The following is a 72,089-nucleotide window of genomic DNA, read 5'->3' on the forward strand; positions in this document are numbered from 1 at the left end:
TTTTGGTGGAAATCAATCACTGTGTTAGTGCCATACTTTACCAAATGATAGGGAATTGAACCCCTAACTCTTGCAGTGTCGTGCCAAGTTCTACCCACAAACCAATCTTGTTCTTGTGTTTGACAGTCATTGCCATAAATCACATTTATTTGTAAAACACTTTCAACAAACAGATTTGTCACGAAGTCTCAAAGCAACAAAGGAAGTAAAACAAGAGAAAAGACACACAACACAGCCTCTAACAGCCTGTGTGTGTGTGTGTGTGTGTGTGTGCCGTACAGTATTTAGTCTGCAGATGTTTGTGTTACAAAACTTAATATTTGCACAGAAACTGAAGTAAAACATAACGGTTCGGCTCCTCCGGCAATAACAATAGAGACAGAGTTTTATTTATTATCAGATTTTATGGATAGATGTTGGCAGGGAGACAAGTTGGCAAGTCTTAGAAACAACACTGGCTCTTCTCTGACAATGGCAAGACACTTTTCAATACGGTTATAATCAGATGAATCAGACTGAAAGATGATTTGATTTAACAAAATTAATCCTAACTTTTGAATAAATGTTATAAACCTGTCACCAAGTTTGGAAAATGTACATACAGCTCCAAATCAACGACCAGCAAAAAGTGTAAAATAGTTTTTCTTCTTCACATGTGTTTGATAACAGTTGTGTTACTGCCCTCCAGGGTTATTTTGGTAGAACTACATCTATCAAGTGAAACGTGTTGCAGCTTGAGGTTCACTCACCATCATACTACAAAGAGAGAGATATTTATACCCAGAAAAATTAATGAATGAATGAATTCTCCACATACCTGAACAAACCCTTGACAGCGACAGTGAACGGGGTCAGTGAGTTTACGTGCATCCTGGTGATCTGTGTATAGAACTGACCGAGGCCCGCTGCAAAGGAAACACCCTTAAATAAACACTTAAGTCGGACCGGAGAAACACCATCAGCCTCCACAGACCAGGTGGCGATGTGGTCAGTCAATTAAAGGAAAAATCCACCCAAAAACATTTAAACACTGATAGAAAAAAACAGGTAATGGTGATGTGCCTTGCATTTCTGGGTCCGTTTTGTTGTTTGGTGGTGTGTTTTTATTCATCCTGTGGAAAACTGGCCAAATGTAGACAACATGACGTCATGTTGAGATATTTCCAGTGCAGCTGCAATGGAGTTTGATAGCAGAAAACAGCAGTAAATGTCTTTTTGGTGTCAGTCCCTCAGAATCAAAGAACGAGGGCTTCTTTCTAGAGCCGCCATTTTGCACCAAGAGACGTTCAACAATCATCAGAGAGACCAATTTCTCCACCAATAGCAGAAAATAGACCAGAATGCAATGCAGCCACATGAGGTGTTTGGACTAAGGAGCATGACTTTCACACTTTTCCTCACTTTTTCTCTCATTATCAATATCGCGCTCTCCACTGACACGTAAAACCCACAGTTCAGGCCCGTTCTCTGGGGGTTGGAAAGGCATTCTGGGAAATGTAGGAAATCACTAATTGAAGTAAAAGTAGACGAGGCAGGTTGAGTCAGTGTGGGAACACCAAAACAGTAAATTAGGCTACAACGCTTCATCATGAAATAACTCCTGGAATACACTGAACATCCTAAACTGATGATATCTAACAGTGGAAGAGTTTCCAAGAGTGGAATTTTCCTTTAGGATAGTTAGAGAGTATTTCAGATAAAGCAAAATATTTCATTTCAGCCATATCTAAACAGAACTGGCAAACTGGCTGTGATCAAACGGTTCAAACCCCTTTGAGTTAAAACCCATGTGGCTTCTCAAAGTTTTCCCCCCTCAAACAATATGTTCTGAGGCTGGATTTCTCCCTTTAAATGACTGGATGATGCTGTTAAAGGAAAACTGCCACAGGTGAAAGAGTTTTCCATATGGTCTCGTTCAAAACGGTTAATGAGGGAAAGAAATACACAGAGGCATGTGATATGTGTGCAGTACAGCAAATTCACTTCTGCTGCTGCAGTGTGGAGATTCACAAAGCCTCCTCTTCCTACGGTGCACAGGTAGCACTGCCACCGTTTCACATCCGTCTGTTTTTCAGCCCACCAATTATCCTAAAAAGAAGCAGACATAACTGCGTGACAAGATGCAGCGTGTGCTATAACTGGATTACATGCTGTCGACATGTAAACAGCTATCCATATCAACTCCTTTGCCTGTAAACACGTAGCCCACTTCAAAATTCAGACTACTTTGATCAGGTTTCAAAGGATTATCCGTTCGCGGTCTCCATGTAATCGTATTCAGGGATAAAGCGGGCCTCAGTTTACTTGTTTAGTTCTGTAGCTTAATTGTCCTAAAAGCGATACTTTAATATGTTTGTTATGGCGCTGGTGGTCCGACCCGGTCCACAACTAGGCCACAGTTCAGCTGAGGTTAGGGAGGGGAGGGAGGATCGCTGCTGGAGACATGTGAGCGGATGGTGTTGATGTGATGAGAGAGAGAGAGAGAGAGAGAGAGAGAGAGAGAGAGGGAGAGAAAGAGAGACAGAGAGAGAGAGAGAGAGGGAGAGAGAGAGAGAGAGAGATATAAAGAGAGAAAAGAACACAATTGTAAGAGCAAAAGGGAGAGAAATATCCTTCCCTTCTCTCTCCATAACCATCTCTCTCTATTACGCTTTCTCTATTTTCTCTCTCTCTTTCTCTCTCTCTCTCTCTCTCTCTCTCTCTCTCTCTCTCTCTCTCTCTCTCTCTCTCTCTCCTTTGCTCAGACATCTGTTGCATCCCCATCACATCTCCCAGCTATCCTCCTCGCCTGAATAACTGATTACAGAATGAACCTGGAGTCTGGTAGAGCTCATAGCAAAAGCTTTTTTTTAAGGCAGTACTGTAGTAGAGAGCAGATATGAGATAACATAGGGGCTGGATGGGGGGGTTTGTGGTGGGAAATGCTGCGTGAGTTCGATACTACAGGTGACGTTTGCTGTAATGAACGTTACAATATTGTGAGAAGAGTCACACACTGGTCATACTGTGCATGTAGATCTGATTGGGAGTCATAAATCTGATTGAAATGTTCATTCATCAATTTAGGAATATATCAGGCGAAGGTTGTGGGTAGTACTGGTAATTAGAGCGCCATTGGATGCCTAAAATGTAAAAGTAAATGAATGTTGTGTTTGGAGGAGACTTTCTTAGCAGTGGGTGTTCAGCCTTCTTTCCTGGAGCAAAACACTAAACCCCTACCTACTCACTCACTGTAAGCCGCTCAGGATGAGAACAACACCTAAAATGCCTAAAATGTAAAAGGCAAATGTATTAGTCTACATTATGAATCAGAATAGCAACTGATTCCTTTGGATCAAAAACAACTACAGTCAAACATGCTTTGAAATTGTTTGATAGTCTGTAACAATCCTTAATAATCAAATTATTATGGTTATTATTATTACTAGTAGTAATAGTAATCGTCATCATCGTAGTATATTTTACTTTTTCAGTAGTAGTAGTAGCAGTAGTAGTAGTAGTAGTAGTGGAAGTAGCAGTAGCGTTAGTAATTTGGATCTTAAATGTAAATCTGAAAGACTAAATTGTTATTGTTGTGATTAAATTATCTGATTGATTGAAACGCACAAAACACTGTTGAAGAACAAACACATTCCTGGCACACAGGAGACCAAACACTGTCCTAGTTCCCTCTTTTCCTCTTTTGAGGTTTAAAAGTATGTGTGTGTGTGTGTGTGTGTGTGTGTGTGTGTGTGTGTGGAAGGAAGTCCCAGCTGGGTGTTAACCCAAGAGGTGCTGGGATCGAGAGCACTGCCGTCACTTTGGCATTTCCCTCCCCCCTCTCTCTCTCTCTCTCTCGCTCTCTCTCTCTCTCTCTCTCTTTCTTTCTCTACATCTGTTTCTCACTCCTTATTGTTATCCATGTGATCTTATACACACAGGCATGTCTCATATGGAAATCATCACATATGGAGGTCTAACCCCTTTTATGGAATACAAACCCCTGAATCAACTGGCCCCTACAATAATAAAATGACACGGTTCTCTAATGACTGCACACTTGACTTGAAAGAACACAACAAAGTTTCACCCGGACTCTGATCGAATGTGAAAGATCAAGGTGAGGAATCAGAGTTTCCCTCACAGCACAGATCTGATCTTCACCACATGGGATCTGATAGTATAAACTATCTGGGGTTAAACATCAGATTATTCTATTCCTGTGTAAATTCAGCCCAAGGACAGGAACTGTATGGTTTATTAGTGAGAATCTGTCACAAATCATGTCATGGTCCAGCACCAGTAATCAGAACCTGATCCGATCCATTATGGGTTTACATTAACCCATAACTTTCACTTTGTCCTTTTATGGGCATAAGGCATAATTGTGTCATAAGGAGAATGCATGATGTCATACCTTCAAACCCAAATTGCATACTGTATTTACATGATTAATATTAATTATTTAACCAAATCTTTAAGACTAATAATAATAATAAGAACCAAAGGCTTTCATCACAAAAATTATACAATGCTAATAAATTAGAATCTTTGAAATATTTCAGCAAATATTTTTCATAAATATACATATTTTTACCTGATGGTGTCTTATAAACCCAAGATTTTTTCAGATCATTTTTACTTACTAACTTACTAACACTTAGAAACACCACCAGCAGCAGCAGCAACAACAACAACAAGACAACAGAACTTATTTGAGTGTTTATGTTTATTCTACACATACAAAAATGTCAGGTAATAAAAAGTAGTTGCTATACACCTTAAAAACAATATAGAAAACATTGTGTCCACCATCAAAAATGACTTACAGTATTTTTTATTTTTTTCTTAACAAACAATAAAGGCACGTGTTGCTCCCTTGAAGACCTGCACTGTATCTACACAGGAAAAAAAAGAACACATTTCTCTGTGATTGCTCTCCTTATTGGTTCGGGTGCTTCAATGTCGACACCCATTGGTGCGTATATGTACACAGGTTACATCACAAGCACACACACACACACAAGTAGACATACACAGGCAGTCACTCATGCACACACACTCAAACATCTCAAAAGTCTCTTTCATTTGTAGAAAATTAGCCTATTTTTACTCTTTACAGCAGATGAAGAATTGTGTCAAGTTTAACATCTTCTAATACAGTAATTCAGGCAAATAATAAACAAGGTGAGGCCAGAAATCACTATTAGGCACGTTTTCGTCTATATACAGTGTTTGACACCAAATTACACTCTCTCAATAACATGGGATATATGGATCAATTAGCCACAGAATATACAATATTGCAATTACAGTTGAATCACTTATTAAGGCCTGGTTTATTTCTAACTAAGGGTCGAAACCCAAAGAGGATTGTGGGCCTACATCTGGGTGCATTCAAGACACGAGTACGAATATATTTTTCATATGCCAGGATCCCAAAAGTAAGAGATTCATTTGAAGTCTTTTGATTCAAAATGATTCACAACTTCATAGCAGAAACACATGCTTTCATAAAATGATTGATAGCCAACAATAAAACCAAGTATGGCACTTTTTAAATGATAGTAAATCGTTGAGTCAAGTTGAGAAAATGACTGCACAGCTACAGAATGGATCCTCTATATTTTGGAGATGCTGTATAATGAATGCCAGGGAATTTTTTTTTTTTTTCTTTCCCAAAATGGATAAATAGTGTTTGGGAATACGACTCCTCCTCAATTTCTCTCTTGGAGTGGCAGGCTAAAAAAAAAAGTTGAAATATCCCTAGGCTTATTTTGCATTTTGTTGCATCATGCCTCAATATGCATCCAGAAACAGCACAGAAACCAGTCTAACCAGTTACGCTGTGTGCTCTAATGCACTGAGCTATGCATGATTTTCCACTGCAAATAGAAAAGCAATGCTACCACAGGTGGCTGTTACGAGGCAATGGAGATGGCAGTACTTCCTTCAGCATGGGTGGGGACTGGGGAATATTTTGCCACATCTGTTTGCTTTTAATGCTGGCCATCTACTAATTTAAGCTAATTCTACTGTTGTATTCATGGTTAGTCACTGTGGATAAGAGAGTCAGTTAAATGCCCAAACTCTACGCTGTAAATGACTGAAAAATGGCACAAAACCAATGTGTTTTACACAATGGGCTGTAAGGAACAATTTATGAGTTTAATTCCAAAATGACAGAGCCACCATTTGAATAAACAATCTTATAAAATGCAAAAATATTTCATGTACTGTCGGTCCTTGTCTGACAAAATGACAATACCTTTACTGACTGGATCCTCCATATTTTCGAGGTGTTGAATAATGAGCTTAAGACAATGATTTTTTTTGTAGTGTTTTGGAATAGAACTCGAAAAACACTGTTGGTCATAATTGTTGCTAAAATTACTCATCTACCTTCCAAATGTCTCCTGTTTCCGACACCCTAAATATTGCCAAGTCTTATTGCTGTTAGAGAACTAGATTACAGAGCACCTCTATCGGTTGGAGTGTTTCAAAATGGAAAGAGTATTTCGACTCAGATTCGAATAAATCATATACAACCAGAGACCCTGAATATCTCGTACAGAGAAATAAGAAAACATTAAACACCGCCCTCCTTTCCCCTGCTACAACTCTGCCAGACAACTCTCCCTTCTCTGTCCTCTTGCCTGGTGTTTAAACATCACAACCTTAATAATAATAATAATAATAATGATAATAATAAACAAATATAACATAAATGTAACTTAACACTGCCACACGAACCGTGGATCTGAAATGACTTGACTTGAAATGACATGAAACAAAGAAACTTGGGACACACACAGAAAATAAAGTTGTGATATAAAGGCAGCTTTTGAACCAGTGGAGAAACTTGATATTGACGGCAACTAGATTGACAGATTTTTATGTGATACTTTCATCACTTAAAGCTGCTCTAAGTCCAGTTTTTTAATCTAAAATACACCCCTCTTATCAGCCTAAATCACAAATGGGGCTGCAACAGAGAAGACCGTCCCATCACGAATCAAAACTTACGAGCGAAATACAAACGAAACGCTCCGTCCAGAGAAAGCTGGACTCACCAACGCTGGCTGAACCTGCTGCGAAAAGATTTTGTTTTCACCAACTCTTTCCCTACCAGTCACTAAGAAGACATGATTTCCGGGTAATGAAGTCCTTCAAACTTTCAAAAATTCAAACAATTATCTCTCGCTGCCACTTGGGGCCGCCAAAGCGTGAAGTTGCCTCATACAGCTTTCATCTACGTAATCCATGCTGATTTTGTCCCAGTCATTGCTGCAACAGCAATAGTTCTCATCAACGTTGCCTCATAAAGTTGCCAGTCTACCATGAGCTCAACACCACCGGCACCAAACACAATGTGGTTCAGCATTTTCACCACAAACAGATCTTTGGTTTGAAGTGGTTCTGCTCAGCTGGTAAAGTCATCGCTGCTCTACATTGTTCTCTCTCTCTCTCTCTCTCTCTCTCTCCTCTCTCTCTCTCTCTCTCTCTCTCTTTTCCTCTCTTTCTTTTCCTCTCCAAGATTGTTTCCCAGGCCAAGCCAACAGGAAGGGAGCACAATGTGTTGGCTCACCGGGGAGATAACACAGACAGGAAGGGGCGGGACTTAACACCCAGATGGACAGGAAGTTGACGCCACTGTTTGGTTTAGCTGATTAGAGGGAGAAAGAGAGAGAGAGAGAGAGAGAGAGAGAGAGGGAAAGAATGGGAGGGAGAAAGGGAGAAAGAGACACACACAGCAGAGAGAGAGAAAAAACGAGAGGCAAGGAGGGAAAAAGGGAGAGAGACCGGAGGAGTGTGGCGGGGGAACGGGTCGCTCTAAGTGTATATGAAGCCAACAGGAAAGAATTGAGATGGCTTCCACCTATTGTCTCCACCGTTTATCAAACGGCGTTCCAAGCAGGACAGCGTTTCAGGAAGAAAAGTCAAGTCCAAACAAAACAGAATAAACAGGAGAACAAATAAACAATATTCTCCAAACTGGAATGAAACTTAAATAAAAAAAAAAAAGCCACTATCCCTTTTTTTGTATAGCACAGGCACATCGACGACAACTGAAACAAACACAAGAAATAAAATTTTGAGTTTTGACTTTTACGTCTTTTGTCACCCATGCATCATCCTTGGCGGTTTCATATGCATTTTTTTTTTATCTCTGTGTTTAAATATTGCCATGTCAACTAAACTAAACTAACCTAAAATTAAGCTAAAGTTAAAGAGGACAATTATCATAAATCGTTCCAGTTCAAAATAAGGATCTGAGGCTTGTTTCCGGATGATCGCTGCTTTTTTGTTTTAGAGTCAGACGGCTTTAAAATATGCAGAGAATGATGTAGAGATGCTCGCTGACCTACAGTAGCTGAAAGGATGCGAGGTTAAAGTTATCGGAGCCACCTCAGAGCCATCGCAGCGGCCCTCAGCCTTCCAGATAGCTGTTTTTGCCACTCCGTGTTTCCTGAGTTGTCTGAATGACTTTTGTTCCAGCGGGCCTCTGAGAATTGGGCTTTCATCTCAGCAATAACTGTGGTGATGAGTTCTGTCAAATAAAACCCGGGAACGCACTCTAATTCTGTCTGAGGAACAGCAGCGCCGTTTCCTTTCTGCCTGCCTGTCTGTCTCTCTGTCTGCCTGCCTGTCTGCCTGTCTGTCTCTCTGTCTGTCTGTCTGTCCGTTGTCTTTTCTTTTCTGTCCTTACAATCGGAGATGACGACTGGGGGAAAATGAATGACTCACTCTTACAAAATGACTCCTAATTCACATTGGATGGTCGGTTTCAGCAACACAAAGGGAAAAAAACAGGGAATGTATCATTTTAAGGAAAAATCCACCCTAAAAACACTTTTACACTGTTAAGAAAATAGCTATTTGGGTTGTACTTTGCATTTCTGGCCCCATTTTGTCATATTGTGGTGTATTTTTCTTATTCTCGTGGATAATTGGCCATTGGTATTTTCAGCGAAGCCACAATGGAGTTTGATAGCAGACGATTTTTAAGCTTTTGAAAGCATCAACGGTAAACGTCAGGTTTTGGTGTCAGTCCCTCATAATCAAAGAGCGAGGGCTTCTTTCTAGAGCTGCCATTTTGCACCAAGAGATGTTCAACAATCATACAGGGAGAAATCCATCGTAGAAGAGGAGAGAGACCAATTTCTCCACTGACAGCAGCCTCAATAGACCAGAATGCAATGCAGCCACAAGAGTAAAGAGCGTGACTTTTTCCATTGCTGGAAAAAGCCTCTGACTCTCTTTCTCTTACTATACTATCACTATCGCTCTCCCCACCTACATTATAACCCACAGCCGAGTGCAACAAGTTCACGCCTGCTCTCTGGGGGTTGTCGAAAAGCATTGTGGGAAATGTAGGAAATCACTCACTGAAGTAGACAAAAGGCATGTTGACAGAAAGTGGGTTCACCAAAAAGGTAAATTACAACACTTCATCACAGAATAACTTCTATGATGCGTTGAACTTCAAAGATTGATGTGGCTGGCTGTGATCAAACAGTTCAAATCTCTTTGAGTTAAAACCCGTGTGACGCTTTTCTCCTCCAACACTAAACGCCCGAGCGACCATATTTACAAAACAGCAACTTAAAATCAAAATAAAATCACCCTCTTTCCCATGTGCTTGGTCCCTTTGTATAATATCAAAAATATATCAAAGTTAGAAGAGATTACAGGCCGTCAATACCACAGGGAAGTGTAAGACAGAAAACAAAAAAACAAAAAAAAAAAAGAGTATGACGAAGAGCAAAGCAAGAATAGGTTGCTTTTACTTGCACCATTCTGCATCCCCAGTTGGATTTTAAACCTCCATGCACATTAAAATTCCATTAGTCAATGTACTTAAATATTCTGTTTTTGAGTCGCTGTTTGTAAATGCCACATCCCATATACAAGAACCCAGATGAGGTCATATCCAGATGATGAGAAACCCAAATATGAAATCTGGGATCTGGAATGTAGGTCTACTGATATCAGCCAGGATATTAAGCCATGTTTACGTTTTAATGCTGTTTTTTGTGGTACATATAGGTTCTGATTTCCATGGTTAATTGTCAGAATATTTAGTTAATGTATGAAGGGATATTCATAATCGGGATGTGTGGATGCATAGAAAGAGCTTATCCTGACCTTAATCAGGATCTGAAATATTAACTGGAATACCGAGCATGTAAACATACTCATTGCTGACAAAAGGGGGATGAAAAACGGGAGCTGAGACATGGATTAAATGCAAGAGGACATCATAAATCAATTCAGTGACATCATTGGCCAACAGCAACATGATTAGCCCGCTCATCATCCAAAACACAACTCTGATTGGCTGCGGCCCGGAGTGGAGAGTGCTTGGAGGGTCGTCTGATTGGACAGAGACGAACGTTAGGAAGCAGGAAGTACATCTCATTGTTCAGGTCAAACTAAAGATGGCAGTATTCGGTGGTGAGTAATGTCTGAAGGATCTTCACAGGTAGAAAAAAAGGGGTTATGGATATCAAACGTTAAAAATAAACACACTGCGATGGAAGAAAAAAATACTGGCGTTGTGTGGATGTCACGCCTTTGCTAATAATCCCTGCTCTTCCACATCTGTGAAGCAGTTAGTCCTCACTGCCTGCTACGGCGTCACATGGCGTCTTTTAAAATATCTTCCCAACATCGCCACGGAGGAAGCAGAGGGTGAGATTACATCAAAAAAAGAGATTTGAGATATCCGACAGAAAAACTCCTTGATCTAACTTGGCGGGGCTTCCTGGAATTCGCTGAAGCTCTTATTTAGACCGGGAGGGACCAGACCGGGGGGGGGGGGGGGGGGGGGGGCTAGACAAACTCACTGAACTACGACGGATTGCAAAAGTCGCTTGGCGTTTCGAAACACCGGAAAACGAGAGCGTCCCGATTCTCTTTTCAGAAGTCTTTGGAGACCGCGGTGCCTGCTCGATCTCAGCTCCTGACGGGATTAAATCTATGTGTGTGTATGTGTGTTTAATGCTGTGTAAGTGTGTGTTTTGGCAATGTGTGGGTGTATTTGTATGGCTGTTTTTGACCACTGATGTGTGTGTGTGTGTGTGTGCGTGTGTTTTGGCATCATGTATGCTTATCTGCAGACGCTCTCCATCAGTACGGACAGATGCGGTCCGGTCCGTCCACTCCGTACAGCTCGGCCAGGGTCCTGAACCTCGGACCCCAGTCGTTCAGGAAGTCGTAATCCAAGTTCGATCCGGTGGAGGAACTCTCCAGGGAGCTGAGGCTCCCGGCCAGAGACTCGGGCCCCTCGTAGCCGTAGATGTGGAGCGTGTCGTACGGGATCCCATCCCGGTCGTGGTCCGCCTCGTCCTTCTTCACCTCGATCATCACGGCCATGTCGCCCTTGCACGCCGTGGGCTGAGCAGGGTGGAGGGGGGGTTTCTGCACCATGGCGTAGAGGGACGGGTGGGGGTGGTGGTCCGGGTGGCGGAGCATGGAGCCGTCGTGGCGAGCCGAGGTGAGGATGGAGACGTCGTAGCTGCAAGAGAGAGGCAGATTTTAGTTTAAAGAGTACATTTTAAAGAGTAAAACAGGTCAGATAGAGAGCAGAGTATTTCTTTTCCTCCACATACCCGTTGGTGTCCATCTCTCCTCCCCCCTCCTCGTCGTACGTCACCAGCTGCTCGTGGATCTCCCCGCTGTTCTTCATGCTGGCCAGAGACTCCTTCTGGTAGCGCTTCCTCATCACTATCAGGATCACTATGACTAGACAGCAGAGAACACAGATTGTATTTTTTTTTATTATTTATATATTCAGTGTAGGTTCTCCTGAGCATGAATGCTCTTTGTAAACATTCATACTACTCTTCTCCTGATGAGCCCAAACGACACATGAGCTACTCAACTGTTGCGACTGGGAATTAAAAGCCTCCACCACCCTAAAAGACACCCTAAAACACTTTAAGGCTGTGTTTTTACATTAAAACAGATGGCACAAAAGGCGGTTGCTGTCAAAAAAGTACTGCACCCATCCGGTGGCTTTTTTGGCAGAGCGGAGCGCTTTCAAATTTGAGTTTGGTTCAACTTTTAAGAAAAGCACCGAGTGACGTGTACAGATTTATTTCTCAGCCAACCAATCACGATGAAGGAGAGGCTGGGTTTCATGCTACGTAGGAGGCTGGCTGTTTCCCACAACAACAACAAAGATGGAGACAGTGCCAGTGGAGAAATTGGTTGTTGTAGTAAGTGAGTATCCGATACCACAACTCTGATCATAAAGAGGCAGTATGGCATCATACTGGATGTGTATTGGGAGTATCTGGTAAGACTTTGCTTGTTGCACAACACTGTATTGTCTGCTAGAAGTGCTAACCGGCTAGTCAGTGGTAGATATCTGAATTCACAGCAAATATATATATGATGTGCATAATGGACATCGTTTTGTCAATATGTGAATCCATTTTTGTCTCAGAGTCTAGAAAGCCCAGCCACCTTCACTGCTGGACTAACAGTCTTCTGAATTAAAAAAAGATGCCAAGGATGAAAAAGAGAGGAGAGAAAATGAGGACAAGAAAAAAAAAGAAAAAAAGAAAAAGAGCAGGGGCAGGAAACAAGTGAGAAAAGTAGAACAGGAACTGTAGGGAATGAGACTGGAAAACAGAACGAGAACGAGGGGAGAAAAACGAGCAGGGGATGGTTTGAGGTGTCTGAGAGGTTCGCCCCGAGCCTGAAAACCTCATCTGAATCAAGTCTGCCAGAGACAGAGAGACACCGACTCTGAACAGACAGAGAGAGAGAGAGAGAGAGAGAAAATAAGATTCAAGAAAGAGGAAGGGAAGGGGAAACGAGTGTGAGAAAACAACACTAGAGGGGGGGAAGAGAAAGAGAGGAAAGGGAAGGAGAGTTTGACCTGGCAGATGACAAAGAAATAAACACGATTGAGAGAGGGAAAGAAGAGAAAGGAAGGAGAGAAAGAATTAAATGCAAAGAAGAAAGGAGACAAAAGGGGGAAGGGAAATAGAGGCAAGGAAGAAACCAAGATGAAAGCAATATCCTCCATAAAATATCTTCTTTTTCTCATTTCCAGCTCCCAGACGTAGATGAGTTTTGTTTAAAATCACTGTGAGATTTTGACCATTTTCTCTTACTTCTGAATTTCTTCTCCTGAGAAACAAGCCTTGGATCGCCTCACTCTGGTTTATCATGCTTCTCAATTAGCTCTTTCATTTTTTTTTATTTTTTTTTATGTCTATGGGTCATTAAAGAGAAACATCTCAGAAATCTATCAGCATGATGTCTACAAATGATATATCATGCTTTTCCTATTTGTCTGGAGCATTTCTTAAAATTAATACAGATGTATATTCTCATGTGCATCTCTTTAAGGGGCATTTAGGAGAAAGAATTCCTGATGATCCTAAATTTATTCGATATTGAGATGGGCTGTATTTCTCCAGAGATAAAGAAACCGTAAGGAGATCTTTCCTATAAGAACTGAAAGAGTTTAAAAAGGTGAAATCCTGGAAAATCACAGAAGTGTATGAGAGGGGAACAAGTGAGAAAATGGTTTAACAGATAAAAGGCTTCAAGGAGTCAAAGGAGACATTTTGACACCAAAAGAGGTGTGAAAAGTAAAAACCTTTAGACCTGAGATGAACATGATGTAAGGTGAGAGGAAGGGACAGAGGAAACGCAAAGCAAACCTGGTTCAAACTATAATTTTGCAAATAATGTGCAGCATTTCTGTCTAACCTTGTTGGATTTCACTGTGTTGTCCAATATGTCGCACATAAACAAACTATATAAAGTATTCATTGTCTCGCTTGTTCTCTCTATTTTGAGAATGGAATGAAGAGATGGAAGGAGAAGAGAGGGAAGGAAGGAAAGGAGGCATGAATGAAGATAAGACAAGGTGATAATTAAGGAAAGGAAGGGAAGGAGGGAGGGAGGGAAAGGAAGAAATGGAGAAGGAGAGTGAAAAGGAAAAGAGAAGGAGGAAAGAAAGGATACATACACTCGACAGTTTCTAAGACATTAGATTCGGCCCCCGAGCCCCGGTCCTGATATGAACCTCTCTCTCTCTCTCTCTCTCTCTCTCTCTCTCTCTCTCTCTCTCTCTCCCTCTCTCCCTTGGCGGACGGGCAGCATTAGCCATGCCTTTTAGTCGAGGGGCGAGCGGGACTAATTTAAGTTTGCATGGGAAACCAACAGATTAATCTTTTACAACACATGCTCTGCGGTTTAATAAGCTCTGGAGATAGCAGACTTAGAGGGGGCACACACACACACACACACACACACGAAAGAAAGGAAGAAGTCCTTTCTTTGTGGGAGAAAAAAGAAACGACTGAGAAAAATGTCTTTTCGTGTGTCAAACCCGACTTCTGTGAGAAAATGCATCTGTGAATGGGGCGTGCGGTAAATTGCTTTGGGCTCTGGCAGATAATGACAAGTGCGTTAAATAGTTAATCTGGCCTGTGTTGGGGGTGTTTGATAAAGAGAAAGAGAGACAGAAAGGGAAAGAGAGGGAGGAAGAGAGCGAGTGAGCGAGAGATAGCGAGACCCAGAGGGAACGAGAAAGAGGGAGAGAGAGAGATGAGGGGAAAAAAGCAGAAGGGAACAGAGAGAGAGGAATGGAGAGAGAAGGAGCGATAGAGAGAGAGAGAGAGTGTATTAATAGTTAATAGGTTGAGTGTTTGGTGGTGTTTGATAAGCAGACGGCACCTAAAGAGCTGATAAACTCTCCTCATTACAACTCCTATTCTTCTGCTGCTTTTCCCACAATTCTCTTCTTCGGCTTCTTTTTCTCTCTCTTTCTGTCCCTATCTGTCAGTCAGTCAGTCTTGCCTCGCTCCTGTCTCACTCTCTTCTTACTTTCTTTCCCTACTTTTCTTTCAATGTCTCCCATTTCTAAGGCGAGATTTGAGGTTTTTTCTTCCCCCTCTGCCAGTCCGCCTCCGTCCCTCTTCATCTTCAAGTTCTTGTTCTCTTTTCCTCTCTTTCGCAACCGTTTCTCATCCCTGATCCCTCTCGTCTGGCCGGCTATCTCCCGCACGCCGCTCATCCAATGTGACAAGTGTCTTTTTTGTTTCCCCCCAGAAAAAAAAAAAAAAAAAAAGAAGCAGCAGGGCGAAAGGTATCAAAGAGAATATTGAGCTCACAACCGCAGGCATTATTTACACATCCGCCGCTGCATTATTCATAAAACCAACAATACCAGGAGAAAAAGTTTTTTCCCCCCCCGCAAAACACAGGCCTTGTTTTCAGAAAAAGCAAAAAAGGGGGAGTGAGTGTGTTCGCACGTCTGCGTCACTCAGGGCCGGCGTCTGGCATCCATCATTGATGCCACCTTGCATTCTTCTCAAGGCATAAAAACTACATGGGTTTAAGGAGGAACTGAAAGCATCATTTTCTTTTATCCTCTCCCCTATCCTCAGCTCTGTCTGGTCTTCTTCTCTGCTACCAGACTTCTGTCGATGATGGTGACGTACAAATGAAAAGTTAAAGTAATAATCTGTGGCATTTTCATATCAGTGACTGCGTTTACACGGACTTGAGTGTCCCGGTTATGAGGCTTATCCCGGTTTTGATCATATTCGGGATATGGCGTTTACATGGAACACAGAGAAATCTGGTTCTTCATATCCCCGTATACATGATAAATACTAGTATCCTGGTTACTGATTACTGCATGCTCTTTGCGCAGTCGCCTGTGATGTTTACAACACAAACCGACAATTTTGAAATCGTTAATCTGATACAGCATCCGTTGCACAAGGGAAGCCGATGTCAACACCACCGTCTTCTGTGACCAAGCATCTCGTCCAAAGAAAGTTGCTGGATCAGAGCCACTTGTTTTGTTTTGATGTTTGGCTGTAGTAATGTTTCTTTAGTATTTTTCTTGCTCCACTGTACGTGTTGGGAAACCGGCGTGCTGTAGTCTGTATACTACAGACTTGAATAGGTCAGCATTTCGATGCTTTCTCCCATCTAAACTGCCAAGTATATTTAATTCTTTCATCACTGAAAGACAAAACTCTGTTTCCTCATCGCTCCAGAAGTGAGACGCTCTCGTTGCCGCCATTGTTTGTGTTTTTCTGTCACGTCTCTCGGCTGAAGCCGCGCCTGCGCAGGTAGTCGGCAGCGGTCAGAAACCGGGATAAAATGTATACATGCCACAATATCCCGGGTTTCTTTCGGAGTGCTCCAGCTAGCATAATCGGGTTTCTCAAAACCGGGATATGGGCTTATCCAGGTTTCTGAAATCGGGATACGATGTTTACATGCGCAAACACAAAAACGGGATACTTCAAAAACCCGTTCATAACCGGGATACTCAAGTCCATGTAAACGCAGTCAATAAATGTCCATTTTGCTAATCTCTACCCCTGAGTGGTGTAACGCAACAGTGATTCAACCAATACCCATTCATGAAAGCTTGTCTGTCCATTGTCTGTTCTAAACAGCCGGTGTCTGGCGGCTCTTTCATGGGAAAAATCCACTATCCTCTGCCGGGATAGTGGCGGGAAGTGACACATTTTAATTTTCCGGTTTGTTTGGAATAAACAGAAGAAGAAAAACTGGGTAGTCAGCGTGAGCAGCGATAGCCACCATGGCCGAACAGACAGAGAAAAGAGAAACTGAAACTGCATCGACAGAAAAAATCCAAGCTCCGCCCCCCCACACTGTTTGATTGACAGGTGATCTCTGGGAAGTGCAGTGCAGAAACACCACAGCAATGAGCGCTGAGCAACAGAGATGCCAACAAAATAAGAAAAAAAAATAATAGCGAGGATCTTGAGGATTACCACTTTTAATCTTTGATCTTTTAATCTCTAAAACACTGCATTCATTATGGAGAAAAAATTATATTACCTTACATTCATCTATCTATCTATCTATCTATCTATCTATCTATCTATCTATTATCTCTATCTAGTCAGTATACACAGAAATATGGCTTAGAGAAAAGCATAGGAGTGTGTATGATGCACTGCCTGTCTGTCTGTCTGTCTGTCTGTCTGTCTGTCTGTCTGTCTGTCTGTCTGTTGTGAATGAAGAGTTGAACTTACCCAGTATAGTCAGTATACAGAGCAGAATGGCGATCAGGGCGTGAACACTGACTCCCATCCTCAGAGCGGCTGCTTTGCACTGAGTGTGAACCCGCCTGGCATCACACCGACACACCTACAGCAGGTAGCACACCAATCAATCAGTCAATCAATCAAAACTAATTTGTTGTTTCAGTCCATATAGTGCATTTCATATACAGGGAAAATTCAGCAAGCTTAACAGAAAAGTGAAAGAGAAAAAAATGGCAAACATGGAAGGAAGAAAACAAATATACATTTTCTGCTGTAAAACTGTAAAGCACTTTGTGTTGCTCTCTTCTGTTGGATGAGTCGACAAAAAAAATATTGCTTCCAAGAGGAATGAAGATCTGCTTCTGAAGTCCTTCAGAAAAAATATTCATTGCAGTAAAATTGTGATGTGATTTGTAAAGATATCAGTTGTTGTAGGTTTCTGTCAACACAGATCTTTATTTATGTAAAAGTGCAGTGGTTGGTCCACATTTCAAGCTCCTGGTGATTTGTAAAAAGTAAAAAAAAATATTCATTGCAAAATTGCAAATGAAAAACAATATATAGTCATTTATATCATATCATGTTGTTTATATTTATCTTTGTCCAACTTCTACAACACACTACAACATAATTATCTTCTTGACCAAATGCTATCAAGCAAACAGTACACCAATATAACACACACACACACACACACACACACACACACACACACACACACACACACACACACACACAGACCTTGATGGGGAGGCGGGTGAGGCTGCTCTTTGGGGGTCGTCCTCCATCGTTGATGCCCACCTCCAGGATGTAATCCCTGGGGTCATCCAGGCTGAACGTCCCCTGCTTCACCCTGATGTCTGCTGTGCCGTCTGGAGCAGAAGAAGAAGAAGAGACAGATTTAGACTATGAGCAAAAAGACTATGAGCCATGATAAACAAAACAAAACAAAGCAAAGCAAAGCAAAGCAAAGCAATGCAAAGCAACACAACACAACACAGAATATAACAGAATAGAATAGAACAGAACAAAACAGAATAGAACAGAACAGAACAGAACAGAACAGAACAGAACAGAATAGAACAGAACAGAACAGAACAGAACAGAACAGAACAGAACAGAGCAGAATAGAACAGAGCAGAGCAGAACAGAATAGAACAGCGCAGAATAGAACAGAACAGAACAGAACAGAATAGAACAGAACAGAACAGAGCAGAGCAGAATAGAACAGAATAGAACAGAGCAGAGCAGAACAGAGCAGAGCAGAGCAGAACAGAACAGAATATAACAGAACAGAACAGAACAGAGCAGAACACAACACAACACAACACAATATAACAGAATATAACAGAACAGATCAGAACAGAATAGAATAGAACAGAACACAACAGAACAGAACAGAATAGAACAGAAACAGAACAGAACAATGTCTCCTCTGCGGACCGGACCAACAATAGTGTCATTAGTCAAATCTCCAGCAGGCAGCAGTTTCCTGCAGAGACGATGGGAAGAGCTTTTCTACACAATATCCTCTCTGCCTGAGGAATTCACCGAACACAAAGGCAGGAAAGACTCTTGTGTACCGAAACATACCGAGACACACAGCTGAGACTCTCACAAAGAGGCACACAGGTCTGCTTTAAGGGCAAGTTGTACACCAAAACAATCCGGTGCGAGTACAGTACCCGTTTGATGACATATCAGGCCGATATTGGCCTTTCGATAAAAATCAGGCATTTGAATGTCAGTGTTGCCCAATGCTGATATGATGGTGAGGATATGATTTTACTCAAAAGCTTTAGTGGTGTCAGTGGTGTCTCACCCTGTCTTAAAGAGCTGCAAATAGCTTTCCATGGAGAGTTTTAGTGCCACATGATGGTCTAAATGCTTTCAGAGATAGGGTGACAGGGAGACAACAACAAAAATCCTTATCAATCCTCATAATTGGCTTGATATTTTGAGCATGAAAATTGTCAGATTTGTAGATATTGCACAGCAACGCAAAACATCTGTTGGCTACCAGCAGCTTCAATCCAAAAATGTTGTTGTCGTTATCGCTATCGCTTTCAAAAACCCATACTGGTCGAACCCTAACTCATGTACATAGCTCATGCACATGAGTATGATGTATGATGTATTACATCAGTCTCAGTAATTTCTCTGTAGATTGGAAACAACATTAAAATGGTCAAATTAAAATTTTTATCCAATATCAGAGGGTTCAATCCCAGTTAAACAAATCAAATACATTCAATCATAATCTATGTATTGCGATTGTTATGCATCAAATACCACCTGCAAGGTCGCTTTAACATTTTATGATATTCAATATTGATAATAGATATATATAGATAGATAGATAGATGTAATTCCAATTCCTTTCATTCATGAATTGCAGGTGTGTGTGAGAAGACACGGGTTCAGATGAGGCCTTAACTAACTGAATAAGAGATGAGAGATTTTAATGCACATCTCCTCTAGCACTTTATTTTCTCTCATTCTTCCTCCTCTTTTTTCTGTCCATTACCTTTTGTGTTGTCTCCTGCTCTCTCTTTCCTGTCTCTCTGGGTTTCTGTATCTGTCTCACTGTCCCTTCTCTCTCTCTCTCTCTCTCGCTCTCTCCATTGTGTCTGAGTGTCTCTCTCTCTTTTTGTTGTCTGTCTGGTGTTAATGCAGTGCGGTTTCTGAGTTCCCGTGTATCTCCCTGGTCTAAACACGGAAACATGTCACTTCACTGCGCAGCTACACTGAGTGTCGGAGTGTGTGTGTGTGTGTGTGTGTGTGTGTGTGTGTGTGTGAGACCTGCGTGCCAAGTCAACAAACTCCTCTCCCAGCATGCAGCGCTGCCATCATCAACGCCACTCTCACCAGATTTTGTATGTCTCTCTGTGTGTGTTTCCAGATCCATAATGAAAGCCTGGTTGTTTTTTTGCAAGTTTTAAAGAGCTTGTCGTCGATAAATATTTTAGAAGCTTCCCTGCCACTTTGCGGTTCTTGTTGTATGTACGAGGTGTGTGTGTGTGTGTGTTTGTGTGTGTGTGTGTGTGTGTTTATGTGTGTGTGTGTGTGTTTATGTGTGTGTGTGTAAGCAGTGTGTGAGTGTGTTAAGTGTTGTGAAGGGCTGTCAGAGGGCCGGAGTCCTGAGCCACAGGGGAGAACAGTGGCTCCACACTGACAACCAGCACTTAGTCAAACAGCGATCCTCCCTCACTCTACCTCATATACCTCCTCATCTCCTCTCCTTTCCTCTCCTCCTCTCCTCTCGTTTGCTGTCCTTTCCTCTCCTACCCTCTGCTCTCCTCTCTTCACCTCTCCACTCCTCTCCTTTTTCCTCTCATTTCCTCTCCTGTCCTCGCCTCTTTTCTTACCTCTGCTCATCTTCTCCTCTCAACTCATTTCTCTCTCCTCTTTTTCTCCTTTTCTCCCCTTTCCTCTTCCCTCCTCTCCTCTCCTCTCAAGTCATCTCCTCTCTTTCTTTCTCCTATTCTCTCCCCCTTTCCTCTCCTCTCCTATCCTCCTTTCCTTTCCTCTGATTTCCTCTCCTCTCCTTTCTCGCCTCTTTTCTCACCTCCTCTCATTTTCTCCTCTCAACTCCTTCCCTCTCCCTTCTCTCTTTTTCTCCCATTTCCTCTTCCTTCCTCTCCTCTCTTTCTTTCTCCTATCATGCCCTTCTATCCTACTTTCCTCTTCTCTCCTCTCTTCCCCTTTCCTCACCTTCCCTATTCTCATCTCCTCTCCTCTCTTCTCCTTTCATTATCTCACCTCTGTTCTCACCTCCTCTCATCTTCTCTCAAATCTCCATTTTCTCCTTTTCTACCCTCTCCTCTCTTTTCTTCTCCTTTCCTCCCCTTTCCTCACCCCTCCTATCCTCTCTTCCCCTTTCCTCACCTTTCCTATTCTCCTCTCCTCGTCTCGCCACTGAGCCTAACCCTCCTCTCCTCTCTTCTCCTTTCCTTTCCTTCCCTTTACTCTTCTCACCTCTCCTTTTCTCTCCTCTCCTCGGCCCTCCTCTCCACTCATCTCCTTTCCCCTGTCCTCTTTTTTCTCCTTTTCTCCTTTCATCCATTCTCCTCTCCTCTTTCTTCTTCTATCTTCCTTTCCTCTCCTTTTCTCACCTCTCCTCTCTTCTCTCCTCTAATCTCCTTTTCTTTTTTCCTATTCACCTTTCCTTTCGTCCTCTCCCATTATTTTCTTGTGTTCTCTCCTCTATTCTGTATTTTTCTTTTCTTTTCTCCTAATCTTTCCTTCCTACCTTCTCTCCTTCTCTCTCCCCCTCCCTCTTTTTCCTCTTCTCTCTCCTTTCGCCTCCTCTTAACACTGCCTCTCTTTAATATTTCCCCTCTCCCTGCTCTCGACTTTAATCCTTGTCTCTTCCTCTTGCCTCCTTTTATCTTCTCTACCACCTCTGCCTCGTCTGTCTTCCTTTTGCTCTCCTCTGCCCTCTCTTTTTTCCCCACCTCTCCTCTCCTCTCCTCTCCTCCATCCTTCTCTTCTCGTTTTCCATCCTTTCAACATGTCGACCCCTGCAGGCACGAGCGGAGAGGAACTTGGGGAGACGAGTTCATGCATTTTCTCTTTCTGATTCGAGTTAAACTTAAATTAAATAGTAACACTTTACCTAAATCTTTCATCTATTGAGCCTTTTAATATTTGACTAGAACAGTTGATACCACACTTCCCCAGGCTTTCATCTACGATAAGAGTATTTGTAATGATCATATAGTTGTTTTACTTCTGCAATTTAGGCTGGATTGCACATGGTTAAAATTAAATAAGATTAGTTGTCATCAGAGTTTCGTAAAACTGGGTTTAAAATGAGCTAATCAAATCTAAGATTTAAACCTACATTTTAATAATATCAACAAGATTATATATTAAAGATTATGTATTAAAAAAAAGCCTACTCGCATGCTGTTAAAATTGAATTGTTAAAATTAAAAATTGTTATTTTGTTACAGTTACTCTGTAACTACTACTGTAACACTGCTCTGCTTTGCTGTGTTACTCGCTAAATAAGCTAGCTTGCTACAAACTATGAACTTCGCTTAACTTCAACTTCAGTTTCCCCAGCTGATTCACCCAGATGCTTCCGTGAAGGGCTACAAAATCATAAGGTGTATACAGATGTATGCTTTAGTTAACGTGTTACTAAATACTGTTTTTTGGACTGCCCCAAAGCCATTAGGGTACTGTACAGAAAAACAAAGCTGATTTATTATGTGCATAATCTCATTCTTATCCCAAAACAAAGAGTGGGAGTTACTGAGAGTTAATGAGTCTGAAATCGTCCCCCTTAGACTCTTACCATGCAGTGTTTACTACATGATTTAGATGAAAAAAAAAAGCATTGCATTGTGGGTGAAATGTTCCTTTGACACCCTCGGCTGTGATGAGTTTGGAGTATAGAGAGTCGTCTGTTAGTCTTCAGCTCCACCGAGCCGCTCGCTTTTCAGCGCCGGCTCCTTCTCATTATTTTCAATATTTGCTGTTGTACATTCCAGACAGCACTTACAATCCCAGACAGGCAGTCTAAATCCCCAGACTTGCCTGGCAAAACCAAAGCGTGCTTTTAGAAGTTGAAAATATTTAAACTTTTAAATCAATTTTCAAATGGGGTTTTCAGTCGTTGCATAGCAACAAGTGCCGAGACCGGCGCTTCCCCCGAGCGCCGTTTAGAGCTACAAGCTATGAAAGAAAGAAACAAGACGTGCTCGGTGCACACAGACTTACTCCTGTTGTCGATGAGTGAGAAGTTGGCGTTCTGTTTGGTCAGGTAGAAACTGAAGAAAGGCTGCTGGTCGTCTTTATCGGTGGCTCTCACCGTCCCGATCACCTGAGGAGAGACGGGATAAGATAAATACATTTGTCCTGGACACAAACTGCCACTGCGTCCAACACAGTCTCAAAACAAATTGTGAAATGAGCACAAACTTTAAAACACACATCATGTGTTGCGGACACAAATATTATGAAGATTATGATCCTCTGCCATGAAAGGATTAGGGGACAAATTGGACACACCAGTTTCACGTGTTCGTTATGTGAAAACGTTAGCTAACAGTTAAGCTTAGCTGGACAAGTGAAGCAACTTTTGTTAAGGTTAAGGTTGGGCAACTAAAACAACTTGGCTAGGGTTAGTCAAACTACTGCCTTTCTAGTCGTGTCTCCAAACCTTTCATGGCGTGGAATCACATTTCTCTCACTTTTCATGTATGCAGCACCTCATTTGCTTTTTAAGACATCGTGTTCATTTCACAACATTTCATGAGACCAGGCTAACTATAGCGCATATCACCTGATTGGTCTCCCAGGTCCTGACACAGATATTAGTCGGTTCTCTTTTTGTAATAGCATTTTAAAAAATATTACTTTCTGACTTGATATTGCAGATACTGTGTCTTACCGTTCCAGCCATGTCGTTCTCACAGACAAAGATCTCATCCACAGCCAGTTCCGGCTCGTTGTCATTGATGTCCTGAACTAAAATGCTAACTTTGACAAACGACTGCAACCCTAAGGAGAAGGAGAATAGCACATGTTTAACTGCAGTGTAATGTAATGATAATGTGCTTGTAGGGCATAGCTAATTGGATAGCACTGATACAAGTCTGGCTTCATCCCTGCCAGCACTCCCAAGTGTCACTTCTTATTATTTCACAGTCTGCTGACAATGGAGACAGTCACATTGCTTAAGTTGGCAATATTGGCCCAATGCAGCACTGATATAGCAGTGGTCCTCAACCTTTTTGGCTTGTGACCCCTTAAAATGAAGCAACACCTACTCATGACCCCCATCACAGGCTGCACAGGCAGAGAGGTGAACAGTTCAAATGAAAAATGATTTTCTTTGTAGGTCATGAAAACTATTCAGTATTTCACAAGAAAAAAGAAAGAAATAGAGAAAAATCTGAAAAAATAGACATGATAATACATTTGTATAGTAGAAATGTGTTTTTTTCCTGTCCCATCAAATCATCAATCAATGTAGTGTGTAGTGTGTGTGTGTGTGTGTGTGTGTGTGTGTGGCGTACCACTCGGCTCCTCCTGTGCCTTGACTTGGAACATGTGTGTGGGCTCCAGCTCTCTGTCCAGCTTCCTCAGAGTGGACAGCTGACCGGTGACCGGGTTGATACCGATGGGACAGTCCTTGTCTTCGATGGAATACCTGGAGAGAGAGAGAGAGAGACAGAGAGAGAGAGAGAGAGAGAGAGAGAGAGAGAGAGAGAGAGAGAGAGAGAGAGTGAGATCATTAACAGCAACAGCTATGTAGGGTTACCCAGTATCGGCCAGTTGCATAAAGCTAGTTTAAGACTAGTCTAAGCCTTAGACTGGTCTTAGATTCTCAAGTTGGACTAGGCTAATTAAGACTGTCTGTTACTTAAATATTACGACTGACTTATTTTGAGGTAGGAAAGATAGCCACCTTCCCCCCGGCTAATCTTGAGTTAAGAACTTTGTTGTTATGGCAACGAGTCAGCCTAACTGTCAGAGTGGGAAGTTTAAATACTGAAGCTGTTTCATAAAAGACGGCAAATCTCTGTTTTTTGGAAAGACCTGAAGAAGAGAACGAGACAGAAACAACACATTAGAGATCTACAACAATCAAGAAGTTGTAGGAACGGGTAAATATACTGTAAGTGTCTATAGCAAGTTTGACTTAAGGTCACATTTAAGTCTAAGACTAGGTCTATCTTTAAGCAACTGGCCCCTGGTTGGGTGTGTGTACAGCGTCTTTTACCTTATGCTCTTGTTGGCTCTGTCTGGATCTCTGGCGGTGACCATTCCTATGTTGCTCACCATGGCTTCCTCCATCACATTGAAACTGTAGATGGGCTTGGAGAAGGTCGGCGGCTCGTCCACATCGATCACCCTGATGTTCACCTGTCAATTTCATTCGTTTAAAACAAATGATACAGAATTTAAATGTGTGATATGCACATATTTTGTCCACATTTCTCAAATCTAGACGATCTCCTGCTTCACACTCGCCCGGTTACATGTCTTGTTCACAACTGGGAGCTGCCCAGTACAACCAGTCTGCATTACCAGCTCTCCAGTTTCCAATTTACACTCCAATCAACTTCTTTCCCCTCTCCTCATCCCTCTTATCCTCCTTTCCTTTCCTCTCACCTTCTTTCCTATCCTCGTCTCTTCCCCTCTCCTTTCCTCTCATCATCTCGCCGCTGTTCTCACCTCCTCCCTTTTCTCATATTCTCCCCTTTCCTCTCCTCTCCTCTCCTCTCTTTTCTTCTCCTTTCCTCCCCCATTCCTCAGCCCTGGTTTGAGTCCCAGAATTCCGGGACTTTGAAATGATTTTTTTTTTTTCAAACAAGCCTCTCAGATCATCTGAAATCACTGGTTTATAAGGCAGAATGGGAGTAATGTCTGTTTCCTTCCCATTGAAACAGACTCTGCTGTACATCTGATCCCACTGATACTCAACTGAACCTAATTTTCTCTTGGACCATGACTGGTTGAGATAATGGTATGTCCCTTTTTTTTTTTTAGACAGATAATTTCCCAAAAAGCTTTGAATTGGGCAATGAGGCTTTAAGACTTCCACGGTCCCGTCTGCTGCAGTGTGTACCTGGGCTTTGGTGACAGCGCTGTCCTTGTTGTCAGCGGGAAACTGCAGGTTGTTCTCTCGCACATGAACTGTGAAACTGTAGCTGCTCCTCGTCTCATAGTCCAGAGCCTGGGGATCACAGAGAGAGGGCCATTCAATAAAAACAGGTCAAACAGCCGTATTTCAAAACATTAGATTGAACACTAAACATGAATTCTTCTCAACCAGCATCTCATCATTGAGACAGTGGCTGTTTATATGAGATTTCTGTTCCCATCGACAATCCATAATCAAAACATTTTGATTTTTGGCTAGTTCATCAAACAGCTGGCAGTCTGTGGGACACCTCATTAACTATGCATAAGGATGACCATTAATTATGCATGCAATCAACGAATCAGAACATTCAGGTATTGGTGACAATACCTCAACCTTTGTTCTACAATACCATGAGATTGAGGAGTGCGGTTTTCATTGTACTGAATCTACAGTAACCTATAAGCCCCCCTCTATACCTGGCATTAACATGCGTCTCGTCTCCAGTTTGTGTCTGGATCTGATGTAGCTGGGTTATATTTACGCCTGCCATTAAAATGCATCTCCAGTAAACACATTGAAATCTGATTTCTCTTTCCCTCCCCAAAACGCGGTTTGTCCCGCATGTCTCTTCCTCTTCCTCTATTTACGGCCTTTAAAATTGACAGTAAATACTCATCTTGTTGTAATATCCTGACAGTCCATTTTTTGACAAGGATGTTACTATCTGAGCTGTCTGCCTCCTGTCTGATTTGTTTCCTGGTTGGATTTGCACAAAAAAGTTTATTTCCGTTTACGTAACTCCTATATGTGGCTTGGAGACGCGTTTCATTTACACTTTGTTGTTAATGTGACCAAATGCATTTGGTCGACCAACTCCGGAGGTGGTCTGAATGATCGGATCTTCAGCGCATCTTGGGCGTATTTACACCTGAATTTTCTGAATTTTAAACCCTGAAGAAGGTCTACTCGACCGAAAGCTTGGTTTAATAAAGAAACTCGCGTGGACCTAAGTGTGCATTTAAGTTTTGCTCTTCCACTTTGATGTTTTTTGGCCTGTAGCACCTTAGCAAAAGATAGCGGTGGAGTGTGCGGTGATCTTCCTACTGAATTTTAAACCTAAAATGCCCGCCTCCCTCCGATATTAAACGGGTTACTGCATGGAAACATTTAACTTCTTGCACTGTTGGTTTTCACCGTCTGCGCACACTCAGACTCACACTGCATTATGGATACATTTCCATGTCAACAAAAACATGGTGGCAAGCAGTACTTAATGTTACTTTTGCTACTGGGATTATGATTTCTTTCCCCCGTATTAGAGGAAACCTACTGTGCAGTAAAATACTTTTTGCTGGCGGACTGTTTGATCAGCGGGTGGGACACCACAGGTAGACAGGAATATTCTGTTAACTGGTTTATTCATGGCAACAGGGAGGGAGACGCAGGGTATCAAAGGCATGTGTAAACAGCTTAACAAAAATAAGACCTTCACCGGAGTGCGGCCGATAGCCGGCTTACTCTGTGCATGTAAACACAGCCAATGAGGAAGATGAGAGGGACTGCAGAGTGGAGGGGAGACGTGAGAGAGAAGATTGAGGTGAGATCTGATCCCAGGCCAGCATGGGCTCATGTGGTTCCACAGCTCGTTTCATTAGTTATGCGTTTCAGTGATTTCAGCTCTCTGATGTCCTAAATACTTTATCTGAGGAGCACAATCCAGCAAAGTAAATCAGAGAGGCCCCGCTTGAGCTCTTGCAGGTCTGAATATCTCTTTTAACCAGGAGGAGGATTCTCATTTGGCTGACTGGTAGAAGTCTGGGGCCTCGTGTAGGACTCTTGAGTTGATTTTCTGTTATAATTGTTGGCTATGGTGTCGTCAATGTGTAATAAAAGTGTTATAACTGCGGGACCAAGCAAAACGTTTGAAAATGCATTGTTGTCAAAAATACTCTGATCTTTCTAGGTTCGCAGGGATATTGTGAGAGCGCTGTGTCTCTGATCCGAACACTCCTTACTCGAGGTTGTTTGTAATGTCGGTGATCCAGGAATTTAAGCTTATACTACTATTGCACTCGCTGTAAGCCGCTCAGGATAAGAGCATCACTTAAATGCCTGGAATGCAAAATGAATGTCTAACCTCAGCTCATTGTAGTAACTGTTTGAGCACGAGGATCGCGAGGCTGGAACAATAAAGTACATGGAAAGTACACTTGCCTGAATATGGTGTAAGCCTGAATGTCAAGTAGGACATCTGGGACTGTGACATTTCCCACTTGGCTTCATGAATTGAGGAATTGTGTGTATCACAGAGATTTCACCGATGTCAGCAGTCCAAGGTGATCAAAATCCAAATTATCAGTAATATTCACACTAATACAATAATAATACTGGACTTACAAAAAGTAAGTAATACCTGCTGAAGTTTAAGGTTGGTTTTAAATTTTAAAAACTTTTACTGATGCAGTAATAAAAGTTTTTTTGAAGAGCATCCATCTGCCTCCAAGAGCAGCTGAATTTTTTTTCCCTTTCTAGTTATTTCTTGTTCATGCACCTTGTTTTAAGGACGAAGTTGCACCAGTTTTTTTCTCTTGATTTTAAATTCAGAAATAAAAATATGGGCATGTGGGCAAAATGTGGGCATTCCAAGAGTAAAACACGTGAACACTTCAATAGAGCTGCAACTAACAATTATTTTCTTTGTCGATTAATCTGTCGATTATTTTCTTGATTAATCGATTAGTTGTTTGGTCTATAAAATGTCAGAAAATGGTGAAAAATGTCGATCAGTGTTTCCCAAAGCCCAAGATGACGTCCTCAAATGTCTTGTTTTGTCCACAACCCAAAGATATTCAGTTTACTGTCATAGAGGAGTAAAGAAACCAGAAAATATTCACATTTAAGAAGCTGGAATCAGAGAATTTTGACTTTCTTAAAAAATTACTCAAACCGATTAATCGATTATCAAAATAGTTGCCGATTAATTTAATAGTTGACAACGAATCGATTAAATCGAGTAATCGTTGCAGCTCTACACTTCAACGAAACGTCGTCCCGTTCTTCTGCTTTTTCCGAAATGGCGTGAACGCGGCATGCGCCTCCTACCTGTTTGAGCATGAGGTTGCCGTCCTTGTTGGGGCTGCGATCGACATCAAAGATGTTGTTAAACGGCGGGGTGACTGTGAAGACCGGGTCTTTGTTCTGAATCTGATCTCTGTCCTCCAACTCCAGACTGCCGATCTTCTCATTCAGCTTGTGGTCCTCTGGAACCAGCAGCTCATATGTCTCTGTGGACAGAAAACACACAGGAGGTGTAAAAAAATGTTGTATTTGCAGAACAAAAGAGAACCAAATAAAGAGGCTAAGAGCTTGAAGGTGGGGAAGGAGTTGTACTTTTATTTCAGAAATAATTTCTTAAGAGAAGCCTTCAGCTTTTTGTAAAATTTTGAAATGAAGCTCTTCATGTACAAATCACTACAGTAACTATAATTAAGATTACAGGACAAATTCCTCTGTTGAAAGTCTGCTGAAAGATGCCATATTGCAGCAAATGTAAAGGTTTTCATGAACTGGGTATAGGTTGAATCACTATACGCAATAGAGAGTAGCAAAACAGATTGTGTTATGTGTTGTGTAAATAGTCTAGTCCTTACTTTTGGTGAAAGAAGCCATGTTGTCATTGGTGTCGGCGATGGTGATGGTGACAGAGGTGGTGGCTGTGCTGCCAGAAGCTATGCCTCTGGTGTCCTGAGCCTGAACCACCACCACATACTGACTCCTGGTCTCACGATCCAGAGAGTCCAACCTGGAGCTGATCATACCTGGGGAGAGGGAGAGAGAGCAAGAGAGAGAAAGAGAGAGAGAGAGAGGTTGAGGTTGTCACATTACCGTAAAATCAGCTTGTACATTTATCCTACAGCTCCCCTAAAAGTACTTGTTAGCATAGAATTTGACCACAAAAACCAATGGTGCTGCAAGATGCCTATTCCCAATCACACATTACATATTCAGCACATTAAAGCTCGGTGGACCAGCCTACCTGTGATGCTGTCGATCTCGAAGGCCGATCGGTCTCCTTGTTGGGTCAAAGTGTACCTGAGCTCTCCGTTAGCTGTGGTGGGGTCGTCAGCGTCAGTGGCCCTCACCTCAACCACTTTAGTTCCTGGATAAAGAGGAAAAAATCAATATGAGTTCATGCTGCATCATATAGTATTATAGCAGTAATATCCAAGAGAGTGTTTGTTACCATGATTATGGGTATAACACTGATTCAATGCAAATTGCAGCACCAAAATACCCATAATCACATCAAAGAATGCCCTCCAGTGCTTTATACAATGATTATCAACACGTGTACTGACTGAAGAGTTTCCTCCAAAGTAGGATTTGACCTTGACTTTGACCAATTAAACTGCTTGGCTGAAATTTCCTGGTATATAGCATATCTTGTGTCATACTGCATAGTACTGCACCATACCACACCACAGTTAATGGGATCATACTGCATCATATTGTATCGCATTGTATCTTACCTGGTCGTATTGTAGCATATCATATCATACTGTATCCTACCCTATCATGGTGTATTGCATTGAATCGCATCGTATCGTATCGTATTATGTTATTCAACTATATCAACTTGGAGTAATGTTAGCTCATTCATGACATTTGATAAGAAACATTGGGAAGTGTGGAGGCTTTGCTGATTTCAATGGCACAACTGTTTTTTTCATTTCATTTTTCCATGATGGATCTATTGTAGGTTATGGGTAAAATGGGAATGTTATTGTTTAAACTCCCTTGTCTCCTCTCCTCTCCTTTCTATATTCCATCATATGACAAAAAAAACAACAACTTGTCTTCGAAACTAGCATCAACTTCCGATGGTCTTTTTCAAATCATTTTTTGACAGAGTAACTCCACTCACCTATCTTGGACCTCTCCATGATGGATCCGTTGAACGTCCCGGGGAAGACGGGGCTGTTGTCGTTGATATCTGTCACCTGGACGACAAAGTCTCCAGCGTCCTCTATCAGCTTGTTGTTCCCATCGTACATCATGGCAGTCAGATGGTACATGCTCTTCTCCTCTCTGTCCAGAGACTTGGTGACAAACAGGTCTCCTTTGTGATCCACAGTGAAGATGGAGTTAGCTCCCTCACCTTCTATTTTAAACCTCTTCACCTCCACTTTCTGGTTCGACTTCAGCTGTGAAAGGGAAAACAGGAGTGACTATATTAGAGATTTTTTCACTTTCAACATACAGACTTCCCCAGCTGGTGTGAGGACTCAAATCAGTAACCTTCCAGCAATAATCAAATCACTCAAATATTCTTCAAACGGCAGGTTAGCAACAACTTAACACACTAGATTCCTCTTGCATGACAACATCAAATTGAATGTAACGAGGCAAAAAATACATGTTTGCCTTCCCCTTCAGATTGGCATGGCAAGGCAGACATACTGCCTGTTCAGACTACACTGTAGAAGATTGGCCAAGGAAGTAGTAAAAAACATGCAAGAAGTATATAAGGAAGTAGTTTAAAAAAAAACCCTCCCTATTCTGCTCACACCAATTGGTCCAATTGCTCTAATGAGGTTTTGTTGGGAGTTTTTCCATTGACAGTCTGGGGTTGGGGTGTGTCGTTTCATAATGTGGCCGTTGTGAAGCCCTTTAAGATTGCACCTGTAATTAAGGGATATACAAATAAACCTGACTTGACTTGGTCCAGCTTCCCTTGCACCATTTGGTGCCTTCAAACACTGCACCAAAGAAGACCAACCAAGACCAGTATACTGCACCACACTACACTGAATATGCAAAATATTAGGGACAACTTCCGGATGTTGAATTTGCACAATCCACATCTCAATTGTCTCAAAGCTTAAAAATGCTTCTCTCTGCTTCTCTTTATCTGCATCTCCTCCTTTGTGATTGTTCAACCCCCTGGAGTCTCAGTTATTGTATACGATAACAAACAACCCATTGTCATATTTTCATAAATTATTTACTTGTATGACTAACAAACAGAGAAATGCTCTATTTGTTGACAATTTCTTTGTTGACATGAACATTTCTGTGAATTTCTAAATCTGTTGTCTCTGTTTCTTTGTCTCCAGTTCTTCTGAGTTGCTATATAGTCTCTTAAAACTGAATTTATGATAAGATACACTTGTATCTGAGTTTGCACTGAATAAGTGGATATCAGCACTAAGGGGGTAACAGTAGTTTTTAAGTGTTAAACAATTGCCAATTTCAATGTATACCAAAATTACAAAAATGGGCTTTACGGTTTTAATAAGGGAAAAAACAATTTACCAAAAAACATGCTCAACCCTCAGTTATTTATGTGGGTGCTGAATCCTCAAAAAATGTGTAACGAAATACTCCAGGACAGCACTCCAATTAATTAATTTACATTTATTGCCACACAGACGTTTCGGGCAAGACGCCCTTCTTCAGTGAGCTTTTTAGGCAAATAAGCAATAAATAAATATAAATTAATTAATTGGAGTGCTGTCTTGGAGTATTTCGTTTTAATAAGGGAAATCAATGAGGGATAATCTGGATTCACCTCATCAGTGTATTTCATGAAAAGAGTAAGTGTCCCAAATATTTTTAAACAATCAGCGTCTTTTCTGGAAGACCCTGGATGAAAGCAAGGGAACTACTAGGTCAGACCAGGTGCTGACGATACCCTACCTGTCCTATCTTGTAAGGACTGGGCGCGGGCTTCTCCTCTTCCACATACAGAGAGTTCCAGATCCAGTCTCTCTTCTGCCTGGACAGGACGGGGTACGACTCCTTCCTCACCACCTCAGCAGGAAGGCCAGAGTCTTCGCTCTCTGCCGGTGTGACGGCGAGAGAGGCGGCCAGGGCCATGAGCCCCATCGTCCACAGCTGAAGCCAAGCCATCGTCTGGGATAGGAGAGAGGGGAAATAGGGGGATAGAGAAGAGAGGAAGGAGACAGCGCAGAGTGAGAGAAGAAGAGAGGAGGTGGGGGGAGAGGAGAGGGAAGAAAGAGAATAAGAGGGAAGAGAAGGAAAAAAGGGGATATGGGGGAAAGAGAGAGGTAAAAGAGAATGAATGAGAGGGTGAGAGAGAGGAAGAAGAGATGTGGGAAAGGAAGGGAGCAGAGATGAATAAGAGGGGAGAGAAAATGAGAGAGGAGAGCAGAGAGAGAGAGAGGAGAGAGACAGAGGGAGATGGAGGGAAGATGAGAGACAGAGAGAGAGAAAGAGGGCAAAGAGAGAGGTAAAATAGAGGTGATGGAGGGGTAAGAGATGGAAAAAGAAAGGGTGAGAGAAGAGAGAAGCGAGAGAGGAAGAAGAGATGACGAAGGAGAGAGCAGAGAGGAGTAAGGGGGGAGAGAAAATGAGAGAGAGGAGAGAGAGAGAGAGAGAGAGAGGGAAGAGGAGAAGGGAGAAAGAATAAGAGAGGGAAGAGAAGGCAGAGATGGGAAAGAGAGAGGTAAAAGAGAGGGAATGGAGGGGGTATGAGACGGAAAAAGAAAGGGTGAGAGAAGAGAGGTGAGAAGAAGGGATGAGAAGGGAGAGAGCAGAGAGATAGAGAGAGGAGAGGGACAGAGGGATGATGAGAGAGAGACAGAGAGAGAGAGGAAGAGAGAGGAAAGAGAGAGGTAAAAGAGAGGTGATGGAGGGGAAAGAGATGGAAAAAGAAAGGGTGAGAGAAGAGAGGTGAGAAGAAGAGATGAGAAGGGAGAGAGCAGAGAGGAGAGAGAGAGAGGGAGATGGAGGGGAGATGAGAGAGAGAGACAGAGAGAGAGAAACAAAGGGGAAAGAGAGAGGTAAAAGAGAGGTGATGGAGGGGAAAGAGACAGAAAAAGACAGGGTGAGAGAAGAGAGAAGCGAGAGCGGAAGAGGAGATGACAAGGGAGAGAGAGAGACAGAGAGAGAGGGAGGAAGAGAGGGAAAAGAGTGAGGTAAAAGAGAGGTGATGGAGGGGAAAGAGACAGAAAAAGAAAGGAAGGGTGAGAGAAGAGAGAAGCGAGAGAGGAAGAGGAGATGAGAGAAAATGAGAGAGGAGAGAAAGAACGAGAGAGGGAAGAGAGGGGGGAAAAGGAAAGAGGTAAAAGAGATAGGGATAGGGCGGTATAAGAGACAGGAAAGAGAAAGAATCAGAGAAAAGATGAGAAGGGAGAGAGCAGAGAGGGGAGAAAATTAGAGAGTAGAGAGAGAGAGAGAGTGAGAGAGAGGGAAAGGAAGAGAGAGCAGATCACATTAAAACCACTTATCAGCCGAGGACAGGCGGCTTGCCTGTGCCAGGCTGAGAGACTCAGACTGAAGGCCAAGGACTCTCCGTCCCTCAGTTGACTGCCGAGCCTGAGGTCTAGCTATCGTTCAGGACCAGGACTCTTAAACCTTTTCAGCCTGGGACCCCAACGAAACATTTAGCCTCTCATCCTGGGACCCGGCCTGAGAGCGTATCACTACCCCCGGGCCGTGTGGGGATCTATTAAACATAGACCCGCGACCCATTTTAGGTCCTGACCCATTGATGTAGCATATGAGAGAGAGAGAGAAAGAGAGAGAGAGAGAGAGAGACAGAGAGACAGAGAGAGAAGCTGACATTAAAACCACTTAGGATGTCTGTCTTTATCAGCCACTAGAAAGGCCATTTTGCATGAAGGGACTGTTTGACATTTTGAATTTTTGATTGCCATTTTCTTTTTTTCTTTTTATAAGACTCATCACATTGTGGAAAAAAGTTTCTCTGCTGGCTCTTTCGTTAAAGCAAGAAATGGCTTGGTAGCGTGTAGCAATTCCTCATTTAAACCAATGTGTTGGTGGCAGGTAGACAGCAGATGTTCCAGTGTTAATTTGTTTTTATAGGGCTTATATAAACACTGGCATGTGTTGATTTTTACACATTCAGAGTTCAATTTGCACGAGGGAAGAGGAGGGTATTCTTGTGACTACAGGCTGTCCTTCAACTGGAGGACAAGCAAGACGCCGAGTCTGTTCTGTAGCTGAACCTGACCTCTGACCTCCCTGGAGGAGGTGGGGGGTGGGTAAGAGGGGGATTTCCCTGTGGGGATCAAAACAATAATCTATCACATCAAGAAGAGAGAGTGAGGGCATCGAGCCTGAGAAACAAAAAAATGTAAGGATCTCTCATTAAAAGATGATGTTCACTAAATCTCTCCTGGATATGTGGATTTGAGAAACTGATGGGGTGGGGGGATGGGGTGGGGGGTTAGGCTGTGTCTGTCCGTCCAGCCTGACGATATCATGCCAAACGTGATACTTCAGGTGATATCTGAGACACAACTGGTCCGTTTTTGATGGCATTTGGCACTGTGTTCTGAGGCCGGTTGCATAAAGATACACCTAGCCTTTAGACTTAAATCAGACTCAGATTTAAGCATGAGGATGGTTTCTCTAGGAAATCCCAGTCGCTCCACTGCTTCTTGTTGTAAATCTCTAATGAGTTGTTTCTGTCTCAAACTCGCTCTCTTCTTCAGGCTCTTTCCAAAAACCAAAGATTTGCCATCTTGTCTGAAATAGCGACAGTATTTAAACTCCCCACTCTGACAGTTAGGCCGACTCATTGCCATAGCAACAAAGTTCTTAACTCAAGCTTAGCCGGGGGGGGGAGGGGCTAACTTTCCTACCTCAAAGACAGTCTTCATTAGACTAGTCCAACCTGAGAATCTAAGACCAATGGTGTTCAAATTACACCAATTGGCCTAATGAGGCCACTGGGGGGGGGGGGGGGGGGGGGGCTAACTTTCCTACCTCAAAGACAGTCTTGATTAGACTAGTCCACCCTGAGAATCTAAGACCAATGGTGTTCAAATTACACCGATTGGCCTAATGAGGCCACTGTACTTAAAAGTCAAAATTTAAAACCCAAACATGATATCTCAAACACTGCTGGTCTGATTTTGATGAAACTTATGCATTTTGGCACTGTGTTCTGGCATTTAAAAACATTACACTGATTGGCCTGATGGTGGTGCTTCAATTAAAATTTCAAAAATTGAAAGGCCATAACTCCTACCCCATAAGTCTGATTGACACACAACCTGCTACACAAATCCAGCTGTCATTACAAATTACATTGATTGGCCTAAAAAGCGCTATAATTTAAAGGTCAAAATTTTAAACCCAAATGTGATATTTCAGACACCACTGGTCCAATTTTAACAAAACTTGATGCATTTGACACTGTGTACTTTCATTTGAAAACATTACACTTATTGATGGAGATGTTAAAGTTAGTTTCAAATGCTGAAAGTCCCTTACTCCTGCATAATAAGTCCAATTACTGACTCTGATTAATGACTCTGATGTCATTGCATCTGTATATATTGTTGTTGTATATGCAAATACAGTATATGAATGTATGTGTCTTAGCGTGGTATGGAAGTATATATGTGTGGGGTAGGTGTTAGTGTTATGTATGTATGAATGTAAGTAACGGGAGCTGGGGCTTTTAACCAAAGTCAAATTGTATGTGTACATGTTGCATACTTGGCCAATAAAGCCTGATTCTGATTGACATGAAACTTGCTACACACATCCAAAAATCCTTACAAATTACACTGATTGGCCTAATGGGGTCGAATACAATGTTTTTTTTAAAGAATTCACGTTATTACCATGCCTTATGATCAGTCGCATATTTGCGAACTTGTACAATCTCTTCTTAAAGCCAAAGACAAGAAAACAAACTCACTAAACTGTACTGCAAGCTGCCCTATGGAAAATGAATGAGAGACTGATTTTGTGGACATATCATTTTGTGTTTTAGCGTTTGCTTTCAAATAAAATTCCCTGGTATCGTCTCAGTCACCTTTACAATCTTTACCTGTTCACTTTCTTTGAAGCTGCACGTTGATGTGGTGTGTGCTGTGACACAGAGAAATCGGATATATTTTCACTTTCTTGATTCTAGTGATGAGAGACAGTAATAAATATTCGCTGTTACAGACCAAACTGTCCTAAGGCGGGGGGATAAAACTCCTGTGAAATTTGAAATTCAGTGGCGTTACCATTCAAAATTTAAACTAAACTGGCAGCTAATCAGATTTACGGCTTTTTTATTGATTAGGAGTTAGAAGTCGTTTCAGCGTCTTGCATCATTTGTCCCAGCCTGCAAGCCATTAGAGCATTATTTAACCAAAATAAAAACGTAAAAGGCACACAAACACCAGGATTCTAGTTAAGTTTGGCTTTTCCTCCCTCTCTCTCTCTCTCTCTCTCTGTCGCCTTCTGTCTGTCTCTCTGTCTCCTTCTCTGTCTGTCTCTCTGTCTGTCTGTCTCTCCCCGCCAGGCTCTATCTAATAAAGCAGAAATGCCAGGAAAATAATCTTCAAAACATTTTAGCCCGTGCGCTCTGCGCTGCAGCAGATATCTCACCACAGCCCCGCGCCGTCCCAGCAGACAGATTAGTGCATCTTATTGTCTTGCAGCCATTAGCAGCAGAGAGAGAGCGAGAGAGAGAGATTAGGATGAGGGGATTAAAGCGGTACAAAGTCTTCTCCCTCTAATGGCCTAATCTGGTATTCTGCTGACCCTCCCTGACCTCTTCACACGGCTCCCCGCAAATCAGCTCAAACAAAGACCCAACAATGTTTTTTTGGCCTTGGTTGCACATCCTTTTGTTTTGGTATTATTTTCCCCTCTTGTATTTTTTTAGGCTTTGTTGTATTTCCTTTATATTAAATTAATTAAACTAAATTAATTAAATGTACAGTACATAAAGTACATCGTCCTTTAGTATATTTTACAATGGACTTCTGAATGGGAGTGTAACAGACTGCAGATAGAAGGTGTATGCAGGAATTTGAGGCAAATATCTACCGCTATTCTTCTGTTCCTGAATCCCCACAGCCTGGTAATAAACAGCAAGGGACAGCAACTAAACCAAACAGAGGTAATAAAGTGTTTTTTAATTATTTTTCCGAATACCTTAATCTCACGCCCCACTGACCTCCTCTGACCACAACACATCATTCTCACCAAATCACCTGCACAGTGTTTTTTGGGCCTCCACTATGCATCCCTCTGCTTTTCGTCTTCCTCCTATTATAATATTTACATTTTCATTGTTTCACAGCAATAATAATTGCAGCTAGTCTGCCTGGTAATATTTGTTGTTTGTCCCATTCTGTCACTGTTTTTCAGACCCTTCTTAAAACTTATTTTTACTTCCTTGCTTTCAATTGATCTCTTTGTTGCATTTAGTTTGCCTTCTACTGACTGTGTGTGTGTGTTTGCTCTTTTTATCTGCTCTTCTGTGTTATAGATGTGTATGTGTGTGTGTATTTCTGTATCTCTGTAAAGCACCTTGGTACATTCTTATTCAACATGTTGTTTTGTAAAGCACTTTGATACAAACATTGCTTTGTTTTTAAAGCGTTGTATAAATAAACTTATTTTCCCTGCATACACTAAATTAACTCAACGTACTTATGACATTTCTCTCTCCCTCTCTCTCTCATCTTTCTCTCTCTCTACTATATGATACATGAAGCCTCAGAAATATGAGTTTAAATGCAACTTGAAAGAGTTGAAAATGTCACAGATTTGATGAGAGAGACACAAAAACTGAGCGGTAAAGAGGTAAGGAAGGCAGAGAGCCAGGAACACAGGATACTCCAATAGAAATGAATTGGAGTTGTGCGTGCCAAAAGCTAAAATCGTAAAACGAAATAAATAAATAAATAAAGCCGTGATGAATCACATCCTTGGAAAGAACTGCTTTGTGAGAGTTTAATCTTTCTCTAATGACCTCGCCTCCTACAATCACCTTGAACACCCAACAAACACCGACATTTTTAATGGCCGTTGCATGCATTTGTGTGTGTGTGTGTGTGTGTGTGTGTGTGTGTGTGTGTGTGTGTGTGTGTGCTTATCCAGCTGTAACGTCCTCTTGTTATGTATAGGCTACACTTTTTTTTGTACAGGCTAAGTACAACAAATACGACTATAATGACCTGAAATGAGCTGAGCTGAGCAGAAACTGAAATCTGCTTTAAACCAAATCTCAAACAATTCATGATATACTGTAGTTTTAATACTCCATTGGTAATTATTAATTAAGTTATTTCAAATTATTAAGAAATTATGAGAGGAGAGATGAGTAGCTAACATATTTTTAGTTTAATTTAGTTGACTTTATTTCAGGTTATTGAACAATTCTTAAAACATGTTAGAAACACATGTTAAAAACAGTTAGAAAGTTATACAGTAACTCAGTGTTTGGGGTTGCCCTTCCTTCCCACCTCCTTTTTTAACACAGATAATCTTTTAGTAGCTTGTCTTCACACATTCGTTTCACACTGAGAGACGGCTACTGCTCAACACCAAACATGATATTTCCTGTCAGTGTCTTGCCGTCTCTCCTCTCTTCACCCTGCGGGGGGGGGGATTCACGGTGCGTCGGCCTGGATCCTGCAGGAACAACACAACCGAACCTGCTATGTTCTCCAGCTGTGGCGTCCAGAACAGAACCGAGGACCTACGACCGGTATGAGCATCGAATGAGTGGAGTCTGTTTTTAAAGACAACGACGCCAACGGAAATAAGTGTGACTCTTGTGCTATTTTTTTTTTTTACAAATATTGAGATGCATGCAAGTTTTTAACATGTGATTTAAGCAGCCTGGTCTCATGAAATGTTGTAAAATGAGAGAAATCCGTTTCACCACCTAAATATTACATGGAGTCACGACTAGAAACAGGCAGTTGCCTATCCTTAAAGGTATAATATGTAACATTTCCGCATTAAAATATCTAAAAACGACTAGACCTATGTTATTAGATTTTTTTGAGTTGTGTACTTGCATTATCCCAAATGTTTCCAACAATGTTCAAACCCAGAGAGAGAGATCTGTAATTTTATTCAAGGTAACGGTGCGTTTCATTTGGTCGCCTGTCAGTGGCGTCATATCCCCTTTACCCCCTAACTTCCGGGAAAACACGGGAAACACCAGATGATCCGTCAGAGAGTGAGGAAGGAAATCGGCCAACTAGCTAGTTCACCGACTTCCTTCCTCACTCTCTGACGTATCGTTAGCCGCTCCAGCCGCTCTGTTGTTTTTCTCATTCTATTGTTTTTATCGCTCACTCGTGACGGATCACGATTATTCATTCCCGTTTGCTGCGCGTTCTGTCGCTGAAGCTGTCCCCGTAAAAAAAAAACTCCCATGATCCCAAGCTACTTCACGACATCATCAAACTACGTCTTTTGTTATTGTTTTGATTGAGAGACCCCTAGCGGCAGAAAATGACATACTGTGCGTTTAACCAAAGTTTTAGTTGCCTAAATCTAATCCTATGCTTAAAGTCCCACTGAAACGGAAGTCAGAGCGTCTTTAGCTTCTGTACTGTGACGTATTTCCCAGTGAAACGGAATATTTGAGCGGTGTACAGTTACAAGAGGGATTTAAATCAAATCCTTCGCATTTGATTGGACCGCTAAACAGTGGGCGGGGCTTAGAGTTTAGCGCGATATGGAGCTACAGAGAGAAACAGAGCTACAGAGGACTGTTGGCTCCACACACACCAGGAAGATTGAATCAAGAATGATTGATGGGTAGATGTCATGATATTATTGGTTGAAATTGGTTGGTTCATGCTTATGTAAGCACACGGCATATTGTGTTTTACAGGAAGAAAACATGATTGGATTTTGATATAAGAATACAAAGAAATTGATTTTTAGGGGTTTTTTTTGGCATATATTGTTAAATAGGTGCACAATATGACTGGGGATGTGATCTAAAAGGGTTAAAAATGCATTTTTCATTTCATCTCTACTTTAAGCAAAGTTTTAGTTGTCTAACCTTAACCCTAACATTAACTGAAGTTTTTTTTTAGTTGCATAAAGCTCATCTTTTCACGTGACGAACACGTGAAAATGGCGTGGCCAATTTGAAAATCTGAAAATCTAGGCCTAATAAAGAAATAAAAGACATAAAATTTTAATAAGTTAGATAATATCAAATAATATACAAACATAGCTTAATAAGTCTTAAAATCACTATTTAAAACTGAAGCACTTAGCGTTTTCGGGTTGTTTCAGAGTCTGTCGTGATCTACGATAAGTTTTGCGAGTGTCTAAGATGCTTTTTGGAAACACGTCAAAAAACAAGAGTAAGATGGATGCGACAATCATCTCAGACTTAAGGATGCTTTTGGGAAAGAAAAGCGTTCTTCACACTCCGAGCCAATCGAACTCCTATACTTTTCCTTCCATTAGGTCTTCGTTATCCCACTTTCTCTAATATGAATTTCTCTAGGTGTGAGTCAGAGCTGCAGTGCAGAGAGTCCAAAACCCCTAAATTGTATGATGACAAATACAGTAAATCTTGCCTCACCGCCACACACACACACACACACACACACACACACACACACACACACACACACACACACACACACACACACACAGTATGCCATGCTATGAATGGGTGCACACAGTCATTTCTGCGATGACAAATCAGTTGGGTGTATTTTCCCTAAAAGGGCATCTTTTAAAAAACACACTTCCGCCGCCCCTTTTATCAGCATCAGGAAGTGTAAACACAATGCCTTCTGGGAAATACCGTCAGCTCTGCTAATGAAGGGTCATCATTAGTGAGCGCACACACCCTTCCTGCTATTCAGCTGCTATATGCTAACACCCCCCCCCCCCTCCCCCCGTCTCTCCCTCTATATGTCTCTCTCACACACACAGTCTCTCTCTAAATGTCTCTCTGAATGTCTCTCTCTCACACACTGTCTCTCTCTAAATGTCTCTCTGAATGTCTCTCTCTCACACACAGTCTCTCTCTAAATGTCTCTCTGAATGTCTCTCTCTCACACACAGTCTCTCTCTAAATGTCTCTCTGAATGTCTCTCTCTCACACACAGTCTCTCTCTAAATGTCTCTCTCTCACACAGTCTCTCTCTAAATGTCTCTCTGAATGTCTCTCTCTCACATACTCTCTCTCACTGTCACACATTGTCTGTGCCTCTCTCTCACTGTCTCACACTGTCCGTCTCTCTCTCGCTTTCATACTGTTACTGCCTGTCTGTCTATCGCTGTTTTGCACCATTTCTGTCTCTCTCTCTCTCTCGCTGTCTCACATTGTTTCTATCTGTCTGTCTCTCTCGCTGTCTCACACTTTTTCTCTCTCTCTCGTCTCACACTGTTTCTGTCTCTCTCTCTCTCTCTCGTTGTCTCACACTGTTTCTGTCTCTCTCTCTCTCTCTCGTTGTCTCACACTGTTTCTGTCTCTCTCTCTCGCCATCTCACACTGTTTGTCTCTCTCTCTCACTGTCTCACACTGTTTCTGTCTCTCTCAGTCTCACACTGTCTCTCTCTCTCTCGCCATCTCACACTGTTTCTGTCTCTTGCTGTCTCATACTGTATGTCTCTCTCTCACTGTCTCACTCGGTTTCTGTCTCTCTCGCTGCCTCACACTGTTTCTGTCTCTCTCAGTCTCACACTGTCTTTCTCTCTCTCACTGGCTCACACTGTTTCTGTCTCTCTCTCTCTTGCTGTCTCACACTGTTTCTGTCTCTCTCTCGCTGTCTCAAACTGTATGTCTCTCTCTCTCACTGTCTCACTCTGTTTGTTTCTGTCTCTCTCGCTGCCTCACACTGTTTCTGTCTTTCTCTCAGTCTCACACTGTCTGTCTCTCTCGCTGTCTCACACCATTTATGTCTCTCCCTCACTGTCTCACTCTGTCTCACTCTCTCGCTGTCTCACACTGTCTCTCTCTCTCTGTGTCTGACACTGTTTCTGTCTCTCTCTCACTCTCTCTTCCTGTCTGTCTGCATTTCTTGCTCTCTTTTTCCATCCCTCTTTTCTCCCTGAGCGTTTTTTTGCTCTCTCTTGTTGCATCAGAGTGGAAAACTTATTTTTCTGTTAAAGCAATTTCTATTTCTGTCTCCTCTCTGTCATTCTTCTCTTTCCCTCTCTCCTTCACCCTCTTCCTCCCTCCTTCTCTCCCTAAAAGCAAATTTATCAAGACGAACTGTAGCCAAAGATCTAGTGGAAGGTAAACCCACATTTTATTCATCAAATACAGTTTACTCACATTTTTATTGAGCTCATATCAATCTTTATGATATAAAAAACATAGATGGCATCCAACTGATGTCATTACAGGAGATGTGGGTATTCTCACGAAGATAAAACATAAATTTATGCTTTTCTGAAAAATTATATGATTTTTGTTCATATTGGTGATTGTTCACCTTATGATAATCACCGACTGGAGGTCATAGTTTACCCGACTTTTAATTTCCCACTGCATCACTGACTGAAAAAACGCTTCACGCATACAAGACTCACTTCAGGATTACACAAAGTTATTCACAATTTCTATCAAAGACAAGCATCCGGGACTATCTGTAATTAAAGCTGTGCGATGTATCAGTCTGCCGGCTAGGTAGCGTGTGTGTGTGTGTGTGTGAGAGTGTGTGTGTGTGTGTGTGTGTGTGTGTGTAGTCGAGAGAGAGAGAGCGAGACAGACACAGTTGTCATTCTCGGGGATGTTTTGTGACTAGCAGACAGGTCTGACCTAGTTTCAGCTCAGTCTACCAAACACTAAAGCACAGAAACTAGTCAACAAGACTTCATAATCCTCCGTCTCCGTCAGCGGCGGAGCCACAGGACTCGTCTGCTCTGTCAAACTGGTGGGGAACTTATCAGCTGGAGTAGTTTCTGTATTTTAGTGTTTAATAGACTCAAGTATAATTACGTTTTTTTTTTTTTTTATGAATTAGATACACTGCATGAAATCAAGCCATTTAGTCTATTATTGAGTCCTAAAATCGTAATTTTCTTGAAATAAGTGAAAAAATCTGCCAGTGGGGTTTGATAATTTCACTTGTTTCCAATGCAAATCAACTTGTTTCAAGTATTTTGTTGAATCACGTGTCTATTTTCCTGATAGTAGTGATCTGCCTTATTCTGACTTGTTTCAAGATATTGACACTCATTCCTAGAAAATTTGTTAAAGAGGTGAAACTGCATTGGATTTGATTTGAAGGCTGAATATTAGACTAAACATGGACGTCTTCTGCATTGTATGTGACATTCAGATGAATTTTGTGTGTGTGTGTGTGTGTGTGTGTGTGTGTGTACAAAGCTGTGTGCTCGACCCTGTAACCTTCTGTTCCAAAGAGCATGTTCAGTAGTTGTGCCAAATCCATTCTATTCTATCCTGTTCTATTCTATCCAATGTTATGATTTACCTGATTTAAAGCTGAAGATATGATATTTGCCTGATTGTAAAGCTGCACTAGGCAAAATCGCACAAATGGCAGCGAGAGGTAACTGTGTGAATTTTGAAGACTTCATTACCCAGAATTCATGTTAACGTGACATCAGTAAACTGCTCAGACCTAAATGTCTTCTTCTTAGTGTCTGGTGGTGAAGAGGTTCAGCTGTGAGTGACTCCAGCTTTCTCTCTGCTGTTTAAGAGACAGTTTTGGATTTCGCTCTGAAGTTTTGATTCGTCACTCCCTGTGGGCGGACAAGTGACTGTACCTGACACCGAAATAATAATCATTTGAGCATATAGGGTGAAAATACAGTGTCTCAGTTAGGGAGGATGGGACAGTCTTCTCTACTGCAGCCCCAATTTGTGATTTAGACTGATAACATAGTGTATTTTTATATCAAATCTTGCCTAGAGCAGGTTTAAAGGGGAATGCCACCCATTTTAAGAATTCACATGTTATTTATTTCTGTGCCCCAGGACAGTTCAGTCAATATTTGTCAACGATAGTCCAGCATCAATATCCAAACACCAGGAGATTGAATATTTGTTTACAGTATGGCAAGGGAAGCGATTTAACAACCTCAAATCAGTGATGTTATGCTGTTGAATAGTGTGTGTGTGTGTGTGTGTGTGTGTGTGTGTGTGAGTGTGTGTGTGTGTGGATTAAAACAGGTTTAATCACAGAACAGCTTCTAACAATCTGTCCGCCAGCAAGTCACACTAGTCTAGGAACTGCTGTCTGCTATTGCTCTCTCTCTCTCTCTCTCTCTCTCTCTCTCTCTCACACACACACACACACACACACACACACACACACACACATACTGTGTCCTCACTGGCACTCTGTCATGTCACTCAGCGTATTCATGATTGGTCCAGTGTTTTTTTTTTTTACTCTACAACAAAAGCGACGGTAATTAGATTGCAGTACGATGAATGTCGAAGGTTTTGATTGATGCTGACTGGCAATATCTCTGACAGTTATGACCGACAGTAATTAGATACTTTCAATCCCTACAGTTGCTACAAGTATGATATCCAAATTGGTTTTGGTCCAGTTGTCAGTCATCTTTGCTAAAGGCGATATTCCCAACTGCATTGCTTCAAATAATGGACAGATTAAAGGAGACCTACTATGGGGATCCAAATTTTCCTCTGTTTCTATAAACATATATAATCAAAGATAGTTGTTAAAATTAGATTTAATCACTCAAATTCAAAAGTTATTGCATTTTCAAAAATCCATCCTTTTTTTCAGACTAATTCCAGTCAACACATCACAGCTGGACTTGGACCTGATTGGCTCGCTTCAGTAAATAATTGCTAAAATCCGTCCAATCAGGCAGGTTTGCTGCGAATGAGCTTCGTTTGAATTAAAGGAGCTGCTGTTGTCGGCCAATCAGAGTCCAGTATTGTGACTGTTCTGCCTGTGAGGATTTAGTCTTCAAATGCATTCAATAAATTGCCTTTTACATCATCTTATCCTGAGTATGTTTGACAATAAAACTGAATAAATGGGACCTTTAAGAGGCAGATTCAAATGTAAACAGTGAGCAAGCGTGATATGAACCAGAAATGTATTTTGTTTAGGTTTTTCAATGTGCTATTTGACGAAATCTCTGAGGAGGATGGGCCAAAAACTGTTCAAACGACACATATCATGTCCTGTCATAATCCATCTGCATGCATGTTTCATATTTTGAATGAGCTGCGATCTGGAATAACAGAGAAAATTCAATACTTTTTTGGTCTTCTCAAGACCAAAAAACAATGTCCATTCCTGGGGGATGGGATGAAAAAGGATGAGAAATTCTGCCTCTGTCAAGATAGATAGATAGATAGATAGATAGATAGATAGATAGATAGATAGATAGATAGATAGAATACAGGTCAGTCACTAAAATAAAACCCTAACTGGGTCTTTCAGTAGTAATCAGTGACTTCAGCTGGGCGTACATCATCACAGCTGGACAGCTTGTCAACCAGCCTGACATATATCTGAATGAATGAATGGCTGTAATCATGAAACTAGTGTGTGTGTGTGCATCCGTTTCTGTGTGAGTGTGTGTGTGTGTGTGTGTGTGTGTGGGTGAAGTCTCCCAGATGGCGTCTAAAGGATTTTCCCTGATAGTTCTCCCTCTCCAGGAATTAGACCAGCGGGTTTAGTTACAGCAGCCGCATGTCGTCGCAAAACAACCAAATCAAATCAACTCAAAACTCTGTCGCTAAGAGCAAATCCAACCCAACTCACAACTCTCACGTATTACGTCCGTGTTAACATGGACAGTCCGGTCCAAGTCCAGGAGCAAGTTTCTGATGAACGAAGAGTTTCATCCCAAAGTGAGATGGACACCAGGTGAAAACAGTGGCGTCTACTCTTAGAAAACGAAAAGAAATTACGGTACTTTGTAAAAAAACACAGCAGATAAATCAAGTCCTCAGCTGACGAAATGAGACCATTTAACTTAACTGGATCCTCTACTGCAGTGGTTCTCAACGTGGGGTCCGGGGACCACCAGGGGTCCTTGAGGGGGTTCCACAGGTTGCCCGGCAAATTGATGAATTGTTAAACTTCTGCATTATTTCATTTACAAGAAGTTAACACAGTTAGAGAATGTAGAAGAACGACTGTTTTGATCATAGTTCCACTCTTATCTCTCTACCTACAATACAGATAGTCATGGAATTCTGGACAAAATAATTTCTAACAATAAAAATTTTCTCAGATTTGGGTCTGAGAGACAAAATCTCATCAAATGGGGGTCCGTGGCTCTAATGTGGACTAAATTAGGGGTCCTTGATATGAAAAAGGCTGAGAATCACTGCTCTACTGTATATTTAAGAAATATTGAATTATAACTTCAGATAATAAGCTATTTTTCTCCCCCAAAAATGAATATATTATAGCATTTTGGACTAGAACTCTTAATAGATTGAACAGTTGAAGATCTTCTGGTGGATTTTCTTTGCTTTTAATTTTTGCCTTCTCTGTTTTACAAAATCATCCTGTATAGTCCTGTATAGATATATATCGTCTTAAATGGTCACAGCAGTCTGTCTTCAGGGAGTGTGTGTGTGTGTGTGTGTGTTGGGGGGGGGGGGTTAGTGCTCAATTACAGCATTCAAATCTCGACGGAGCTGTCCAACATCATTGGAGTAACATATGTGAATGGTGAGAGGGGCTGGCGGTCTCTCCTTGAAGGGATAATAACCGTCATTTTCATTTTCCAGCAGATTTCTAAGTTATTTCTGCGCCTTGTCCCGTTCACTTAGACCAGTATTCACCAATTACATCTCACACTGCGATGACCGTGATGGGAAAGTATAGGATTTTCCAGGGATTCGAGTTACATTTTCTGGCTCAAAACCAACGACACCGCTATAATATAAAGCACATTTTTTTGATCACACAAACATGGATTCGGTCCACAAAGCCAGACTCCCCTTTTACTGTGAATGAGAAATCTCCACATCTGTCTATCTTAAATAAATTCCTATTTGTTTGAGCACCCACCCACAAGCTTACACCTGCATTCACACACACACACTCACACAAACACACCTATACAAATATAAAAAACCCCTTCCAATCTTTAACATAAAACAGAAAAGGTAACTTACCAAATAGATGGAAACTCGGAGTCCAAGCCGGGTAGAAGATACCTTGTTTTGGTATAAAATCAAAGTCCAAATCACGTAGATCCTTCACGCTGTTCTCACACTGGGTTTCTACTTTATCTATTTGCTGTCTTGTGGTAGAAATCAGCAGCTGCTGGGTGATAGAGCGTTCAACAGAAGGTAAAAAAACACCTCCAGATACACCTATGTCTCTTTCTCTCGCTCTCTTCTTCTTCTTCTTCTTCTTCTTCTGTTTTTTCAGCTGGTTTCCTGCATCGAGAACAGCAGGTGTTGTAGTGCCTGGGATCTGTCTCCCAGGTTTCAGTGCGAATCCTCTTCTAGTCTGTGAACCTGTTTGTCTCTTCTGATATTACGGTCGGCGTCTCCTGAATGAGAATGAATCCCGAAGCTGGGAATCCAAAGACAGACAGACAGACGGACGGACCGTGAGCTGAAATTGAAATTGATTGGTCTGTCGCAGGTGATGGCGACCAGCAACTGAGAAAAAACTGAGATGTTTCACTCTGTCGTGACTCTTTCAGCCGTCTCTTTCTCTGTTTTGGAGTCTGATTGCTTTCTCATAAAAGATAAAAAAAAAAAAAAATTCAGGTAAAAACCCTCGGCAGTTCTTCCTTTCCTCTCTCTCTCTCAGGATCTTCAAGGTTTTTCCTCAGGTGAGAGTCCAGTATGTTTTAAGTCTCTCTCTCTCTCTCTTTTTTTCCCCTGTCTTCTCTGATGTGGTTTTCTCTCATCCAGTAGCCCAAAGTGTTGAACTCCAGCTGTCTGGCCCGGTTCTCTCTCTCTCTCTTTCTCTCTCTCTCTCTCTCTCTCTCTGACCGCACAGGTCACTGCCCACTTCCTCTACTCACTTCCTGTTATTGTGGTCAGTCTTCTTCGCTGGTGCTCCCCGCTACCGCTCCTTTTCCTGTCCTGGAGGGGGGAAACGAAAAGGGAGGGAGAGAGAGAGAGAGAGAGGGATTGAAAGAAAGAAAGAATGAGAGAGAGAGAGAGAGAGGGAGGGTTGAAACAGGGATGGTGCATATGTCAAAACAGACTCAAAGAGACTCGGAGAGGCAGAGAAAGCAGCCGGCACATGTTCATGAGGCGGATGGAGGGAGTGTGTGTGTGTGAGAGAGAGAGAGAGAGGGAGATAGAGAGGGAGGGAGGGAGGGGAGGAGGGCGAGCGAGAGCAAGGTGAGAGAGGCGTTACATCTTAACCCTTCCCAGAGAGAGAGAGAGAGAGAGAGAGAGAGAGCGAGGGGAAGACAGCGACAGAGAGATTTATTATTCATGTGTGTGAGATAAGGATTAAGTTAAACAGGTTATTGGGGATAATCCTCAGAGATTTCTCCACATAAGGCTAGTAAATATTTCAGAGGACTTCAGCGGGTGGAACGTGCGTGCGTGTGTGTGTGCGTGTGTGTGTGTGTGTGTGCCTGTGTGTGTATCTGACAGAGAGATCTCGTCTAAGCCGGTAAATGAGATGAGAGGGTGAACCCCCTCCCCTCCATCCCACCCCCCGCCCCCCTCCTCCCCCCTTGGGGGGGGAGAGTCGTTGGTAATTTGGAGAATTGGACAGGAAAGCCGGCTGTGTGTTTTTATATGAAACTCCTCCTGGCAACAGCAGTCTCGCTCTCTCTCTCTCTCTCTCTCTCACTCTCTCTCTCTCTTTCTCTCTCTCTCTCTCTCTCTCTCTATTTGCCATTTCAATTCAGCTCTATGCTCTACATGCAATATTGTCATTAAAGTTAGCAACAATATTACCAAACCACCAAGATAAAACAAAAATCTACATTTTTTACTTTAAATTGCCTTCCTTCCCTCAGTGTATCTGTGAGTGTGTGTGTGTGTGTGTGTGTGTGTGTGTGTGTGTGTGTGTGTTTCAGTGCTTTTCTCTCTATCTTTGTTTCTCTGTCTTCCTTCTTAGAATGTCTTAATAAACAACCAAAAGTTCACATATTCAAAATGTCATGATAATCTGGACCGGTCTCGATAATCATAAAAAAAAAAAAAAAATATGTAATTCATATTCAAAAGTGAGTAAGGAAACATCTGACAGGGAAGAATCAATTTTGTGTGTAAAGTATTGTTTGTTTGTTTGTTTGTTTGTTTCCCCGGCGAACACCACTTTTCAAAATGTCTTCTTGTTTTTGACGGAAAACTGACATCTAACTTCAGGACAAATCTCTCTCTTTCTGTATCTGTGTGTGTGTGTGTGTGTGTGTGTGTGTGTGTGTGTGTGTGTGTGTGTGCGGACAGCCAGTCAGTTTAGACAGATTAGAGTTGGAAAGAGACAGAGACTGGATGACAGATAGACACCAGAGAGAGAGAGAGAGAGAGAGAGAGAGAGAGAGAGAGAGTGTGAAGACAGTGAGTGAAGAGTGAACTGTTATGATCTGATATAAAACATTCTTGTATGCTGATCTAAATCAAAGCCAAACATCCTTGTTTCTATCAATAATATACATCATTTCCATTCCTTTTATTTGTCTCAATACAGTATTTTCTGCTGCTGCTGTTTCTGCAAACAGGTTGTAGGTCTATTTAATAGATTTTCATTTAATAGATTTTTTTGTTTCCACTTAAAACATTCCAGCGTTGAAGTGTTTGCTGTATCCTATTATTTGCTGCAGTAACAACCATATTTCTTCATCATCATTAAAGATTATTAAAAATTCATTGAATCAAACTCAGTCTAATCAATCTAATCTAATCTAATCTAATCTAATCTAATCTAATCTAATTGTGATTGCAATCAACTACCGTATTTCCTCTAATATTGGCCCGGGCCTTTATTGACCTCAACTGCAGAGGGTACCAGGCCTTTATTGGAAGCAGGCTTATATTAGAGACAGACCTTTATTTCTAATTCCCTCTGTTTGATAAGTATATTTGCTCATATTTTAGTACGAAGCCTCCTTGTTTTCTGATCTGCTTCTGTTGGGATTCGTTAGGTAGCCGTTTTTTTGTTACTGCAATGCATTATGATAATTACGGTAATCGATGACGGCATGCTCCAGAGACTCCAGGAGTTTACCGGTATCCACCGTTGCTTTTAGCTGCGACCAGCAGCTCTATAGTTTGCTCGGTTGGTCGGTTGGTTGGTTCACAAAAATGTCCCCCTCTTTGGCGGCCTATAGCCGCACAGTGTGTGTACGTGGTCGCAGCTATTGCAAATTCACGCTTGTTTCCTTTGTTTTTTTCCCCGGCCTGTATTTGGGGCCGGCCTTTATTTGTTCGTGTCGACCACGCCCCCGACCATTATCGGAGACCCGGCTTTTTTGACTACCGGCCACTATTAGAGGAAATACGGTACTCAACTCAGTTTGTTATACCAGAATTAGTCAGTATTGTCAAATAGAACAAACTGCCTTAAATGTTATAAAGTGACATGCTAAAAGTGCTTGTTTGAACTGAATTGTGTGTGAGAGAGAGACAGGGAGAGTCAGAGAGAGAAGTGACATAGATGTAAAAGAGAGAGGGGGATCAAGAGAGAAAAGGAGGGCAGAAGAGAGAGAAAGAGTTCGTCCCCATGTCGGCTGTCAGCTTTCTGTCAGAAAACCAGACGACATTCAGAAGAGTGACGGTTGTCCCGCGAACAAACAAACAAAACATCACAAACACGATGGAAAGTCTCTCTTGTTTACATGTCGCCTTTCCTCTTTCCCTCTCTCCCTTCCCTCTCTCTCTCTGTCTCTCTGTCATTCTGCTCATCGCTTCTCAAAATCCTCACGCTCTTGGCCTACTTTCCTGAAAACATTTTGCACTAAAAATTGCATCCCCCTTCTACTCATGACATGTAAGAAAAATGTGATTTTCCCTCACGGTGGTTTGACTGGAGGAGGACCGTCGGGAGTTGAATCGAGGATTCAAACCCATGACGGGCGCTGGGAGAGAGAGAGAGAGAGAGAGAGAGAGAGGGAAGGAGGGAATGAGAGAAAGAGTGACTGAGAGAGAGATAGGGAGAGAGAGAGAGAGACAGAGAGAGAGGAAAGGAGGGCACGAGAGAAAGACAGAGGATAGAGAAAGAGTAACTGAGAGAGAGATAGGGAGAGAGAGAGAGAGAGAGAGATTTCTAATGTGACAGATCTGTTTCAGCAGTGCTGCATCTGCCCAAAGGCTTCACTCTCATCATTAACTAAAGGATACAGGTTACATGAGACATTTTTTTTTCATTCTGAATGATTTGTTTTGTGTTTACATGAGCGCTAAATATATAACGATCTCATTAAGATGTGCGTTTACATGCTCCACAGTATGTAATCAGAATAAAACGTTTCTGACATGCGCAAAACACCGAATCCAGCACTCTAACGCGGGCTTACGTTTCTAAAAGATGGACCTGCGTCTACTGCTGTTCTTTCTGATGAAGCAACAGTTTTATCAAAACATACGACTCCGGCCCTGCGTTCAGCCCCGACAAAACGTAGCAAAACATTTATTCAAACTTAAACGGTTAAACGGTGGTGCGTTGAACACCCTGTTGTGTTACACAAGCGTTGCAACTACGGCAGCTGAGAAGGCCATTCTTTGCGTTCTTTAAATATGTGTTTAATACTACAAAATACGCTCGATGTTACAGTTACTGCCCTTGCCGTCCAGAATAGCAGAAAACATCCCAATGGAGTGAAGGGGTTTGTGGAAACTGTGGTTCCTAATTATAGTGATCCAGCATTTGCCTCATTTGCATTTCAGGATGACAAGGCAAACATTTCAGGTGAAGGATAATCCACTTACCTTCGAGACTGCGTTACGATCTATATGAGCTAATTATTTTATTATGAGTATCAGGCCTATCGTTATTGCTGATCACTGTTGTTGTGATATGATATTGTAATATTTACCATTATATATTTAGTGGAGTAGAAAAGTTTATGAAAGTGTCACTCCACAATGGTACATACAATAGCAAAAGATACAAATATGTCTTATATGTCAAATATGTCTGTGCGCACTGCCTTTTTAGTACGGCGGGGTTTATATACACGTCGCTGCTGATTGGCTAACACCTCTGACACACCCACCAAACGAGAGACAACGTACCTCAAACCTCGTTGCACACCGTTTCACACCATTTCGAGGAAACATGACGTTCAACCCGGAAGCCGTAGCAAAACGGTGCACACCGTTTTCAGATTGAACGTGCCCCATAAGTGTCAGAAAAAGACGTTTTGTTTTGCCCCCGCAACGATTGGGTCCATTTGTAATTTTCACCGCTGTAAACCGAAACTGGCCCGGAGAGGCGGAGTCAGGACTTGATATTAAAACGGGCTGCACCGCCCACATCAAGCCTGAGCGCCCCGGGGTTAATAACAAGCACATCCATTCGAATCCTCCTGGGAAAAAAAGGGGTAACGTAATTGACGTTACTTACGTTAAATGCGCGAGCGTGTGCAGAAAGAGGCGAGATAAAGAAAGTGATCGGAATAAGTGTTTACATGCCGAAATTTTATCCATCGACCAGAGACCACCCCTCTCAAACGGAATGAAATTTCATTCGGATCGGCCAGTTTATTCTGATTGAGGCATTTATATGAGGCATTTTTATTCTGATTGGGCCGCATGTAAACACAGAGTGATTCACCAGTTTCAGATTCTAATATTAAAGGAATACACTGAGTTTTTGGGAGATTAGCATGTTGGTCAACTATCACCCATTAGGTGATAAGAACATAGACACCAAAATCATCCTTGTGTCCCCGGTAGATCATTTCCTTTAGTGCTCCATGCTAACACTGTAGCTCACACTATGTGCCTTTAGTAAACTGTATTTCGCATATAAAAAGGCATGTAAACTCTATATCACAAATCCAAAGGTGGGTAAACTCTAATAAACTAATAAAAGAGGCAGATAAATGCTATTACACAAATTAAAAGTCAGACAGAGATTATTTCACATTACAAAAGGCCAGATAAACTCAATTTCAGAGGTAAAAACATGAGTAAAGTCTAGTTCACAAATCAAGTAAACTTATTGCAGATGCAAAAATAAAAAGGTGGGTAAAGCTTCAACACTTCATAACAACTGAGGTTCAAACACTTCTGGTCATTACTATGTTGATAATCTAAATCAGGGGTCGGCAAGTACGTTTGGCCTCAGGCCAAATTTTTTCCAAGCAACTGAATGGTGGGCCAAAACATAATATCTTGGACAGAACCTTTTTTTCTACCAAACAAAACTTTTTTTTCCTAATCTATACTATTATATATTGTACAAAAGAGTAATTTAAGAAAGTTATTTGTTTAAAATAAAGTAACTTGAATTTGCTACAGACTGTTATTAGTGTGTTATTACTGCTTTGTCTCCTGCTCCACTCTGTGGCTGCGTTATAAAACAGCTTATAATAGTAACCTGCTGATAATGTGACTGCTGTCTTTAATCACCGACAGACTGTCTTTTAAGACATGAATGTGTGTAAATCTCATATTTCCCCTCTCCACACAGTTAATAATGAATGTGTATCATTTCCATTTTGAAAATGACTACTTCTTTGAGCCTATCTAACGTATTGTAATAATTATTTTATGGACTCTGGATTGGATATCCGACGTACGTTACTCTCGCGTTACATCGTTACCTGCGTTATTGTGCGGGAGGTTACATTGTGTGCACAGAGACATTAGCAAAACATTGATAGCTAGCAAGACAAAATGTCACTGTCAAAAGCAATGAAAAGAAAAGTTGACAGCGAAGGTAGGACATACAAAGAAGAATGGAAAGAAAAGTATGCATTCATCTTACCTGATTTTATTAACGCCAAACCAGTCTGTCTAATCTGCAACGAAGTTGTTGCAGTTTGCAAGGAATACAATATACGACGGCACCACGACACAAAGCATGGCAAGATCAGAGATTTTCAGTGTCATCTGGCGGGCCAGATACTATTACAGGCGGGCCAGTTTTGGCCCGCGGGCCGCTAGTTGCCGACCACTGATCTAAATATTAAGAAATGACCATTGAATATTCTGTTTTGATGAGAATTATTTGTTGCTGGGTGGCATTGTTTGATAGTGACCATCAGATCCAGTGTCCTGATGCTAGGATAAACCTTTTGCATGATTTGACAGTTATTTTTATTGTGCATGCTTTGAGCCCAAAATTCACACTGTCAAATTTTTACAATTATGAAACTGAAAACTGTTGTGAAAATTGAGTCAAAGCAATCAAAAAGCCACTGTGACGCTCCCATGACCTCTGCTAAAAAACATCACTTCAGTTCTTACCAGCTTGACTTGTCGCGACACACAGATCTGGAGAGATGGGACCGAAACTGATTAACCCCTGCTGGGTGTGTGTGTGTGTGTGTGTGTGTGTGTGTGTGTGTGTGTGTGTGTGTGTGCATACTCATCTTTGCCTATATGTCTGCTTCCATGTTTGTGTCTGCCATTGTGTGCTTATGTCTACGTACGTGTGTGTGTGTACGTCTGTGTGTGTGTGTGTGTGTATGTATGTGTGTATGTGTGTGTGTGTGTGTGTGTGTAAATAGACACAGATCCCTGAGGACAAATGATGGGGAGATGATATCTTGTGAAGTGTGCCCTTTAAAAATAGCAGGGTCGCTGTCAACATTACTTGGCTTTGCATGAGCTGTGTGTGTGTGTGTGTGTGTGTGTGTGTGTGTGTGTGTGTGTGTGTGTGTGTCTGTACATGTGCGTGATCCCGCATGCCACCATGTATGTATGCATTACTGTGTGTGTTTTCTGCGTGTGTGTGTTCTACTGATAATATCTGTCCACATGCGTTCCTGCAGATCTGTGCGCTCTTACAGTACGTTCCCCCTGTGTGTATGTGCTTGTGTGTGTGTGTATGTGTGTGTGTGTGCACTAATATGTGTGTGTGTGTGTGTGTGTGTGTGTATGTGTGTGTGTGTCCACAGAGAGGTATGAGGTGCATTTAACCAGAGCTCATGTGACTGATGTACATGGTAATGTGGAATACTGCCTCAGGGTGACAGAGAGAGAGGGAGAGAGATACAAACAGAGAGAGAGAGAGAGAGAAAGAGAGAGAGAGAGAGAGAGGAAAATAAAAAGGGGAAGATGAGGAGACAAAGGAATAAATGTGAGAAAAATTATGTAAACATTTACATTTATATGTCAGCAACATGTAACTTAACGTTCATCGCCCAAGTCGTGCGATTTGATCTCCTCATTTCTCATTGCCCCAGTTTCTGTGCTTTTATTTTCCCACTTTTATTTCTTTACTTTCTTTTTATTCCCTTGTAACTTATTTTCCAATGGCAGAATAAATGTGCTGTTTAGTTTGTGACGTACCAAAAGGCTTCGGCACATTTGCCACTTGTCTTCCATTCAGGCCGATAAAGCTTGGTTTGAATTTGAATTTGAATTTGAAAAGGGATGGAAGGAGAAAGTTGGGGAGCGGTGGAGGGGAAAAAAAAAAAGCTGGAGGGAGAGAAGGAAGGATGAAAGGTGAGATGAGGAGATGAGGGCGGTAGAGAGAAACGGGGAGAACTCACTCACACATACACACACACACACACACACACACACACAGCATTTATATGCAACGCCTCCATTAAAATCCAGTGGTAATGACCTACAAATCTCTCCATCACTGCCTCTCCGCCCAGCTGCCTCCTCTTGTTTCACTCCGTCTCTCTTTCACCTGTCTGTCTGTTATTGCTCCTGTCTTTCATCACTCCCTGCGCTCCGTGGCCGAAACCTATCAGAGGGTGAATCAATGACAAGACCGCAAGATATCGGGGGGGTGTCTCTGTGTGTGTGTGTGTGTGTGTGTGTGGATCTGAGTGAGTGAGAGAAAGAAAGTGTGTGTGTATGCATGCCTTTACTCTGTGTGTTTTTTTGCCTAAATGTGTTTGTACGGTTTGTATGGAGTGTGTGTGTATGATTTCTTCCTCATTATAGGGAGATTGTGTGATAGAGAGAGTGTGTGTGTGTGTGTGTGCCTGTGTGTGTGGTTCATTGTTGAGTGCTATGCCCAACTCTTCTCTCAGTATTACGCCTACCAAAAGGTGTGTAAAAACACTGCACTTTTACACGTGTCTTTGTGTGTGTATGTGTGTGTGTGTGTGAGGATGCTAGCTAGTAGATGCTAAATAATGCAGCGTTCTGCTGAATGCCTCTCCTCCACAACAACATCCTGATTAGTGATTCAGGGTTTGAAAATGTTAATGCTTTTAACACAGTCACTCCTCATTCACGTCAAACTGGAGGGAATAGCAGGACTGGGGATGCTCACACACACACACACACACACACACACACACACACACACACACAGAGGCAGGAACAGACAGACATGCACCAAAACACATGTATGCACAGAGACAGACCCAGACATGCTCACACACAGATACGCAGTCATGGAGATAGTCATACACACTATACACACACACACACACACACACACACACAGACAAACAGACTCACACACACACACAGACACACACACACTTGCAGGCTCACAGCTGGCTAACACAGAGGTTAGAGAATCGGGCGTGTGACCAAAAGGTCGCAGCTTCACGTCCTCGGACTGGCTGGGAAAATCCAGACAGGGAAATTAATTTGGAAAAGCTTTCTACAAAACTACCTCCAAACTGAGAAATGTATTTAACCTCCAATTCTTGAAGACTGTGGTCATACTGGGCAGCTCCCAGGTGTGAATGTGTGTGTAACTGTGTGAGTGTGAAGCAGGTCTGAAAAAACAGCAACATGTGCTCTGTCAACTAAAGGAATAGTTCACCCCAAAATGTCAGTCATTATCTACTCAACCCCATGTCAGTTGAAACTCCATCAAAATGTGTTGTTAGTTCCAACTCAGCCTGTTCACCTTTTCACATTTTGAGGTGAACTATTCCTTTAAGAGAATGTATGAATACATCCAAAGCTGTATTTAAAGGTTCTATACATGTAGCATTCATTTTGAGACATTAGTATAATTACCTTAAATCAGTGGTTCTCAACCTTTTTCATATCAATTTATTCCACATAATGTAGTCCACATTAGGGCCACGGACCCCCATTTGATGAGATTTTGTCTCTCGGACCCAAATCTGAGAATATTTTTATTGTCAGATATGATTTTGTCCAGAATTCCATGACTATCTGTGCTGTAGGTAGAGAGATAACAGTGAAACTATGATCAAAACAGTCACTCTAAAATGACAGAATAATGAAGGTTAACAATTCATCAATTTGCTGGGGACTCCCTGGAATGCCCTCAAGGACCCCTGGTGGTCCCCGGACCCCACGTTGAGAACCACTGCCTTAAATAAACGAGACCATTGCTGAGAACACTGGCAGCCTCTACTGGCTTCCACTTTGCATTTTACATTGTGTGGCACTTGTGTGGCACTGGGTTGGATTTGGCTGCTTCATTGCTTTATGGCACAAAACAGGAGGAGGGCGCTGTTCTTCCAGAGCAAATGAAGCTAAATCTTTCTGAGTTTCTCGCAGTGCCAACATCCTCTTTGCAGGAAGCAACGGGGCTTATGGGAAATGTAGTCTCTCTTGTGTGAGAGAGAGACAAACATGGCTGCCGTACTTCCGCAGGATATAGATCAGTTCTCACCATTGCCAGCAATGTTAAGAAGCTAATTTTCTGTCACCTCTGACTCTGTCTGTGATCACTTATTTTGTGTTTCAAAATAGCGTCTAAAACATTAGTATTGTGTTGTTTAAAAATGAATATGAACTTGTTTTCTTTGCATTATTCGAGGTGTGAAAACACTGCATCTTTTTTGTTATTTTGACCAGTTGTCATTTTCTGCAAATGCTCTAAGTGACAATATTTTTATTTGGAATGCTGTCAGTTGTGTATAGAATAAAACAAAAATGTTAATTTTACTAATTTTACTCAAACATATACCTATATATAGTAAGACCAGAGAAACTGATAATTTTGCAGTGGTCTCTTAATTTTTTCCAGAGCTTATCAGACGACTGCTTGACTATAAAAAAGTGATTTGATCGAGGGTCACAAAATGCTAACAGCACAGTTGTTACCCTTGGTTAGCCAGTTTGCATTTACAGTGATATATAGATGTTTAAAAAAACGCTGCTCAGCTCCAGCACTGAACTGTGCATTGCGGCGCTTTGTTTACGGGGGGGAAGGGAGCGAACCTTGACTTCTCGAATCGGTAAACAGAAAAACCCAACTCACACTGCAGGATGGAGCATTAACATGCAGCGGCCGTGAAGCTGCCATGCTTTTTATTCCCCCATGTTTGAATTACTGGCAGTGCTCAGCAAACAAGGTGGCAAAAAAAAAAAAATGAGTTCCTGATTAAAAAAAAAAAAAAAAAAAAGTGACACAGAAAGACTTCTTTATCTTTTCAAATGAGTGAATTCCAATGAACTCGCAGCGCAACATAAAATGTGTTCAGTTAAAAGCGCCTGAGGGAGAGAGGGGGGAAATAAACATGCGCCGCACGCTTCCTTTTGTTATTCCTCTCCCCTTTCGGTTTGAAGACGGAGCATCTTTAGAGGTAACAATGCTCTATACACCCATGCACCGTTTTCACAATTTATGGTGAAATCAGTTTACACATTTACTTGTACGCCTTCAGATGTTTCATTTTACTATTCAACATCCACACTATATCTGAAATATGATTATACCTTGTCATATTTTTAGAGGAATCATTCACAGATTTTTCCCTTTTTTTTTTTGGTGTTCCTTTCTACAGTACCTCTCTGCTTAGCTCTTATTTTTATTTCTTCACAGGAATATGGCATAAAGCCTCTGACCCTTTTCACTCCTTACTATTGGCTGCTTGGCTGTCTAGGAACTGAAGCCTATTCTACTATTGCGCTCATTGCCCTCCCCTCACAAATGAAAACCCACGTCAATTCAAAGCAGTTTTCATATTTGAAACCATTTTTTCATGCTGTATTCTGACGTCATGTGGCAGTTTTTACTTCAGATGTGAAAGTTCATATCTTCAAATTCATATCATCAGTAAAAAGTGTTGGGTTTTTTTCCCCATGTGAACACTGTTTTCGTGTTTTCACCTGCCATGACATATGACAATATTTGCCTCACATTAAAGTCACATGCAAAGAGACAATTCACAGGTGAAAACGTCATATGAAAACCAACATGTCCAAAAAAGCACTTGTGGTTTGAATCCACATGTGTGTTTTCACGTGAGTTGTTTTTTTGTTTGTTATAAGGGTCTGAATGGGAGCGTCGGCTAAATGCCTCAAATGTAAAAATGTAAATGTTTTCAGTTCCAAGGTGACCGTCCCGTCTGATTTTTCTGTGACACCCAGCCATGCAGCTGTGATACCGAGAGCATCAAGTTTAAACTGCTTTGATATTTCAGTAGGTGATCTCTCTCTCTCTCTCTCTCTCTCTCTCTCCCCCTCTCTCTCTCTCTCTCTCTGATGATGCAACCTCTCTTCACTCCTTGCCAAACGGTGCTAACTAGTGCCCAGACTCTACGACCGTCTCCCGCGTGCCATTCCATGTGTTTTCTTTTTTCTGTTTTTTTTTTCTGTTTTTTTTTTTTTTCAGACTCCCGCCCTAAAAGCGTGCGTAGCGCCGAGCGAGCCAAACAAACCGGCCGACTTGTTTATCACGAGCGCTTGGATGTCAACTTGGCAAAACCCGCAGCTATAACTGTTGTGTGGAGAGGAACGAGAGTAATTACACTGACAGACAGACGCAAACACACACACACACACACACACACACACACACACACAAGCTTGCAAGAGATGCAAGAGTGCAATCATAGAGAACACACACACACACACACACATAGAAAGTGTTTTTTTTTTTTTTTTAATAAACAGACTGAGGCGATGCTTTCATGTTGCTTCCCTTGGTTTACTGTATGATGAAGCCATTAATTCTGTCTCTCTCTCTTCTTCTCACCATCTCTTTCTACCTCACTCTCTCTTTACCTCTTTACCCTTTTCTCTCTATTTTCCTCCCACTCCTCTCTTTGTCTCTGCCTGTCTCTCTCTGTCTCTCTTTCTAAATCTTTTTTCTCTCCATCTCTCTCCCCCTTTCCGTTCTCCACCTCACTCTGTCGCTCTTTCCACCTCTCCCTCTCTCTCTCTCTCTCTCTCTCTGTCTGTCTCTCTCACACTCTCTGGTTCAGTGATTGGAGACTTCAAATTGCCACTGAATTTCATCATAAAACCCTGCTCTGCTCTTTCTGCCCTCCCTGCCTTCTGCCAAACACACACACACACACACACACTCACAAAAGATAGGCAAGCACACACACACACACACGCTAACATGCCTGCAAAAACCATGCTTGTGGAGGGTAGATACACACACATGCACATACACAGGCAAGCCAGCATGCAGGTATAATCGCTAAATACTTGTGGGTGGCTTTAAGAATTTGGGGTGCCATGTCAGAACACCACACACACACACACACACACACACACACACACACACACACACACATTCTTATTGAACCAGCAGGCTAATTAAAGTACTAATGTGTGACACTTTCATATAAATAAATGTCTGTGTTGCTGCTCTCTACCTTCAAAACAATAGTGATTCAACCTATAGCCAGTTCATGAAAAATTTTACATTTTCTGTTCTAAACAGCCGGTGTCTGGTAGCTCTTTCCAGGGAAAAAAAATCTCTCTGGTGCACAGGAAGTGATGTGATTTACGTTTCCCGTTTGTTTGGAATCAACAGAGGAAGAAGAAGAAACTCAAACTGCGTTAAAAAAAAGGCTCAAAAAAGAATCTCCTTCTCATCGCATCGACAGTGTCGCCTTCACGCGTGAATATTTGACTTAAACTTAACTGGTGAAATACAAAAAAAAAAGTCTCTTAATTATCAGGGTTTGTAATTATTGAGTTTCTTCGCCACCTCATTTTTAAGTTCACGGCCATTTTATGAAATTTCAAAGGCATTTACAGCCCAAGCCTGACCCTGGTATACATCATAGTAAGTAGTATCAATACTTTACACTTTTCTGTTAATATAATGATTACTGGTGGTTGATTGTCTGGTTGATTGTGGTTTATCATCACTGACTGGAGTTCACAGTTTACATCACTGTTACTAACTATTTACTGGCAAACAACAGTACATTCCCTGAGAAGTGTTCATGGAGGGAAGAAAAGCACCGAAAACTCCTTCAAAATATGCTTTGAACAAGTGAGGTCACATCATTGTTCTGCTCTATACGACGGAAACTGGTCACAGCACTGACACAGACCTGCACACTTCGTGGTCCCAGCGATCCAGTTGGGATTTACTGTAAGACCTTGGTCAGCTGGCTATCTGCTATCTTTGACGCATGACGTTAGATTTCCACTGAGGAAACTGCGGCGAACATCAAAAGTCACGTCCATAAAAGGATTTCCGCTCACATCTGGTTAACCAGTAAGTTGGACACTGTGTGTAGTGTGTGTGTGTGTGTGTGTGTGTGTGTGTGTGTGAGAGAGAGAGAGAGAGAGAGAGAGTTAATCTCATCTAGCCAATCCTTAATCAGGTCTCTCCAGTCCTTCCTCTGGTTTCCCTAGCAACAACCCTGTGCTTCCTCCAAGTACCCTCTAATCTGGAGGTCTATGTGTGTGTGTGTGTGTGTGTGTGTGTGTGTGTGTATGTGTGTGTGTGTGTGTGTGTGTGTGCTTACATGCCATTGTCTCTCTCTTGCTCTGTTTACCTTTGAGGTTGTGAGTGTCTGTGTTTTTGTGTGTGTGTTCCTGCGTGTGGGTGTGTGTATGTGTGTGTGTGTGTGTGTGTCGGGGGGGGGGATGTCTAATACATGCTGTGTGTGTGTGTGAGGTGTGTGTGTGTGTGTGAGGCTAGGTGTGTGTGTGTGTGTGTGTGTGTGTGTGTGTATTGGTGTGAAAAAGCTGAAATTGCATAGACTTTGGTGTATTGGGCAAAAATCACATCAACCAACCAAACAAAATTTGGTTTCTTGGGGTATTAGTCACTTTTGTGGATGTTTGTGGAAGGAAAAATCATATCTGCCTTTTCTATTTCTTTCCTATCAGAAAAAAAATGACAGAATGTGGTCTAAAAGGGAAAATCCACCTTTGATACATTGATACTGTTATATATCACCAATCTGTGATGTTCAATGCATTGCAGAGTTATTTTGTGATTAAGTGTTGTAATTTACTTTTTTGTTGAACCCACTTTCCCTCAACCTGCCTCATCTACTTCTCCTACAGTTAGTGGTTTCCTACGTTTCCCAGAATGCCTTTCAAGAACCCCCAGAGAACAGGCGTGAACTTGTTGCATTCGGCTGTGGGTTATACCTGTAGGTGGGGAGAGAGCGGTAGTGATATCAGTCAAAACAAATCGAGAGTCAAACGTTCTGTCATCCAGCTGTGGACCGGTCAGAAGTTTCCATCAACACAACAGGAAGACAGAGGTTACAGGGTTTCACAGCGGTCAGCGTGTGTGTGTGAGAGTGTGTGAGTGTGTGTGTGTGTATGTGTGTTTTGGATGCTGCTACTGTTTCAATAGGAGGAAGTGAGTGTGACCCTGGACAGAAGAAGCATTCCTCAGTCGCCTGCTGCACCTTCACCTCCCATCAGGATCAGAAATGACCGGCGGCTCGAGGAAAAAAACGCCCTTGAAAGTTCATAAAACGCCTGTGAAATGGCTGGAAAAAATAAATAAATCCCCAGACAATTAGAGGTACCAGTTTTTTTGCATTTCACCCTGTTCACATCTTTTCGTTGAGCTGTCAAAATCTTCACGTGTGAATGGGACTACTGTCCCCGGTGGGCCACCGTACGTGATTCATTCCTGTGCATTCTAGGTGAGAAAAATAGAGCGTTTTTTGATCAGAAAACAAGGTGAGCATGCAGCCTGAAGCAGTGGAAACTGTTGGCTGCACACAGTCAGCAGTAGGAGAAAATGCTGCACACAAGGTCCAAGCAACAATTTGAAAAGATAGACAGACAAAACATTACAGAAGGTACACAGACACACAAAGAGACAGGCTTTGTGATGCTGGCTTTGAACATGCAGTTCAAAGCCAACATGCAGTTCAAAGCCAACATTAGTTATGACTAATTTTGTGTTGGCCTGTGACTTCTGTCAAGTTTATCATTTCATTGTAACCACATTGTTAAAGTTATTCACAATGGCCAAACTTTCTATTAGAAAATATACCCTTTGTTTTTGATGGTTTATGACTTTCAGGACAAGCCTGGATTTAAACTCACAATCTGAGAGGTTGCTGCTTTAACTACTGAACCAAACTGCTGTTGTGGTTTCACTGTGGAGAAACTAACTAAAGTGAGAAGTGAAAACTGTGTGAGACTGCAGTCTATGACTGACAGTGCTAAACACTTTATAGAACTTTGTAGTGCTCTCCATTCAAATCACATGGGCCAGAAAACTGCTGCTGCACTGCTCTCTATGGGGTGAAACCTCTGGCCACACCCCAGTCAGTGATGCCAAATCAGGCATTTTGCCATTGACAGATGGTGTCAAACACCTACTTTGAGTTTACAGAATGTTCTGTAAACTTTTTGTGATTTAGTGTTGATTTACTTTTCATGGAACTTAAAAATGATCACCGTACATCAGGGACTTGAACTCTCAATCTCATGATCTAAAGACATGTTTAACCACTCCACCAACTTCCACTTTGGTGTTCAGAATGGGAAAACAAAACAAAGGGACAACTGACTGGTCCCACTTATGTTGAAAGCCTCAGAAAGAATAGTATAACTGTATTAGTGCCCCACATTAATCAATTCAAACATGGCTTTACAGACATCATATTGACGTCTTTTTACTAATTAAGGTATGATGATTTAAAAAAATATGGTTTAAGAGGATAACGCTGTGGGATCACAGTCAGTTTTTGCTATAAAGTGGGGGGCGACTTCAGAATCGGGGGTCGGTACAAGTGTATGAAAGATTTATCTCTCTTAAGCCGACGTGTCCCGGAAACTCTCTAGCACATAACGGTTGATTTTTTCTGAATTGAAGTTTTGGCTCTATGAAAATTTGGTTATTATGTAATAAGCAATGCCCCCTTTTATCAATCATGACCAAATTTCAAAACTTTTTGCATTTGTGGTACCCACTAGTGGTAGAGCTCAAAATGCTTTTTTTGATCATGCTCAAACAACACTCCTCTACATGTGTTTCACATTTTGGTTTGATTAGGTGAATGGTCAATGAGATAAATTAAAAATGGGGGAAAATCCATATATTGAAAGTGATACATGGGTTGGACTCAGCACTTTCCAAAGAACCTAGAAGAAGTTTCTCTCTACAACAAACGGTTCAGCCACCACGTGGCCAACTGATGTAGTTTTTGTTGCCTGAGTAGTGGGGGGCCATAGGAGACCACCTGCCAAATATGGGTGCTGTAGGACTTATGGTTTCTGAGCTGCAGACACTTTTAGCGGAGAAAAAGAAACAAAGAAGAATGCGAGGTACTGCAACTGGTATGGTTAGCTATGATCTGAATAGTAATAGTATGTTTGGAATGAAACTTGCCCCAGGTCTATTACAGTAAACAGCTGAGCATTTAGGAGAAATGGCCTGACAAAGCTCCGCCCATTATTTGAATGAACTGCTATACTGATAAACCAGGAAACAAAGGTTGTCATTCTTCCACTCCTCACTGATAAGACACACACGCCGAGAGACAGTCGATAAGATTCAGCTTCAGACCAAACCCACGACTTCCACTGAGGGAGGACAGCTACAGGAGGGAATACTGGGAATACTGGGAATACTGGAATACTGCCACTGCAACCTGCTGCTGACTCCTCACACTGAATGGGAGTTTTAGAAGAACCATGACTCAAAGTGAAAATAACTTTCAGGGAAATTTCTAGAGGAGGGAGTGTCACCACGACTGACTGACTTGCTGTTTGACCCGTCTGCCCGGTCTGTTTTTAGCTTCAGAGAGAAAATGGCTTCCAGATCAGAGGAGGATCTCTCCTGTCCCGTCTGCCATGACATCTTTAAAGATCCTGTCCTCCTGTCATGCAGCCACAGCTTCTGTAAAGCCTGTCTGCAGAGCTGGTGGGCAGAGAAACAAATACACGAGTGTCCACTTTGTAAGAGAAGATCTTCAAAGACTGAACCTCCTCGTAACTTGGTGTTAAAGAACCTGTGTGAGGGTTTCTTACAGGAGAGAGATCAGAGAGCTTCAGCCGGGTCCGAGCCTCTCTGCAGTCTGCACAATGAGAAACTCAAGCTCTTCTGTCTGGACCATCAGCAGCCAGTGTGTCTCGTCTGTCGTGATTCAGAAAAACACACCAACCACAAAATCAGACCCATCGACGAAGCTGCGCGGGATCACAAGGAGGAACTCCAGAAATCACTGAAGCCCTTAAAGGAGAGACTGGAGCTCATTAATAAAGTTAAAGGAGAGTGTGATCAAACAGCAGAACACATTAAGGTCCAGGCCCAACAAACAGAGAGGCAGATTAAGGAGGAGTTTAAGAAGCTTCACCAGTTTCTACAAGAGGAAGAGGAGGCCAGGATCTCTGCACTGAGGGAGGAAGAGGAGCAGAAGAGTCAGACGATGAAGGAGAAGATCGAGGGTCTGAGCAGAGAGATAGCAGCTCTCTCAGACACAGTCAGAGCCATAAAGAAGGAGCTGAGAGCTGAAGACATCTTGTTCCTGCAGAACTACAAGGCTACAGTGGAAAGAGTCCAGCGCCCCCTACTGGATGATCCAGAGATGCTCTCAGGAGCTCTGATAGACGAGGCCAAACACCTGGGCAACCTGAGCTACACAGTCTGGGACAAGATGAAGAAGACAGTCTCCTACACTCCTGTGATTCTGGACCCAAACACTGCCGATCCAGAACTCATCCTGTCTGAAGATCTGACCAGTGTGCGATGGGGAGAGAGACAGCAGCTTCCTGAAAACCCAGAGAGGTTAACAAAGGTATGCTCTGTCATGGGCTCTGAGGGCTTTAACTCAGGGACTCACAGCTGGGATGTTGAGGTTGGAGACAGTACAGACTGGGGAGTGGGTGTGGTAGCAGAGTCTGTCCAGGGGAATGAAGATAAAGAGTCTGGATGGGGCAGAGGGATACAGCTCAGTGATGGTAAATACATCGTACTCTCTTCATCAGATAGAAACAAACGTCTCCCAAAGAGGAAGAAGCACCAGAAGATCATCAGAGTGCATCTAGACTGGAACAGAGGAAAGCTGTCATTCTCTGATCCTGACACTAATACACACATTCACACCTTCACACACACTTTCACTGACAGGCTGTTTCCATTCATTTATACTGACGCAGAATCTGCTCTGAAGATTTTACCAGCGAAGGTCTCTGTAACAGTGGAACATGATGATGATGATGAAAGTGATGATGATGATGATGATGATGATGATGACAATGATGATGAACGTGATGATGATGGTGATGATGATGATGATGATGATGATAGTGATGATAGTGACGATGATGATAGTGATGATGAAGATGATGATGATTAAGATGGCGATTATGATGATGATGATAGTTATGATGATGATGATGATTAAGATGATGATTATTACGATTGTGGTGATGATGATGATGATGATGATGCTGATATTCACAATATGGCTATTTGTCAATATCATGCAGCTTTATTTCCATTCTGTTCACTTCTTTATCATCAAAATCATTCTGTGTCACAGGAATATTTGTTCCATCTATTATCTGAGTTCTGTGACCTCTGACCTTTGACCTCCTTCCTATTTGTTGCTTGTAATGTTGCTGATATAGGAATTGAAGCTGATTCTGCTGTTGTACTCTATAAGTTGCTTTGGACATGAGAATCAGATACATGAATAGAATCTAAAATATAAAGTAATGATTTCCTGCTATAGAAATGTAACATGTTGTAATCACTGCCTGTTACCTTTGGATTACTTGGACTCTGAGATCAATAAAGAATGACGTTAAATGTTTCTGTAATGTGAGTTGTATTGATTTACAGCCATGACTAAGCATTATTTCATCCTGTGTAGAATGATGTCAAAACCTCATAGTTTTATATTCCTGCAGCACTTCTCTATTCATGATCATTCTAGGGTCACAAGAATATGTCTATCTACTGTTGGCCTCCCAGTCGCTCATTGTTGATGCAACTTTTTCTCAGATAAGTGTCTGGTACAGAAAACTTTATCATTTCATTGTAACCACATTGTTGAGGTTATTCACTACAGCCAAACATTCTGCTGGAGAATATGTCCCTTGTTGTTGACAGTTCATGAATGATAGGAAAGGACAAGCCTGGATTTAAACTCACAATCCTCCACATGAGAGGCTGCTGCTTTACCTACTGAACCAAACTCCTGTTACAGCTATACTGTGGAGAAACTAACTAAAGGGAGAAGTATTGTGATACTGCAGCCTATCATTGGCAGTGCTAATCACTTTATAGTTTGTAGTGCTCTCCATTAACAAATAAATCAATACTAAGTCACATGACCCAGAAAGCTGCTGCTGCACTGCTCTCTGAGATGTAAAAACTGGTCACACCCCAATCAGTGATGCAAAACCAGGTATTTTGCCATTGACAGATGATGTCAAACACCTGCTTTGTGTTTACAGAATTTTCTGCACTTTGTGATTTAGTGTTGATTAACTTCTCATGGAACTTCAAAACGATCACAGTTCATCAGGGACTTGAACTCACAATCTCATGATCTAAGGACATGTGTTTAACCACTCCACCAACTTCCACTTTGGTGTTCAGAGTGGGGGAAAAAACAAAGGGGCAAGTCAGAGGTCATAGGTGATAGTCCCACTTATGTTGAAAGCCTCAGAAAGAATATTATAACTGTATTAGTGCCCCACATGAATTAATTCAAACATGGCTTTACAGACATCATGTTGAGAGAACAGACATCATTTGTCTTTAGTTTGATAAAGATTCATCAAACTATCTTCAACATGTCACATTGTCAATTTATCAAACAATTTGCAGCTGCACATTTCCATCTACTGTACGCTCAGTTTTCAAGATATCATTAAAATGTTTTGTTTGTTTACTAATGAAGGTATGATGATTTCAAAAATCCTGTTGGTTTTTTCTGTAACTTATAATTTAGGAGGACAACGCTGTGGGATCACAGTCAGTTTTTGCTATAAAAAGAGGGGGGGCGACTTCAGAATCGGGGGTCGGTACCAGTGTATTATCTCACTTCAGCCCACAGCTCTCAGCTCACTAGGACATACAGCTGATTTGTTATGAATTTTTGAAGTTTTGATTTTAATATCTATGGAGATTTGTTATAATAAGCCAATAAGCCACGCCCACTTTCATCAATCACGACCAAATTTCTGAAGTCGACTTGGACATGATAGCATGTCAACAACAGAGTACATCAGAAAGTTGCACAACAGAATAGAATACAATAGAGAAGAGTAGAAAACTGCAGAATAGAATAGAATAGAACAGAACACAGTAAATCAGACAAGAAAGAACAGACAAGAAAAGAATAAACCAAATGATGAGCCGTTTAATTAGAGTGATGATTCTGATATTAGATCATGATACATGATGATGATGATGATGACGCTTTTATTTTGAAGGATCACAGCAGGATAATTTCATGCAGCCCGGTCTTCAGGTTGGGCCTTAATGTGATTTCTTGCCGATTCCATCTCTCCGGTAGAGGAACCCAGAGGAATGGAAACGGAGTCCAGTCATGCAGAGCGGAGAGAAGGGCCGACAGGATTATACAGACTGTCAGAGAAGATTGGATCAAGATTGGAAAGCTCCCCTCACTTTCACACCACACAGTCTGAGAAATGAGCCGTCTTTTGTCCTTCTGAGGACGGTCCATCTGAGATCTGACACTCTCTGAGAAACATTTCTCTCCCTATCTCATTCCTGTCTCTTCTTTTGTTACATTCTGAATATATTAGGGTTCATTTTTCAGAATTGTTCCACTGTTTCACACTCTATACATACTGATATTTTCATTTTTATTAAGTTTGCATACTTGTATTTATGTAAGTTGCTCATTTTCATATATATTTAGTTTTACTAAGTTTTTAATGATTACAAACAACTAAGGATGAGTAGGTGCCATGTGAATAAAGACACACACACATTCAGATAGTTACCAACAACTACACGCATTACACACTGCAGCACACACGCACACACAACAGTAATAACATTTAAAAAAAATTAAAAATAAAACTATTTTTCTTGCAAGTAACAGTTGCAACTTAATCCATACATGTTAGTAATCCATACTCCTCCCCATATTTCCAGCCAGTACAGTCTACATTAAAGTGTGTAAACTGGCACCAGCAGACATTTTATCAAACCACATAATTGTTTACATTCTATTTCATTGCTTTATTTAGTTTTAACTGTTTTACTCATTATTTTTATATTCTATTTGACTGCTTATTTGTTGTTTTTCCCTGCTGAATCCCATTGCTTTTGCTGCAGCAATGACCTAATTTCCCCCCGGGATCATTAAAGTTTCATCTTATCTTAAAATCTCTCTCTCTGTCTCTCTCTTTCTCTCCCCCTCTCTTTTTTCTCCCCTGTGTGTTTCTCAGGTCCATTTGAATCGATTAAATTAAGTTCAACTCAGTATGCTTCAGTATGCTTCATTGGCATGAATGTTGCAACAGTGTTACCAAAGTATGTAAATATAATGGAAAATTCATCAAAAATAGTAAAATGTATCTAAATGGCAGATACCAGAACACCCCTTTCCATGTATATGACAGTCTGGGTGTGTCTACTCTGTCTCCTTTCCAGATATCCAGCATTAAGACTCCATTACATGGATTTTCTGTCCCAAAAGAGATTCTCTGAGAGCTGAGAGGGGTGACACAGCTTTCTGACAATCCTAACTTTAAATCCTCTTTCTCTCCCTCCCCATTTATCCAAATCCTCACCTCTCTCTCCCTCCTCTCCCTCTCTCTGTCTTCCCCCAGTTGTTATTTCTTACTCTACAGAGGCTTTGCAGTTGCGACACAAATCACCCAGAAACCACATCTGGCACCATCATGGATGTCCGATGGAGAACTTGATGTATGGAAGTAATATCTAAATATATAACAACCAGACAAAAAAAAAGTTTCCTGAAATAATGAGGTGTGAATGTCTATTCAGTAACGTTATAAATACAAGTGAAAGCTCCAATAAGGTAGAATTGTTTTTCGAATTTAGGTTACTTTGACACAAGTTTAGCTCTAGCCTCTGGTCTAGCTTGGGAAGAGTCTTGTTAGCTAGCTAGCTAGCCAGCAGGCTAATTTACCAAAGCACCCAATATCAGTGTTAAAATTTGACCACTTGCACTAATGTTTGCTTCTATGTTAGCTAGTGTGCAAAAGTCGTTTTATCATAGTAACAAATCCATGTAAGAATGGTTTTAGCGGTAGGCGGTAGGCTACAACCTGCACTACAATTCTACCGTGACTCATTTTCATTTTTAGCAAACATTTTTCTTATTTAGCCGTGACCAAAGACTTTCCCAAACCTTAACCAAGTTGTTTTACTTACTTGCCTAAACTTAACTGTTGGCCAGCCTTTGAAACACAATTCAATTTGTGGTGGAAAAACGTTATTTTCACGTAATATGTGTCCACAGCACGTAAATTGGCGTTTCAGAGTTCGTGTTCATTTCAAGTATTTGTGTGAGATCATGTTGTTTAGAGAAGCCTCTGCTACAAACCGTGTATCCCTTTATTAGTCAGTAGGTAGAGGATACCTGGAAGCATGCTGCTACAGCAAAAAACAAAGGAAAAACTGTGAATGACTTTATTTTGTTTCACTGAAACATGGTCTGAAAAAAATCATCAATCATCAATCGGACACACCATTTTCAAGAGTTTGTCATGTGAAAAGGTTAGCTAACAGTTAAGTAAATCAACTTTGGTTGAAGTTAGGGTTAATGTTAGGCAATTCAAACAACTTTGGTTAGGGTTAGGGTTACAGTTAGGGTTAGGTTAGGTTTATAAACTTTGGCTAAGATTAGGCAACTAAAACTTTGGTTAAGGTTAGGGTAAGGTTTTGTAATGGTTGAATAAGGAAAGCCTTCGCTGAAAATGAAAACTACATTCAGTAGAGAAATTCTTGGGGATTTAAAGGTCCCATATTCTACACTTTCCGGTGTTTTATTTTATGTCTTGAGGTCCTGTTTGTGTGGTGTCATGGATCCATAATCTCTCTGAGCCTTATCAAGAACGGGCTGTTTCTATTGCTGTGTCTTTAAGGCTCATTAATATTAATGACCCTCTGTTCTGATTGGCTAACCATTTCAAGAGTGAAACGTGAGACACCGTGGCCTGGCAGCTGCAGGTAGGGAAAACTCTCCGGTAAATAAACAATGGCAACCGCTCAACCACTTTGAAAAAAGCACTTTGTTAGTCTATTATTTCTTACAAAAATGATAATGAGCGAACCTTTGTGACGCCACAAAGTTACGGAAGTCCAAATGGCTCGTTTAGAGGCTTGCTTTTCTAATATGGATTGTGTGGATTTAGTTGGTGACCGTGCGTTTTGATACTTTCACCATGTTTGGATAGCACATCCAACTCCTTTATAATCAAAGAGGCAAGGGAAATCCTGTTTTCCACAATATGGGACCTTTTAACCCAAGTTGTTGGAGTTGAAGGTAAATGCACCCATCCATCCCCC

General features: G+C 41.7%; 2 protein-coding genes across 2 annotated transcripts; one reads left to right on the forward strand and one right to left on the reverse strand.

The window, feature by feature from the left end:
* Positions 1 to 10,844: 10,844 nt before the first annotated feature.
* Positions 10,845 to 48,254, reverse strand: cdh5 (cadherin 5). The gene is made up of 15 exons (XM_071529664.1): positions 47,516 to 48,254; positions 32,350 to 32,565; positions 30,575 to 30,854; positions 29,687 to 29,809; positions 29,301 to 29,468; positions 28,753 to 28,934; positions 25,633 to 25,740; positions 24,784 to 24,926; positions 24,077 to 24,210; positions 23,449 to 23,558; positions 22,776 to 22,878; positions 17,787 to 17,917; positions 17,034 to 17,148; positions 11,595 to 11,727; positions 10,845 to 11,500 (listed from the first exon to the last, which is right to left on the reverse strand). Exons 2-15 carry the CDS (start codon positions 32,560 to 32,562, stop codon positions 11,113 to 11,115), a joined length of 2,331 nt encoding a protein of 776 aa, XP_071385765.1. The 5' UTR covers positions 32,563 to 32,565; positions 47,516 to 48,254; the 3' UTR covers positions 10,845 to 11,112.
* Positions 48,255 to 65,081: 16,827 nt separating this feature from the next.
* Positions 65,082 to 67,353, forward strand: LOC139652555 (E3 ubiquitin-protein ligase TRIM39-like). Its single transcript, XM_071529663.1, has one exon. The coding sequence runs from the start codon at positions 65,377 to 65,379 to the stop codon at positions 66,922 to 66,924; it is 1,548 nt and encodes a 515-aa protein (XP_071385764.1). The 5' UTR covers positions 65,082 to 65,376; the 3' UTR covers positions 66,925 to 67,353.
* Positions 67,354 to 72,089: the final 4,736 nt, after the last annotated feature.

The sequence above is a fragment of the Centroberyx affinis genome, unplaced genomic scaffold (assembly GCF_046629955.1).
Source record: "Centroberyx affinis isolate AG114_WGS23_722 - 3 ecotype Tasmania unplaced genomic scaffold, CSIRO-AGI_Caff_v1 ptg001826l_1, whole genome shotgun sequence".
In the NCBI taxonomy this organism is placed as follows: Eukaryota; Metazoa; Chordata; class Actinopteri; order Beryciformes; family Berycidae; genus Centroberyx; species Centroberyx affinis.

Coding starts and splice junctions, on each gene's coding strand:
- cdh5 (XM_071529664.1), bottom strand. CDS start 32,562: ATGGCTTGGCTTCAGCTGTGGACGATGGGGCTCATGGCCCTGGCCGCC. Junction 24,927..25,632: donor GCGCTGTCACCAAAGCCCAG/GTACACACTGCA, acceptor TGAAATTGACAG/GTGAACATCAGGGTGATCGA. Junction 17,918..22,775: donor CTCACTCATCGACAACAGGA/GTAAGTCTGTGT, acceptor CTTCTGCTCCAG/ACGGCACAGCAGACATCAGG.
- LOC139652555 (XM_071529663.1), top strand. CDS start 65,377: ATGGCTTCCAGATCAGAGGAGGATCTCTCCTGTCCCGTCTGCCATGAC.